The sequence below is a fragment of the Pantherophis guttatus genome, chromosome 6 (genome assembly GCF_059756535.1).
Source record: "Pantherophis guttatus breed Tessera chromosome 6, ASM5975653v1, whole genome shotgun sequence".
Classification (NCBI taxonomy): Eukaryota; Metazoa; Chordata; class Lepidosauria; order Squamata; family Colubridae; genus Pantherophis; species Pantherophis guttatus.
Window position 1 is genome coordinate 30,032,322 of NC_142068.1, and position 72,089 is coordinate 30,104,410.

The 72,089-nt window shown below is 35.9% G+C and overlaps 1 long non-coding RNA gene across 1 annotated transcript; it reads right to left on the minus strand.

Annotated features, from left to right (window-relative positions):
- Positions 1–35,595: 35,595 nt before the first annotated feature.
- Positions 35,596–45,898, minus strand: LOC117678819 (uncharacterized). The gene is made up of 4 exons (XR_004595139.3): positions 45,720–45,898; positions 42,765–42,799; positions 41,525–41,732; positions 35,596–35,662 (listed from the first exon to the last, which is right to left on the minus strand). It is a non-coding gene; the product is annotated as an uncharacterized LOC117678819 (long non-coding RNA).
- Between the last annotated feature and the right edge of the window lie 26,191 nt (positions 45,899–72,089).

Sequence of the window (72,089 nt, forward strand, 5' to 3'; positions counted from 1 at the left end):
TATCATTTTTGTCAATAATCAGTTCTTAAAAATAGAATTGAGTGGTGTTTTTTAAAATTTAATTTAATTTAATTAATTGATATTTTTTTCCTCCCAAAATGCTACTGTAGTCCCAGAAAATTAATGTGGTTTGCATATTTTTTTCCATTGCTTTTCTTTATTGATGTGTGTGTGTGTGTGTGTGTGTGTGCGCATGTCATTTTATTTTGCTTGTTAGATATGGAATTCTGTTGTGCATAAATTATTATTTATTAATATGTGACTATATGTATAATAATGTTCAGTTATTTCACAGAGCATCATTGCGTTTCTTATGTCTTGTCTGCTTCAGAATATAAAATGAAATTCTGCTCACGATGAGGAGTGTTTAGCCAACCAAATAGTTCTATAACAATCTTAGCCCTTTTCTCTTGATGAAACGTTTTTCAGTTGTTATAATCTATGTGACTAGATCAGCCAACCAAGCAGTGTTTCTCTGTCAACTATGTTTTCTGGATGTGGATCATTTCTTTTGGTTGTTTCATGCATACATTTTATGTAGTTGTTCTACCATATTAAGTTTTAAATGTAAACTCCTTAGGGAGTATATCTTTATGGAAAAAGGTTAAGAACTGAATTGAATTTCCAAAAGGTTTTGAGAAAGAACTGATTGAAACCAGAATTCCTATGGGAGACATGAAGCAAGACTGATTATGTGGTCTCATAAACACATCTATAAAAACAAAGGTTTTTTTTAAAAAAGACCCTCCCTTCTGTCGCATTGTTGGAAGAAACATCCTTCTGGGTTCTGCTCCAAGTGGGGAAACAGACACTGGAAACATGGAGACTGCTTGGAAAGATGGTTTAATGGTGGACAGGATCACATGGCTTGAGTTCCTGAACAGAAAAGGGCAGATACAGTAAATCCTCGGGTTTTTATGCTCTCTCTGGCTCTGCATTTCTTGGGGCCCCAAAAGAGTATCCTGATTGGTTGTCAGACTCCCAGGGGGTGGGGGTCTTGCTGGCTGATGCAATCTTCCCAGGTGCCATGTGGTGAGCCTCGTCTAGATGGGTCCCATTGTGTTAGTTTCTGTTGCTATTGTGTTGCAAATGTCCTTTGACAAAGGATTGGGTTTCTGCCTCTGTCCCATTAACAAAGGGTGGGGGGCAGGAAGGTGGGAGCTGCTTCTCCCAGGGAACATGCTTCTCCCAGGGAAATATAATATTCTGCCTTTTTCATATTTCCTAAAATATTTCACTCTTCCAGGAGAGGGGTGGGTGCTAACTTCCTACAATCCCTACTCTTTTTTTTTTCAAAACGTGAGTTTTGAAACAAGTTCTTGGCAAAAGATTAAAATTGATCACATCAGGGAGGCTTAATGGGTGCTTTTAATTTTCTAATGCAAAGGGGAGGCATTGATAGAGGCAACAGAAAAGGATTCCTTCAGTGGCTTCCAAAAGCTTTCAACCATGAAGGTCTAGCAGCCAGGAAAAAATTTCTGGTAAGAATTTTACAGTATCCAATTTTCCATGCCAATTAATTTCAGACTTCAGATATTCTATGCCAATTATTTTCAGATTTCAGATATCACTTTCTGTGAGCTTCCAGTCAGGTTTCAAGCAAGCACATGTCCCAAAATTTTTCACAGCCATCGTTTTCCTTTAAATTACAGGCTGCCCATTTCCAAGGGTTGGTTACTGAACCTGTCCTAGCTCTTAGTTTAGTGCATCCAGGATTTGTGAGTCCAAATTGAGGTTAGCCAGTGTACAATATCCATTCTTTTTTTTCTTTTTTTTTTTTGTTACACATAATGAGCCCTGGGATTTCTACTCATGAGACCACCAGTGCAATATATCTTCCTTTACTGGGCAACTGGGCAGCATCATTTGTAAGTCACAGTCAGGGCTTGGGTTTTGGAGATCACTTTTCTGCTATCTCTTCAAGTGAGGGAATTGCCTGAGGGGGGATTGCCCCCTCCCCCATCGAATTAGCAGGGAGATAAGACTCCTTGGGCTTTTAGTGCCACAGAGCAAAAATCAACCTAGGAGAAGCTTTGTGTGGAGGTAAGGGAAGGGAATAGTTTCAATCTAATTCTGAATAGTGTGTGTCTCTCTGTGTGTGCATGGTATGCAGCTACTTTTACAATACAGGCAATACAAACATTTTGGACATATTTCTCCTCTCCACCAGACAGAAATCTAGAGTGTACATAACTTGCTGTGGCAATCACTCCCAAATACAATTCTTACAATAAACTGATTACAATATAAATGAGACAAGAAAGAAAACCTTACAATGAATTTCCACCCTCCCCCCATAGTCTTTCCAGCTGTCTTCTGGGAATTGAAAAGAGTCTTTTGGTCTTTACTTGTACATCTCAGGGTCTTTTCTTTCATGTCTGCTGGGTAGCATGCTTGGTGGTAAGGCTGGTCAGTCAGGCTTGGAAAGGTCTGCTCCACTCTGGTTGCTGTGCTGACTTTCAGTGGAGGCTGGATTCAAACCCAATTCCTGGTTCAAACAGATGGAGGGTCTCCTTTGGAGGCAGCATCTGGATCCATGTGCTCTGCTTCCACAGGTTGCAGAGTCCTTTGTGCAGGGCTGAAAGACATTAGAACAGGGTCCCCTCCCCCCTTTTGTGGGTAATCTTCCCAGGAAAGGCATTGTAACAGGATTAGAGATGGGGGGGTAGATAGCTTGCAGGCAGAGTTTGAAAAGAAACACCACAACAGTATTGCAGTTACTAAACAGATAATACAGTTCCAACAAAATGGAGACACAACGGATAAGAAAAAAACTGGATTCACATGCTTCAGGAAAGAGATGAACAGGTAAACCTATTTAAACACATACAGTAAATGCAAGACTGATTTTTTTTCTTGTAAACAAACTTAAAACGTTTCCTCATAAACTTGAGTTGTTACTTTAAGATACAGAGAGAGGAGGAGAAAAAAAACAGAAATGAAATGAAATGCTCTCTTTAATCTGTGTTTATTGGCCAGACAAACACAGGGCAAAGGCTCTTTCTTTCTTTTTTCTCTCTCTCCCATTTTTCATTGTTTCAACTTTTTTTTTTCCTAACAATTTAAAATTCTTGTCTCTAGAGATCAGATACATTTTACAGTTACAATTACCTCGAGGGTGCACAAAGACTTAGACACACACACATAAAAAGAAGAAGGACAAAGAGAAGAAAGCAGAACTCTGAGATTTCACACATACTGATCATTCCCACCATAAATCTCAGTTAAATTAGGGAAGGCACAAATCTTAAGAAAGATACCACGTGGTTACATAGAAGACAGAAAAAGAGACAAACAAACAAAACAAACAAACCCCAACATTCCTATTTATATATTTCCCTTTTCTTTTAAGTACCTTTATTTAGCCAAATTTGTCTCCCGGTGTTATCTCTTAGCAAAGCCCATTTTTGACACAATTTTCCTAATTTCCTTTTATCCATGCCCCTCAATACGGGCACCCGCCTGGCGTCCCAGGCCGCGAGCACTTCATCTACTGGGGTCCCCGCCACCCGTGAACTATCGCTACCCATGACCCTTTCCTTTTCTCCGGAAGGATCATTTCGACTTAGCCGGGTGGCACGCTCTCAGTTTTCAGAGGAAAAAGCTCTGGGAAGGACTTCGATTCCCTTGCGAAGTATGGGCCCCTTCCTCTAGGGAATCACCACAACTTTTCGGATCCAAAAAGGGGATCCGCGAGGACCTGCTGACCCCTGCAGCCAGGTGTGGGCACCTCCTCTTACACACACACACGCTCGCCCCGTGTCTGGGCTGGACAGAACCGGGTTTCCCTTTCACAATTTTATTACCCCCCCCCTTTTTCACACGCTTGGCTTTCGCTTGACTTCCATTCCTTTTAAACACAAAGTTCCACGTTTGGTGACCCCCCCTTGCTTTCTCTATCCTACCGGTCATGGCTCGGTGGAGCTAGCAGTAGGCAGAGGTGCGGCTAGAGGTCACGCAAAGAGGTGAAATCAGACTGTTTTCCAGGTGGAATCCCACACACACACTTCCTCCTTCCCTAACAGAAGGTCCTGTGCTCTGGCAAAACCCCCATGCTCTCCAGACTGTTAGTCTTTCTGCGGCTAGGAAATGCACAGAGGAAGCAAGATCCAGCTGTACTTGGGAGAAGGGCCTTCACTCACACACATTCAGGCATACACACATTTCCCATACTTTTTTCCCATGCTTTAAATTAAAATTTAGAGGTACTCACCTTCTTTCCAAGCAGCCTTTGAGCTCAAACTCAAAACCCCTTTAAAACCTAGTTCCAAATGGCCAAGGTCCATGAAAACATGCCCACAGACTCAATGGGTCTGCTGCTAGCAAGGGAGGCTTACCTGGGCCTGGTCCATTGGTTAGGTTAGCTTGGAGTCCCATCTGGGTCGCCAATTGTTGGAAGAAACATCCTTCTGGGTTCTGCTCCAAGTGGGGAAACAGACACTGGAAACATGGAGACTGCTTGGAAAGATGGTTTAATGGTGGACATGATCACATGGCTTGAGTTCCTGAACAGAAAAGGGCAGATACAGTAAATCCTCGGGTTTTTATGCTCTCTCTGGCTCTGCATTTCTTGGGGCCCCAAAAGAGTATCCTGATTGGTTGTCAGACTCCCAGGGGGTGGGGGTCTTGCTGGCTGATGCAATCTTCCCAGGTGCCATGTGGTGAGCCTCGTCTAGATGGGTCCCATTGTGTTAGTTTCTGTTGCTATTGTGTTGCAAATGTCCTTTGACAAAGGATTGGGTTTCTGCCTCTGTCCCATTAACAAAGGGTGGGGGGCAGGAAGGTGGGAGCTGCTTCTCCCAGGGAACATGCTTCTCCCAGGGAAATATAATATTCTGCCTTTTTCATATTTCCTAAAATATTTCACTCTTCCAGGAGAGGGGTGGGTGCTAACTTCCTACAGCATAATGGAAGTTCTTAAATGTACTAAGATAATCTCCAATCTAATTGAATAGATGCAGTCTATTTCTACAACACAGAGTCTTAATTGGTGTTGTGGCCCGCTGGTGGCCAGCGGAGCTGGCAGCAGAGTCGGACATTGAAGAGGTTGAGGAGGAACCTGGGCCAGTCCTGGAGGCTGGGGAAAGCTTGGACGAAGGCTCTGCATCAGAGGCAGAGGAGGGCCAAGGCCATCTGATAGTAAAGTGCAGCCTCTGGAGTCTGACAGCAGTGAGGCAGAAGAACAGCGGAAGCCTGTTCCCAGTGTGCACATGCGCAGAGCTGCCAGACAACAAGAACAATTAAGAAAACAGGGTCAACTTGGGAGTAAGGCTTAGAGATGATTGGCCCCTCCCATAAGACATAAAAGAAGAGCGAACGGGATGTGAGCATTTGCAGAAAGCAATTAGTTCATCTGGCCCATTCAAGATTTGAAAATTCTGTTTGTGACTCTGTGCCAAGTTTGGCCTTGCCCTGCAACTGGAAATTAGCTCTCTGGCAACGTTCAATGTGAGATAGGTGGATGTTGATAACCTTCCTCTGAAAGATTGTTTATCAAGCCTTGCGGACTGTAAATGAAAGTAATTTACAGTTGTATAAATAAAAGAGGTTTTGTGGGACTAAGATTGTGCTTTATACTTTCTAAGGAAGCCTAGGTCAGAACAATTGGTTGAGTTGTCACTGCCATGGAATTTGTGTTCCCCACTGCCGTCTCTTGGGAACCCCTTACTTGCTCCTTCCCCCCCCCCCCCCTTATTCTATGTCAGGAGTGCACCAGGAATTTTCCTGACATAAAACTATATTGTATTTCTGTGCAATGACCTCTTCTCTCGGTAAACCCAGCTATAACTTATAAAGAAGTGGCCTCAAATTTTACTTATTGACTGTCCAGCAAGTTGAATTTCTCTTGAGTCCACACACAGGTTACTCATGTTTTTCTGAGAGGAAAAGACTATGCTGCAAAATTCCTACACATCTCATTTTTAGGATGATTAATTGGATTTGTTGTAGGAATCAATGCCTTTAAGTCAAATCGTCTAAAGTCTTAGTTGATGAACTGCTCATTATTATTTCCCTTAGGCTATATATCTCTTTTCTTATGCTTTTACTTCAGAAAATTGTTGAACCCTCCTTCACTTGATGCAGAGGTATTAAATAATGTCCTTTAACTGTGAATTACAGTGTGGTCTGTCTCCAAGAACTCATAATAAAGCAGTACTATCTGGTGCATCTGTCTCTCTTCCCCTCCCCCCCGCCTCTCTCTGTGTTGTGCAATGAAGTTAAACACAGAGGAAGCTTCTTGGATGGCCAGACAACTTACTATAATTGTTAGTAGTAGAACTTGAACAATCATCAATAATATTATAATTGTTGTCTTTATTGCTTTTTACAATACAAAATGTATTAATTGCTCGAAAACAGCAGCAGCAGCAACAACAACAAAAGAAGTGCAAGTGGAAACTTTTTCAAAGTTTTGACTCTTGTAAAACAGAATATTATATATCTAAGGATCAGAGACATAATGAATAAAAATTTAATCTTGGTTCTACAAGGTTCTTTACAGGTTAAAGAGATGGTTTAAGTAGCTACAGACTTGCTGTGATTTTCCACTAAGTGGAATTACCAGGAATGAGAAGATTGTGGATGCCTTTTGAGACATCATCACATGGTACCCCAGATCCCAAAGTAGAGTGCCAATCAAAGCTAGTACCTTCATTCCAGGGGTGGGTTCTACTTACCTTTACTACCGGTTCACAGTGGGACTGCGTGCACACAAAGCGACACACACGCTCTCTTCTGCGCATGTGCAGAAACATTTTGATGACATTGGAGTTGGTTGGTGGAGCCTCCGCTGGTTTTACTACCACTTCTATAGAACCAGTGCAAACTGGGGGAAACCCACCACTGCTTCGTTCGGTATTAAAATGCTACATATTATATGCTATACACTTGGATTATTTGGCACATTGATACATCTGAGCTGTCTTCTCACTGATTTTGACCCTTTTCAGATGAATGTTAAGGGGTTATCATTAATCATGCAATTACTCTTGTACATTTTAAAGTGAATTGTTTTATTTTAAAAACATTTATAATTCCACCACATTGCTTATACTAAATTCCTTACAGGTAATTCTTGGCTTACAATCATTCATTTAGCAACTGTTCAGCATTACAACACCACTGAAAAAAAGTTACTTACAACCAGTCTTCACACTTAGGACCATCACAGCATCCTCACATCATGGGATCAAAATTCAGACATTTGGCAATTGGCATGTATTTATGATGATTGCAGCATCATGATCACCATTTGCAACCTTCCCAGCCAGCTTCTGACTAGGAAACTCAATGGAGGAAGCCAGATTCATTTAACGACCACATGATTCATTTAACTGTGTGGTTCCCTTAACAATTGTGGCAAAAATGCTCATTAAACCAGTTCAAATCTCACATAATAATTGCCTTGCTGATCAGAGAAAATTCTCCATGGTGGTAAGTTGAGGAATACCTGTATCTTTTTTCCATTCTTTTTTTTTTTTTGCTACTTTTGAAAGGGTAAGGGTTATGATAACTACAAATCTATATTGATTAATTTTATGTTGTCTCCTCTATTGGAAAATTAATTATAAATGAAAATATTGCAAATGTTTTTGAAAATGTATGGAAGCCAGTTTAACGACTCAGTCCAAATAAGCTTTTAAATTGTCACTGTTGAAATATCTTCAGGCTTTTAAAGGTGAAAAGAAAGCCAGACTGAATGCTTACCATTCCCATTTTCCATGCGGCTAAATTACTATTCTGGCTGGTAATAAGTTTTTTAAACCTTACATTCAATACTTGTAGAAATAATGCAACACCTTAAATGATGCCATTCAGGTGTAGCTATATATAATGTCTCACTTATACGGTCAATAGTAATTAGCTGTCACTAACAGCTATAGTCTGTGAGTTTGATGCAGTACTTCAGCATCCTTCACTAATTTCAGTCATTCATTGTGGCATTGTATAAAAAGTATAATCCAGCACTTGGCACTCTGAAATTCGCTATGCTGAGTGCCTACAACTCAAGCACCTTTATTTCCAATAGCTATAATAGCTAGTGATGATAGCCTGAATCTGTTAAGGATAACCCCATTACTAATAACTGTTTTGTCTAGTTGAAGGAAATACATGGAAATGCTGTTGCTCGACTGTGCGATGTCAGCTATTAGGTGGGTAGTAGTTGAATTACTGTGCACTTCTGCACAAATGTATGCCCCTTTCTCTCCCTCCTCCCATTTTTCCTTCTATTTCAATCAATCTACATCAACACTCACATCAACCTTGAGAGCTATTCAGCATCCACAGCATATCCACAATTACAAATATCAATATCTATCTGGTCCAATGTTAGCATCAGCATCTTCATGCAAATTCCACAACCTATGCATGATGATGGGACTTTCTAATTCTGATTCTAGTCTTGTACTGAAAAATCAATTGCTCATAATTCAATGCTTGAATTTCGTAATGAAGGGCAGTTGGAGTACTGCCATTCCCACATTGCTGTGGAGCAATGTTATGTCATGGAATTGGAGGGGGAGGGGAGAGATACAAATAATAGCAGTTCCCATTTTCCTGTCCAAAATCTACCTCCCATGGATAGTTTCAGCAAAACATAAAACTAAAATATATGGAACAAAAGTATAGCTTCACCTTGAATTGCTCTCAGTTGTTAAATATTTGTTTATAGAATATTTATTTAATTATTCATATGTTTTATAGAAGTGCTTCTCTCCCAGTAGTGAATCTGAAATGGGAACATATCTTAAAAACATCATAACTATATAAAACCATTCTATTGATTCTATAAATCAAACAAACCAATAAATAAATAAATAAATAAATAAATAAATAAATAAATAAATAAATAAATAAATAAATAAATATTGTGACACCCATGTTAAACAATAACCTCTCAAACAAAAGACAGATCACCAAACAAGCCAGGTCTTCAAAACCCTATGAAAGGCTATCAGAGTTGGAGCAGTCAGGATTTCTGAAGAGAGAGACTAGTGGGCTTTTGCATAGCTTTGTGCAATTGTGCTTATTCCTAACCTGTTATTCCACAGGGCGGGCAGGGCAAAGGAGACAAAACTCCAAGGGCCAACAAAATGGAATTGCTTCATGGAAGAGACATGGAGCATGGTCTCACTTGTAGACTGGGTGTGGTGGGTATAAACAATGGGGGACAGGCACTCCTAAAAGCAGGCAAGGTCCTAGATCTTTATAGGTACCAACCAACATCTTGAGTCAGATCTGAAAACCTTATGGGAGTTTGTGCAGCTTGCAGAACATAAGTATTATGTGATTGTATCAATAGATGCTTCCTGGATTGTGATATTCTGGATCACTTGCAGCTTTCAAATATTCCTGGAGCCTGTAGAGTGTGTTACAGTAGGAAGTGACAAATAGGAAGTGACTATGACAGGGGTCACCATGAACAAGTCCCTCAGATTAATAATGAGCACAATTGCACAAAGCTGTGCAAATGTCATGGTTGCTACTTGCTCTTTAGCAGGAGCATCGTATCCAAGAGAATCTCCAAATTGTAGACCAGAGGTGAGTGGGATGGTACACGCCAAGCAGAATTAAAAATGGAAAATTGCCAGTATTGGGAGGCCTTTAAACCCATAGCACTTAATCTTGTTTCTTCATATCTATCCTGAAGCATTATCAACCGCAGTCAATGAAGCTTATTGAACAGAAATGTGTCAGAATGGAATATAAAGCACTATTCTTTATTTTTGCCTATAATTATTTTCCACCTAGGGTACAAAACAGCATGAAGCTAAGTTTCAAGTTTGCTGAGAAGAAGACTGTACTCGGAAACTTGTAAAAAAGAGGTTTATTGATTCTATTGGAAAAGCTAAGCATATATTCAGCATCCTTGACACTTCCTATACAAAAATGTTGCTACAGTAATACCTGACTTTGAGAAATGTGAGATCCAGCATGCACCAATTTGTTCTGAAGTTCATTAGTTAATATTCATATTGAAACCCACTAAATTTTGCACATTTCTAAATGTAATGTCAGCACTTATCCAAAGAGGCATAAACATTTTCACCTCAAAAGAAAAAAAAAAGTTCATGCATGTATAGTTTTAATTATATAGAATTGTGTATGTGAAATGGTAGCTAGATAAATTATAAACAAATAAAAATGGTCAAAAGTAAAATAATAGTTAAACGTATAATTTTGTGCAGATATTTTTGCAACTGAAATACACAGGAAAAAGACTTATTTCTTAATCATCAGTTGTGATAAAATATTGATTTAAAAATTATTTGAGAAACTAAAATTTTCATTCCCTGGTTTTATAATGTTCATTATATTTTTTACAGTTAAAAAAGTATTTTCATTTACCTTATAGTTTTAACAAAAAGTGTATAGATTTAGGCATAATGAAAAGATTATAAGAAAACAACAGGCATTTTTATTATTTGGAAATATGGCATAACCATCGGAGGAAAACAGCTGTAATTTTATGATGGTGATTGGTCAAGCTTGTAAGATTTATCTTGTCACTCAATCTCCCATCTGTTCTTTAAATACATACTGTGCAAAGAGCTTAAAAGAGCTTCTTTTCATCTGAACCAGGCTTAAAGATTTCAGTCCTTCTGAATAATTTATCCCTGATTAGGAAATTGTGGGACAATTTAGTGATCCTGCATACAGAGAAATTTAAATTAATGTTCATTAGATAGGAAGTTGAGTGACATAAAATGTAGACTATTGATTTATCTAGCTCATCAGTTCTCATCAATAGCTACGGAGTGTTTCAGTAGACGAAAGTTAACCTATGCTGTCTTTCTATCTTTTTAATGGATATATTTCCTACTCCTATCTAAAGAATACTAGATCAGAGACATGAGATTTTTATCATGCGAATGACATGTTCTTTCATTAACTATAGTACAGTGGCTGAAAGAGATGCTCAGTCTCCCATAGTCCAGTATAAATTATGCAAGTGTATGCAGCACTGCAGGGGTGGGTTCCACTACCTTTTTTTTTTTAAAAAAAAATTGATTTATATGCTGCTCTTCTCCGGAGACTCAGGGCGGCTTACAATGCGTTAAGCAATAGCCTTCATACTTTTGTATATTTTATACAAAGTCAGCTTATTGCCCCCACAATCTGGGTCCTCATTTTACCTACCTTGGAAAGGATGGAAGGCAGAGTCAACCTTGAGCCTGGTGGGATTTGAACTTGCAGTAATTGCAGGCAGCTTGATATTAATAACAGTTAATAACAGTGCTTTAGTCTGCTGCGCCACCAGAGCTCATTAAAAATATGGAACGCTTCACGAATTTGCGTGTCAACCTTTACTACCAGTTCGCAACGGGGCTGCGCAGAAGGGTTTTCATAATGTCAGGGTCAGTGGGTGGGGCCTTCCACCGGTTTTACTACCAGTTCTATAGAACTGGTGCGAACTGAGGACAACCCACCACTGCAGCACTGGTATAATTTCTGCAGTACTCTTAGGAAAGTTCATATATTTTTTTTTAATTTGATTTATATGCCGCCCTTCTCCGGAGACTCAGGGCGGCTTACAATGCGTTAAGCAATAGCCTTCATTCTTTTGTATGTTTTATACAAAGTCAGCTTATTGCCCCCACAAACTGGGGGCAACTATGTTTTGAAATCTAAAATACAGAAATGGAAAAACATTAAAAATTAATTTAATATATTTGGCCTGCTTGTAAAAGTCCACTGAAAGCCTTATTAAATTAAACTGACCAAGCAAACGTTATACCCAGAGGTGGTATCGGACTGGTTTGCCCAAACTGGTAGTGGAAATCATGCGGGGGAGCCATGCACCCACCCCCAGATTTATGCCATCCTATTTTTGAGGCCAGGCGCATGCACAGAAGGCACATGTGCTTCCGCATGTGTGGAAGGCCGGGTGTGCGTGTGGAAGGCACGTACGTGCAAACCAGGTGTGCGCAAATCCAAAGCAAGTGTTTGCGCGCATGGTGAATTCGTAGTAATATAATGTGAAACCCACCGCTAGTTATACTCAATTGTTGAATTGTAATAATTGTACAAGGAAGTATCAGATTTCCTAATCAGGATATGGATTCAGATCCTGACTTGAATAGAGTGACTTTTAAATCAGCCAAAGATTTTTTTTTTTTTAAACCAGCTTTAACCTAGGCATCCACAGCATATGGTAAAAAACATCAAGATATGTTACATGTAACACAACTCGTACAGTAAAAACTATTTGATTGCAGGATTGTAACCTCTCTCTTCAATTTGTACCTTACCTTGTGGACACTCTTGCAAATCAGCAAATAAGTATTCATGTATACCATAGTATAATTCAGTTGTTCCGTTAAGAACTACAAAGACTAGTAACATTAAAATAATAACCATTTAAAAGTGAAGACAGTTAATAAAAAAAAAAAAGGAGTAACATAAGAAAATTATGAAATTTCTTTTTTCTTGCATTTATTCTGAAAGTTGGAGTAAAACATAATTTAATCTCATTTAGGCCTGTAGAGTGATCATTGTCCTGGGATCACGGACTTTATTCAAGGGTTGCACACTGTGATAATTGTGGCAGCCTTGTGCCATGAGCCAATGTATCATCTTCACTAGCTTCTGACAAGGTTTCTAAACAGTCCCTTAGAAAGTGGTGTTTCTGTTTTGAGGAAGTATATTAATTGAAACCGAAGATAAATCTTTTGGATATGTTCTAGCAGAATCATTCAAGGCAGACCATGCACAGTGGAGAACATTGAACTAAATGAACTTCATACTGATTCGATGATTAAACCTGACATTTTGAACTGTTGTTTTAATTTCATGCTACTCCAAAAAAACCACCAGATCTGTCCTGTTTGTGAAGCTAAGGCAGGGAGAAATATATAAAAATAATAATAATCAAGTAATGGAAAGGATTGGATTCAGAGACCTTTTTTTATTCTGTTTGCCTTTTTTTTCTTTCTTTCTTTGAAAGAAAAAAAAAATTATGACCTGTACTCACTGGCAACAAGTGAGAAGTGATCTTCCTAAAAACTCATGCAAAAAATTATTTTCTAAACATATACACCAACAAAACAAGACATAACATTGCATGGTTACAACAGAGACCAAACACTGTGAGAAAGATGCTGGAAGATTTTTAAAATTCTTTCTCTCTCCCACCCTCTTTCTCCCTCTCCCCTCTCTTTCTCGCCCCATGTAGATATTTTTAAAAGCCTCCTAATATGGTCACTGTGGCTTAGTAGGCATCCTTGCTCTTTTATTTATTTATTTAAAAAGTGCAAAATGATTTCCTGAATATAGCATTCTTAGAGTAAAAACAAAAAAAGAACAATACATACAGAAAAGGGGGCAGTTCCTGCAAAAACAGAGAAATGGTAAAAACAACAACAGCAAATAATTTCATTAATTCAGGATTTGGCCACTTTTATTTTAATTAGCTTTGGTGGGATTTATTTTCAAAATTTGTTTAATCGTTGGTTATTGAATTGTAATTCACTATTGTCATAAAATATTTTTATTCATTTACAGAATAGGTCTAGGGAAAAAAAACGGGGGTGGGGGAGACAGTGACTAAAATTCAATGCAATCTAAGATGAGTTCTATTCAGCCTCATCTGACTTCTGAACTATTCTATTCCTTCACATCTTCCTCAAATTACATGTGAATCTTTAAAGTTTGCTCTCAAAAACTGGAATGTGTGAAGAACTCTGGAATAATGTCTTCTTTTTGTTTTACAGACAACAGCTTTTTCGTGCCTCAATTCACCCAATATCATTATGTGTTCTGATAACATACCCTAGAAGTCCCTTCCCTCAACAACTACCCATATATCGCTGTTGTTCTTTCAAAAAAAAAATTTGAACAAGGAACCTTCCTTGTATATTCGGAAACATTTCTTCTAAAAATGACAACTGTCAAAGAGTGATAAAATGTGCATGAGTCTGGCCTTGGGGAATACTAAGCCTGTACTACCCCAGTTAATAGCTTCAAATAAATTGAATTTTATACTATACAAATTTTATTCAAATAATGGAATCCAGGGAACTGGCAAGAAGGTTGAAGTCAATAAGAAGGATGTTCATGGCTGACAGCTCTTTGAAAGTGCAGTTAATGCAGGAAGAAAGATAGGACTCAGCTGTTTTTTTTTTTCCAGGAGGAAAGAAAAATAGCATGCATGGATTTCTTCCCCTTCAGTCGTAATTGATATAGTTAAGAAACTTGCTACTACAAGTACATTTTAAGATTTATTTTTTAAAAAACAAAATGTTTTGGGAGAGTTAGCTTCTCCTCAATTGCACCAGAAGTGTTTGCTTACAAATGGAAATCACAGATTTAGTCTTAGATATTTTTAGAGAAATTTGATTAGACTGCCGCAGAGATTAGAGCAGGCATTCGTAAATGAATGCCCCTCCCTTGGGTTGTTCACAAATGTTGGTAGTTCAGCATGGCCTCATTTTTGCCTCATGATAATCAAGACTGATTTGTGCTTTGCATAATTTCACAAAGTCATTTTGATTTTGAAGGTCCAGTCTTAGAAAGAAAATATATGTTCCTGAAAAACTGCTAGTGCTCTTTCACATTTACTAGGGTAGAAAGAAAACCGTTTATTTGAGTTGAGAGAAGAATCCACCATTTTCCCTACCATTTCTATTTTACTTGGTAATTCACCATCCTTTAAGCCAGTGTTTCTCAACCTTGGCAACATTATTATTATTATTATTATTATTATTATTATTATTATTATTATTATTAATAATAATAATAATAATAATAATAATAATAATAATAATAATAATAATTTAATTTTTATACCGCCCTTCTCCCGAAGGACTCAGGGCAGTGAACAGTCAGAATAACATACATATAATGTGAAATAAAAACAATTTAAAATAATTAAACCAATTTGGCTCATCAGTTAAGATCCTCAGCATAGAATTTAGACAATTTGAAAATTTATGCCAGCCCGGCTTGGTGAAACAGAAAGGTCTTCAGGGCACGACGGAAAGTACAGAGATCTGGGATCATTCGTATCCCTGGGGGTATCCTGTTCCAAAGGGTAGGTGCCCCCACAGAGAAGGCTCTCCCTCTGGGAACCACCAGTCGACATTGCTTTACTGATGGCACCCTGAGGAGGCCCACTCTGTGAAAGCGTACTGGTTGGTGGGAGATTATCGGTTGCAGAAGGTGGTCTCATAGGTACCCAGGTCTTAAGCCATGGAGCACTTTAAAGGTAAGAACCAACACCTTGAAGCGCACTCGGAAGACCACCGGGAGCCAGTGCAGCTCGAGTAGGAGAGGTGTTACATGTGAGCGCCATGTCGCCAACATTAAAATATGTGGACTTCAATTTTCAGAATTCCCCAGCCAACATCCTTTTTATAGTGTATGTGTATCATTATCTGAATAGGCTACTTTATTATGGCAAAACAATGCCTGTTGGAAAATTATAAAATGTCTCTTTCACCAAGATTGGGTAAGGAACTAGAAAAGCATACATCCTTACTTAATAGAGAGATCCATTTTCATTTGAACCATATCCCAAATGTTTGATTGATGTGGGATATTTTGAAAATATTTGTATCCATGGCCAGTAGAAGCTTCTAGAAATACCTCATGACTAGGAATGATTCTAAAATGACCTTTAGTATTTGTCCACCAAATTTGTTTGAAGAGAATTTTGTGGAACGGGGAAAAGCTCTGCCAAAAATCAGAGGCAGAATTCACTTTAATGGTGACAAGTAGCACTGCTACTAGAAAAGACCAATGAATCTCCTAATGATGTCTACTCTTAGGATTTAATTAAAGTGTGGGAAAGAAGAAAAATACAGCTTAACAGCTAATTGAGAATGAAAGATTTAATGTTCACACTATCTTCTTCCAGCCTATAACAAAATTAATGTAGAAATTTCATATTCAACCCATGAACATTTCAACTTTTCAACACCTTTCTAAAACAAATTCTTTTTAATTAAGCTGAATGAAAACTGTTAAAAGAAATGATTAGGGGAATTATTCTGCCTGGCACTAGGTAAGCTTTTGTTTATTCCTTATTATGGTTGTAATAGACATAATAGGTAGCAGATGAAATTAAATCCAAATCTGGTTGATATTGATAAAAATGTTCAATTTAAAGCCAGGAGAAAGGCCTCTTATGTGAACTGAGTAGAATAAAAATCCTTCTGAAATTGTTCAGAAGAGTTAAAAGGACCCAGAGACATACAAAATATGTATATACAAATTACAAATTATATTTGTTTCCATTTTCTCCATGAAAGGAAAACATCATAAAATGCTTTTTAATACCAATTGAGATTTAAAATGAACAAATTTGTAATAAGAGTTTTCTGCTTCTTCTCTCTTTGACCTAAAGATACAGCATTCTCCAGTTTCTTTCTAATGAACCTCATGGCTGAGATTATGCCAATTCCAACTTCAGCTTTCTATATAGTAGCTCTTTTCTCCACACCTTCTGTATATGCTATATTCTGTGTAACTAAGCATTCAAATGCTGTCATATTTTGCATACAATCAGGGAACAAATTCTGAAAAGGTACATCATGATGAATTATGTTACAATGCATGGAAAAGCAAAGAACATTATATTACCCGTGCTGTAATAGGCTGTTGAAAGATACAAATATCCAGGGATAAAATTATGAAAGTAATAACCACACATTAAATTAAGCTAAATAAAATTAAATTAGTATTGAATATTAAAGAGGACCAGTTTATTCTCTTTTTGCTGATGACACCTACATTTTCCTAGAATGAATCTGCTAGAAAAACTAACTGTACTTCTGTTAACATTCATCATCATTTTTCTGCATGGTTGGAATGCAATGAACCTCAACTAAGGGGCACAAATCCTTTTCTCCAGCTAAACAGTTTGACAAATGCTTTTCTTCTGAGAATAAAGAATATTCTCAGAAGAACCTAGCAATGAAATGAAAAGGTTCAAAGTCAGCATGTCATTTTATAAGAATCACATTTTCATGGGCAAAGCGTGTCAATTTCCTGGGGTATGGAAGGTCACATTCAAGTAATGAGTACTCCCAAACCCCTCATATAGGATATGAAAATGCCAAACCACCAAAATGGAGAGTTGGGGAACATAAAACTGGTAAAATGATGTATATAGGATGACACCAGTGATTTTGTAACCTAACCCAGAATGATTAGGCAGAAAGTAGGCCTCAATGAGAAATTCCAGGCAGGATAGCTAGTGTCATTCTGCCTTTACTTCCCCCACATTTACCTGTACAGTATGTCTATGATATTTTTAGAAATAGGATTTCTCCTCAATTTGCAGCATCCGTAGAATTTTGGTTTGCATGGTTTTCTTTGCCTTTATGCATAGATGTTGTTGCAGAATTTATGGTTGCAAAAGAACAAACAGGTGAAATTTGGGCTTACTGGATAATTGCTCAAGTATCAATGCTTCTAATATTGGTTCATTGCTGGCTGGTTTAAAATATATTGTGACTAAAATTTCCATGGTCTCTTTGTTGGACTAGATGAAATTTCTGTGAATTATTATCTAAACATATCAATAGGCCATCAAATTTGGGAAACCGATGTACTCTCTTGCTTATCCATTTCAGCAATTTCTCAAATAATGCTTTTTCATAACCATGTTTCACAATAAACTTCTATTGGGACAATGTTAAAATATTATATTCATCAGATGTCAATATATTTAGATTTTGTGATCAGCAAAAAAGAATACTACAAAGGAAGGAAAATTAAAACAAGTTTGAATTTATATGAGAAAATTTGAATATTATCATTGACAACAAGAACTGTATAATTTTCTGCCTAATCAAAATATTCAAAAATTCATTTGGAATTTGGATTGAATGTTATTTCTGAGAATTGAGTTAAGAATACAGTAAATGCTATCTTTCAAAAATAAAGTGAATTAGCAAACCTATTCTAGCCTTAGATACATTTTATGGACATATCTATAATGTCTTATGGAGTTATGTGATTTACAAATTTTTGTGACAGTCAGGGCTGTACAACTTTTTTCAGTCTGAAATAATCAGAAATTGAACTCAAAACATGGGTAGAAGGAGTTGACTCAGGGATAAAATTAATTTTATTTATTTAAATTTAAAATCAATTTAGATGCTGTTAATATATTTATTTAAATATTTTAAATGCTTACTTCCTTTTGTCATTTTGATTACAAGTTCATTACAGACTTTGAGTTTTTGGAGGAATTTGATGTGTTGTTCCCAAAGCTTTAGAATGGGGCTGGCACAGAATTATTATTTCTGCACTCTGATGATCTGGTTTGGAAATGTAAGGTTCCAAAATACACTTGAGTCACCAGAATGCCAAAGAGAGAGACTCAAGACGAGGCTTGCAAAAAAACAGATTTTATTTATGGCCAAAAACAAAATACTCGGTGGAACTATATCCAGAACATACAGATACAATGCATGCAAGGAAATAGCCACACCTTGGGGAAGGTATGGCGTCCTTTTATACCCTCAGAGACATCAGCTTAGTACCCAATTCTGGCCTCCTAATTTAGGTTTGTATATTCCTTGTTGCCCTGCAAGGGGGAATAGAAACTTCCCAATTAGTCATCTTGAGCATTTCTTTGTTTACTCAATTGGCCACTTAGCCCCCTGGCTCTGGAAGACCCAGGAGTTTATCCAGATCAAACATAAATTAGGGCTGAGGTGTAAATGATCCCTTGGAGATACGTACCATGTTCTTAGATGGCACAAGAAAAAACAGGGAGAAGATTGATATGGGTTCAGGTCAAATGGCCGGGACATATGTTTGACAAATACCAGATACATTACAGAGGCCTAATAACAGAATATGTTTGTTACAGGAGATACAAATATAAAGGCATATATGTATTACAGGAACCTAATGGTTACAGAATCTAGTATACCAGTATATCATATTCTAGTATTATTTATTATATCCTTATTATTGTTTCCCTTCATAACAATAGTTAATATTTATTTCCACTCTTGAATATATTTAAAAACATACAATAGTGAAAAGTACATTATTGCAAAGCATAATGTATAGCATAATTACACCAGGTATTTCAGTTTTATTTTTCCTATTGTACCCTTTTTTTTTTTTTGACATAAAGATAAGGCTTCTCTCACTGACAGGTTATTCAATTAACTTTTTCTAGAAAATCAATGCGTATTTGAGGGATATATTAACTGACTTCTTTGTCTTTCCCTGAGGCAGGGTTTTATGAAAGGCCTCCAGGGAACTGAAAAGACAAGTCATTTTTAGCTATCAAACTGCATGCATGCAAATGTAAAAAACAAAAATGAAGCAGCTTAGATAGAAGATAGACTAACTTCATGTCTTTAACATAAGGTGACCAGATTTTAACATTGGTAAAGAGGGACATTGTGGGCGTGGCTTATTTTGTGGGCGTGGCTAGCTGGTCATGTGACTGGGTGGGCGTGGCTAGCTGGTCATGTGACCGGGTGGCCATGGCAATGTCCATAGGGTAAGGTGAACAGATTTTAACATTGGTAAGAAGGACACCATTGTGGGCGTGGCTTATTGTGTGGGCGTGGCTTGGAGGCCATGTGACTGGGTGGGCGTGGCTACCTGGTCATGTGACCGGGTGGCCATGGCTATGTGTATAGGGACTACTCAGAGGGCTGAAAAGTCATTTCTGACAGGTCCTCACCTTTTGACTGGTCCTCACACTTATGACCATCCTCACATTTATGCCCGTGCAGCATTCTTAACAACCATGTCACTCATTTCACAACTGCTTCTCTTCAACAAGGTGACAAGATAGGGCAAAAATGTAAAATGTGAGGACAGTCGTAAGTTCGAGGACTGGTCAAAAGTGTGAGGACCAGTCAAAAATAACTTTTTCAGCCCTCTGAGTAGTCCATATGCACAAAAGGACTAACCAGAGAGCTGAAAAAAGTCATTTCTGACAGGTCCTCGCACTTTTGACTGGTCCTCACACTTATGACCATCCTCACATTTATGCCCATGCAGCATTCTTAACAACCATGTCACTCATTTCACAACTGCTTCTCTTCACCATGATGACAAGATAGGGCAAAAATGTAAAATGTGAGGACAGTCATAAGTTCGAGGACTGGTCAAAAGTGTGAGGACCAATTAAAAATAACTTTTTCAGCCCTCTGAGTAGTCCATATGCATTAAAGAATTACAGCAATAGAGAGGGATGAAGGAATGGAAATTAGAGTAGGAGTGAGGGTAAGAGAGGGAGAAAGAGAGGAGGAGAAGGAGAAAGAAAGAGGAAGTAGGGAGGAGAAAAAGAGGGTGGGGGGAAGAGAAAGTAAGAAGGAAAGAAAAGAGAGAGGTGGTAGGTTTGAGGAGAAAGATTGCTGTACAATAAAAAAGATGAAAGGGAAGAAAGCCAACCCCAAGCAAATATAAAGATATTAAGATAAAGAATGAATTGTTAAACTTTAAAGAATAAAAGAGAACAAATATGAATAAATAGCAATAATTAGAAACACACATACAAACATACAATGTATTTTCTTTGAACAGAATATTTGGCTGGTTCACAAATTTAAACAGCGTTTAGTCATTTCAATTAAATTTACAATTTCTATATTTCCTTTTTGCCATATTTATTCCTCATCTATTTTTAAAAAAAACCAATATTACCCTTCATCCTCATCTCTAATCTTAATCAAATTCAATTTTTCCCTTCTATTCTATATTATACCCCTTCCCATTGTCATCTATTTTTATATCCATCCTCACATTGTTTAATTATGTAATTATGTAATACAGTTGTTTAATACAAATTCAACATTTTAATATAAATCAATTAGTTATAAAACTATCTTTTTTGTATATTAATCAATTTGAACATGAATATTCCAATTATTTCCATGCAATCCAATTTCTTACAAATCAATTAATTATATTTACCAATAATAATAAACCAAATAATTTCTCCCATATATTCCTCCGAACCACAACTTAACCATTTCTGCTTTCAACACAATATACAATTAATAGTATCTCAATTATTACAATTCCCTAGTTAAATACAGCTTTTTTTCCTTTGTGTTTTAAAATCTTGAACTCTCCTCCTAAATTTCCCATTGTTTGCAGTTTTTCACCTACCTTTTTTGGGGAGGAAAAATAAAAATAAAAATAAATCTCTCTCTGCCTCATTTTGTCACGCTGCACCAAAGATCCTGGTTTCGGTTTCGTTTCTGAAGCTTAGCTAGGGGAAAAAAAAAACTGCTTTACACTGATTGCCTGTAGGGCGGCCCTTTGAAGCCCCGGGAAAGAGTTTAAACAGTTTTTTTTTCTTCTAGCCATCAGCTGGGGCTCAAGAAAAATCGGGACTTTTTTGAAACGCCGCGGGACGCGGGACAAATTGCTCAAAAGCGGGACTGTCCTGCCAAAAGCGGGACGTCTGGTCACCTTACTTTAACATGACATTACTAATTGAAACAAAGGAGATGGAAAGAAGGCACACTCAATTCTTTCATGTGACTTCATCACAGATTTTTCTTCTCACAACCAGGGCCGGATTTTCCTATAGGCTAAGGCCTAGGGCCTCAAGATCAAGAGGGGCCTACATTCAAATTGTTAGCAAAATTAAAATTACACTTTCACTATAGGTGAAAGGGCCTCATAAGTAGAATAGCCTAGGGCCTCTTTTCATCTAAATCCGGCCCTGCTCACAACACACTGAACTTTTAAACTGTTAGTTCTACTTCTTCTAAAATTCACGGTGTTGTGAGAAGAGGAACAATCCTTGATGAAGTCACTTGAAAGAATCTATGGTGGCTTCTTTCCATCTTTTTTGTTTCAATTTGCCCAGTCAGAGTCCCTGGTGAATATCTATGGAGATTCTCAATCATCCAAGTCATGGTTGTCCCAAAGTCCAGTTGCTTTTGAAAAACAATTTTAGAGAGTCCCACATCAGCCGATTTGTGAGAACTGCTTATTGTGGAGTTCACTAATCTTTCCTAGGTTTGATATAAAATCCTGAAGTGGTTCCAGAAATTAAAGTCTTCTTTGATGCTGGTTCTATATTTTTTTTGGTTTTTACTGCCACAGTTATATCAAGATTAAAAATGGATAAACTTTTCCCTCAAGTTTCTATAGATATCAATTCCAATGACACCGCTATATATTTTTCTTAATAATCTTTACTCATACTAAGAAAAGAAAAGAAAAGAAAAGAAGTGATAGTCTCTCATATTTATTTGCAGTGACTAGAGGAATATAAAAGGTTGGTCCAGTTGTCAACTTGTGTGTTTCCTGAAGATGATGTTATGATGGAGACGATTGGTCATTCCTGTCAAGATGTGGCAAAAGAAGAGATTAAGTTCATTTCCATAATAGAGATTTACAGTGTCTTCAGACTATAATCCAACCATTGCTGAAATGATATAAAATCTGTAATCAGTTTACTTGGCATAAAAATGATTGTATGATTGTAGAAGATGGTCTAAATTGGGAAAGGACTTCAAAGATCAGAACTGCTTTCTAAGGAATAGACAGCAGAAGTTAAATTAATTAATTGGATGCAAATTCCAATCTCATTAATAAAAACAATAAGATTAATTATTTAATCATTAAACTGTTATGTCATTTTAAGGTTGGAAATTATATCCTTCTCTTTCAATGTTTTGGTGACAAAATCAATTAGAATTAAAACAAACTGCATGAAAACTTATCTAACAGTGCTGTGCTTCTGTCCCTTTCATAGTTAGCTGTGAATGTAAAGGAGTCAGTTGAATAACTTACAGGCCAAAAAAGTAACTTTCTTCTCTGTTCTTTGTTAATACCAGTGAATCTCTGGGTGGAAAGTTCAAGCCATGTTGGCATTCTCTAGAGCCGTGATGGTGAACCTATGGCACACGTGCCACAGGTGGGACGCAGAGCCATATCTGTGGGCATGTGAGCATTGCCCTAGGTCAGCTCCAGCACGCATGCCAGCTGACTTTTGGGCCTTCTGGGCCCACCGGGAAATTGGCCATTTCCAGCCTCCAGAGGGCCTCCGGGGAGCTGAGGAAGGCCGTTTTCACCCTCCCCAGCCTCCAAGAAAGCCTCGGGAGCCTAGGGAGGGCGAAAAACAGGCCTACCAGGCCCACTGGTAACCTTTTTGCCATCATGTGCCAAAAGCGGGAGAAGCACAAGGGAGGGGTTCACATGAACATGCACAGGGGGCGGGGCGTGGAGGGCATTGAATTATGGGTGTGGGCACACACGTGTGTGACACCCCTCCCGCACTTCCCCCAGTTTTGGCACACAACTGCAAAAAGGTTAACCATCACTGCTCTAGAGATTTAGTCTTGAAATATACCTTTAGAATCTATTGATCTCTAAAAACTGTTATGCAAGTAATTATGCTTCCTGGTTTCTTGAGCTAAATAAATCTGCCCTCTTATCTTAATTTTTTTCAACCATTTCCTTTACTCTAAATTAATTTTCAGGAAGGAAGGAAGCAAGGGAGGGAGGGATGGAGGGAAAGAGGGAGGGAGGAAAGCAGGCAATGATATGATTGAAGTGTGACTTAATCAGTATGGATTCGACCAATAGCATATCTTGAAAAAAGAATTTAAAAATTATATAATAAGACATTGTAAAAGGCTAAATCATTAGGTGAAAAATGAATTGATGAAAAGATGTTATTAAGATGTTACTTTGAACTACCAAGCAACAATTATCTTTGATAGCTTAGAGAAATAGCTTTAGGTTTAGCTTTAAAGTTATGACTGCAGTTACATTTTATATTTTCCCAGTCAAACCCAACTACCTTGGTCTTTATAACATTAATTCTCAGATCTATACTTCTTATTGCAGCATCCAGTTTAACACATTCACTCATGTACAATTATTTGTGTTCTTAGTCAACAACACAGCATTCACTCTCTGCATATAAAAGTATATGTACATTCAAGTTCCCAACCCTAATGCCATTAATGTCTTCTCACTTTCCTGATACATTTATCCATAATAATGTTAAACAATAGTATATCACCTTTCTGTGCTCAGTGCTAAACTATTCACTTACCATTTCGTTTACTTGCATCAATGGCTAACTCATATATTGTTCTTATTCTATCCATTGATCTGTGCCTTTTAATCATTTCTAGTGCACTTCCTTTGCATCTTTTTTCTTCCCTTTATATAATATTCTTTATATATTTCTGTCATATTCATATTTTTCAGCAATCATTCTCTCATATACAGTATATTTTTAAAATCTTTCATTTCCACATTCCATCAATTATGCTTTATTGCATTTCATGGTAGCATACATCTACATACTTTTGGGACAGTCTATAATTCCTTTCATCTGTTCCAAGCAACTTTCCTGTTCCTTTTCCCTATACAGTATTGTTTGCCCATCAGTTCAACTGGGAGTTTAATATAATTACTAATAGTTTTTCATAAAGTAATTTAACTTTCTCTTCTTTCAATCGTTTTATTCTTGTTTATTTCATTTCTTTCATTTTCTCCTATGTCAATCTTTTTTCCCAAGATCTGCTTGAATATGACCAAAAATGGTACATCCCATATTTAGAACCTTTAATCAACTGAATTTCCTTCACTGTTTCTTCCAATCTTTCATCATAAGCAGAGAAATCAATCATGCTTTTAAAATTTATATTCATCCATTTGCCATATGAATACATGAATAGATTATACATGAAACACACTTTTTTTCTAAGCAGATATTCATCTGATCTGCAATTCTCAGTCATTTTTGAGACTGCAAAAGCTCCAGTAATTTTTTTCCTGTATACTGTCACTTTGTTCTCACCTATTTATGCCATTTCATAGATTTTTTTTCTCCTGAATGATACTTATTCAAAATGCTGCATATTTTCCTCCATCCCTGTTTCTTTCATTACCATTCACTGAAACATAACATGCAATTATCTCTAAGCTGTGTATTCCGACTTTCATATGCACACAGCAACTTAGATGACACCAGTTTTTACTTTATGACATTTACACTTCACTTATTTACAAGCCTTTATCAACGCCATAAGATCAGATCATTTTCATTGATCTGATCTGAAATAAATAATATATCCTTTTCCTTTTTTTTCTTTCACAGACACACAACTATTTGAAGTTTTTATTTCTCTGATTTTATGTGTGACTTCTTTACCACTTACTCCTCCTATATTCCAACTTAGAGCGTTCTATACAACAGGTTATTGTCAGACAAGGCTATTCATATTGTTGCCTGCTTTACACTTATATCATTGGCCAACCAGGCTTTTATGTTTTTTATAATGTTTTTAGTGAAATAAATAATATGTAGATTTGTTTAGTGATATTTGTGCCACATGTAGCTTTTTCCACTAATTATAAAGATGGTATTAATTATTCCCATAAATTCCAGGTGTGTCTGTTCCAAATTCAAGCAAAGCCTAATTTTAACCTTTGTTGACTTCAGCTCCTGTTTATTACTGATACATCCATTCAGTTTTATTGTCAACAACATGGATGTGTTACCTATATTGTTTTGAGACTTGTTTCATCTTTCCAGTCTAGTCTATAGTTCTGAAATTTTCTAGTGGAATCCCATCTGAATAGTACTTCTTCTTAGTTTCTTGCTTAGTTTCTGAGCCCACACAAGAGTTAGGACTAAGCTAATTACATTCTGACAAATTTGTAAATGAGGATTATTTTAAGTACATCAAAAATGACATGAATAGATATCTTTAAAGCATTTTCCTCCTCTTGAAACATTTAGGAGGATTCTGTTAAGCATTTTTAGGGGAAAAAATCCACTTAGTTGAACATCTGGGATATTCACAGCAATGGTTTTGTTCCTATTACCAAGCCTTTTTATTATTATTGTTCTTTGCCAAACAATTTTAAAACCATTAAATAATGTAAGCATAAGCAAGGGACAGTACATGTTTAAAACACATTTATCTGAAAGTGTAAGGAAGATTTCCTATAGCATTAGCCAATATTAGTAAATATTATGTAAAACAATAGCAATAACAACAACAATAACAACAACTTGGAACTGAAAATGTGTTCCAAAATCTTATTTTATAATACTGATATTATTCATCATCCACAATCTCAAATACCATATGCCACTGAGGAAACAATTTTGTTTTTCAACAGTCTGTATGAACTGATGAATTTTATTTTGAGATTAAAATCTATTCTATTTGGATAGCCCCAAAATCATAATAGCAAAGAACTGTGTGGGAAATGACCTGAATGATAAACCAGTCAAACCTTCCTCAGCTTCATATTATTCAGTTGAATTAGGCTGCAGGTGCAGAAATTTCTAAGCCATTTAGGATTCTGCCAGTGGTGAAATCTAAAATTTGTTACTACCAGTTCTGTGGGCGTGGCTTGGTGGGGGGAGAGAAAGTAATGTGACTGGGTGGGGGTGGCCAATTTTTTTTTTTTACTTTTAAAATCATTTTTTCTACAACCTCTTCAGTGAAAAAAAATTGTAAAATTGTAAAAATTGTAAAAAAAATGCTTTCAAAAGGCTCTGACGATCCCAGCTGAGTTGCCTGATTGGCAGAGGCTTTTAAAAAGCCTCTGCCAATCTGGCAATTCAGCTGGGATCATCAGAGGCATTTAAAAGAAAAAAAGGCTTTTTTTCTTTTAAAAGCCTTTGACAATCCCAGCTGAGCCACACGATTATCAGAAGCTTTTTTTTTTTTTTTACTTTTAAAAGCATTTTTTGGCCAAAGAGGTTGTAGAAAAATGCTTTAAAAGTAAAAAAAAAAAAAAAAAAGCCTCTGATGATTGTGCAGCTCAGCTGGGGATGGGGGGGGGCAGGAATTTTTGCTACCGGTTCTCTGAACCACCCGCGTCCATCGCTACCGGATCGTGCGATCCGGTCCGAACCGGGAGCATTTCACCCTGGATTCTGCCCATCTTGACCATAAATTACAAGAGTTGTAATCTAACATGTGTAGAAAGTATCTAATTGAAGAATGTGTATCTAATTCAGTCACTTATCATTGGACATTGAACATTGCTACACCATCAATGGTTATCCAGACACTGAATAGTTTGTTAACTTTTGATGATAGAATCATAAAACTAGGGAAATCTTATTATTTAGGTAAAACCTCATTTCCCCAGGTTTTGCCATCCCTGGTAAAACAAAACACATTTGTTTCATCATATCCGGTGTTAAAATATTGAAGATGAGAATAGCATTTATTAGGGACTTGGAGATGTGTGTGTGTTTGTCCTAATGCTTCACAAAATCTCCAATAAATGCTACTCCTATCTTCAACTAGACTAGACTAGACTAGACTAGACTAGACGACTAAACTAGACTAGACTAGACTAGACTAGACTAGACTAGACTAGACTAGACTAGAACAGAACAGAACAGAACAGAACAGAACAGAACAGAACAGAACAGAATTCTTTATTAGCAAAGTGCGATTGGACACACAATTTGTCTTTGGTGCATATGCTTTCAGTGTACATAAAAATAATACATTCATCAAGAATCAGAAGATACAGGATAGGATACTAAATAATCAATAAAACCATATTAGGAAACTAAATAAAACAATATAAATCGTAAAGATACAAGCAACAAGGTTATAGTCATAAGTGGGAGGAGATACTGTAGGTAATAGGAAGGATGAGAAGAATAATAGTAATACAGTTTTAGTTAATAGTTTGACTGTGTTGTGGGAATTAGTGGTTTAGCAGACTGATGGTATTTGGGAAAAAAACTGTCCTTATGTTTAGTTGTTCTGGTGTGCAGTGCCCTATAGCATCATTTTGAGGTAGGATTATTTTAAGATACAATATATATAGTTTCACTTTAACCTACTTTCATTCAAATAAGCTAACAGTCTTGTTTCAAGTAGTAGATTTTTTAATATTCTGATCTATTTACTTATATAATTATATTGTTCTAATGTGCCTGATATTTCTTTCTTACCCCTGTTTCTATTGGCTTTTTTTTTTTTTTTGCTTTTATTACATTCTTTCGTGGGCATGAATCAAGTAGTTGCTGACCCTATAAAAAGTATTATATTTCAGAAATGAAACAGATTTATTTCAAAACATCTATTTTTCTGGAAGTTGCATTAGATGCACAATACCACAGTATAGAGAGTATAAATAAGATAGATTACCAAGACAATAAATAAATAAACATAGCTTAAATCCATATGAAGTCAGTTTATGAAAATATTGCAAAGAGATACTTTCCTAATTCATAAGAAGATAAGAGGGAGAGGGTGAAGTACATTCAGACTTCAAAGAAGTATAGCCATGTTAATAAAAGTAATTTTAGGCCTATGTGGTATCTGTTCCTTGATCTGGTCTACCTTGCAGGTGTCATACAATGTGACACTCTGTAGAGTCACACACAGATCTTAGAGATGGAAATAAGAATAATCACCTCAGTTCTGAGTTTGCTATTTCAAACAGGAAGTACAATATGTTTATTTCACCATATAGGGTTATCCACCTAATTATTCAAGAATTGAAATTTCATGGACTAGATTACATTGGGAAATATTTTTGTAGTTTCTTTGTCTATAACACTTATCTTATTTCCCACTATTCTGATACAGGAAATAAACGCAATAAATGTAGTATAAAGCATAACATAGGCAAAGTATGATTTTATTTCAAACATAACCACAAGAAATATTCTCGAAATGTGCTTCCAAACCAGAGAAAAATAGGAAGACAAGCTACATCCACTTTGTATTCTTACCTTTCCCACTGAGATTCTCCCCAAAATCTTAAATCTCATCCTTGGCTCTGAAAGATTGCCTAGCTGGCCTACATAGAAGTTGTTTGGGTGAGTTGATGGTTCTCGAGTTAATCAATACTCTTCTCCATATCTCTTTGTTATTATTTGAATCACTAAAAGGTGAAGGAGAATTTTACAAGAATCCAAGAGCCTCACAAGGTTTGGTTGTCCTTGATATCAATTTAATCTGAAGTCCACTTTTAACTACTACTACTCATTTTCATACATAAAGAATTTTCATCCTAATTATTGTTTTGTACACTTCCATCTCCATCTGAAGTACAATACATCACAGCAAATCAATTGGTAATTTTTTGGCAGGCACTTTCCCCCCCCCTCAATCTTTCCTTTTTTTCCTCTTTCCTTTTCTTTGAGAAAAAGCCTTGTGACGAAATGGGGTTGAGGGGTACCCCGGACCATGAACCAGCTCATGAGTAAACACACTGAGACTGAAATGATTCTGACAGAGGCGTCTTGTGTAAAAATATAATTTACTTTAAAACATTTAAAAAGCACTATGTCTTTAAGAAAACACATTAAAAACAAAGTCTTATCTGGGTATGTGAAACAAGGCTATCTCCCTAGATCCCTCTCCACAATACCAAAACAGTTCACGAAAGAATAAAGCTAGCATGAAGGTAAGCAGCTTCGGCGTCGATACATCATCAAGGCAATCATAATGGGAGCAGCACGAGCTTCACAGCTGAAAGTCACCTGAAGTAAAAAACAGTTCAAAAAGCAAACATTGCTTGAAGCTTGTGGGAGGAAGAAGGTCCAGCAACAGCAGTCCCGATGATAGCTTGCATGCTACAAAACAGCAAAAGGCAAGCATCCGTGGGAGTCTCTCTGTAGCGGCGTCTGGAATCCTTATCTGCATTCTTCTCCCATCTGCGGCGTTGCAACAAGCTTCCTGCAGGAGCTGTGCATTTAGGCCTAGATCAGACTAGGCCCAAGTAGCAAGCAAAAGGTCCTTGCTTATATAGGGAGTCAACCTGCAATTAACTAGGGTGGGGAAGGCTTGCAGGTAATTGCCAACAGCAGATGGCTTGATTAAAACCATACTGTTTGTGAGTAGGCAGATAGCCACAGCAATCCTGGAAACACTCGTGACAAGCCTCAAGTCAGAAGAAAAGTGAGTTCAACCTATAACTCATTGCACAATACAGTAAATCAATATCCAGTTGTAGCTGTTCTGATTGGTAGTGTTTTTACCTGTTTGCAATATCTGCATTAATAGAGATGCTCAGGGAATGGACGTATCCCATAATCTGGGAACTATTTGATCCTGTTGGACCTGACAAACTGAATGGGTTTTTTTGGACTGCAAATGCCACCAGAGAAGGTGGCAGAAAGTGGCTAGGTGGGCCTTTGCTCAACTTTGTGCCCCTTCCTGGATAAGGAGATCCTTCTCCTGATCATTCATGACCTGTTCATCTCCTGTTGTAACTATTGCATTGCATTCTATATAGGACTAGCCTTGAAGAGAAGCTAGAGGTTTTAGCTGGTATAAAATGCAGCCATGCAAGCAATTTTGTGTACCCCAAAGATAGCACATGTAATACCTCTGCTGCACAACCTGTATTGGGTATTGATTTGCTTCTGAGTCCAGTTCAAATTATGGTTATGACTTTTAAAACCCTGCATGGCATAGGGACAGATTACCTGTGGAACCATATTTGCCATTATATCAATCTGCCCACCTGGTCAGGCAGAGAAGCTATGTTATGACCCCATAAAGGATTTTGACTGGTCAGGTCCAGGAAGAGAGATTTTTCTGGCATCACCTTCACACTTTGGTATATTCTCCTGCCAGAGGTGAGGCAACCTCCACCCCCAATTCCCCTGACCTTTTGGAAGAGTTTGAAGACCTGGCTTTGCCAACTTGTTGGGTCTCACAGAAGAGCCTGCAGCCTTTGAGTTGGTTAATGCTTTTTGTATATATAATTTTATTTATGATTTTTTCTTTAACATCCATAAGTGCTTGATGAACAGTGTATTATCTGAGCCAATATATTTTGCATACAATTCTGATAATAATATTACCATTTAAGTATACATAATCAAAATTTTTCAACTTCTAACATTTGTGTATATATAGTAATTATAATATGTTCTATTGTATTTCAGTATACATAATATTATTTTTCCAATTTCTATTTTCTACTTCTTTTTTCTAACACTCAATAAAATAACCATTAACCAAGGCAGCTGGTTAATGCCTTGAAGGCCCTCCTTTTTAACTTTAATTATTCTATCCTTGTTTTAACTGCCTCCTTTTATTGAAATATAATGTTTTTATATGGTTTTTGTGTTAATTATATACTGCGCACTGCTGCTCTGTGAGTGAGATGGGTGGCAACAAACAAACAAACAAATAAATAACTGACTGATGAATGTAGACTGGGAACCAGTACAGTACCTCATCTTACACTTACCAAAGTTTGTTACTCTTTGCTCAAAGGTTATTTCACTTTAGACTCAGCCTGTGATATTTCTCAGATCATCAAACAAAAAGAACATCTGCTCTTTCAAGTGTAAAGAAGATTGGGAAAATTTAAGAATGTATTACTGACAATTACTTTCTTTAATACATACTTGGATATGATGTTTAAATAACACCGTAAGGTGCTGTACTTCCATTTAGATTGCATTAAGACTATCAGTATACAGCTGTTGTAAAGCATAAATACAGAACTGTTGTTGATTTTAGCAATAAATATGATTTTTATGTTCATAAATATATTTGCATGGGAAATTCAGTGTGGAACTTATCACCCATCTCTGAATTCCATACCTCTGAAAACCTAAGGAACTAGGATGCCATATTACAATATTTGGATCCTGATTTCTGACACTGTCACCATTACCATGCCACCATTGGCCTTGTTTTAGCTTCTGCATTGCAGTAGACCAGAGCCTTTTCAGAGTGAAGGTCTCAAAAAAGCAATATCCTAGACAAATTCATATTCTGGTGTTTGAAGCAATGTACAAGCATGCTAATCTGAGTCTTAACTAGCTCACAGCTACCAATGGTGCTGATGTCTGAGTTCCGTTTCTCTAAATCATTGACTTTTAGCCTACATGTGGCATTGTCCCAACAAACGGGTTATGGAAATTGAAGTCCACACATCTTAAAGCTGCTAAGGGTTGAAACCCTTGTCTTTTTCTGTGAAGGGATCAGTAACCAAAGTGGCACAGAGCATTTAGCCTTGTTTGTAGAGTTTATCTCTTCGTTTTCTTCAGGAACAAAAAGCAATATATACAGCACTGCATACTTTCAATTTTTTCTCATGACAGCAACTTGTATATTGGTTTAAGACAGAGTGACTGACCCAAAGCCACCAGATTCACCAGATCTGTGAAATGCTATTATCTCCTTAATAAGAGAATAGTTTGGGCATAATGAGTGATGGCTAAGAAGACTTACCGTATTTTTTGGAGTATAAGATGTACTGGAGTATAAGACATACCTTAGTTTTTGGGGAGGAAAATAAGAAAAAAGCTGATTGGTGGGTGAATTGGCCTCCCGGAATACCCCCAATCAGCTGTTTCCAGAGGTGAATTTTAGCAACAGGTTCATTGGTTATGAGTTCAGTGTCTTGCTATTTTTTCTGCCTCTGAAACTCCATTTCAGAAAAATCTTTTTTTTCTGCCTCTGAAAGCCTCCGAAACAGAGCTTCAGAAAATAAGGCTTTTTTTCTGAAGCTCTCTTTGGAGATTTTTTTTTTTTTTCTGAAGCTTCTTTCAGAGGTTTTTATTCTGAAGGATTATCTGTACTCTCTTCAATCTCCTTTCTTTGGTATTGATATGTAGATTAACCTCTTCCTGTTGGTTGATCTGTTGGTTATTGTGTCATTCTCCAGATTTGTTAACATAGTTTGGTTAGAACCTTTACTGATTCTTCTTTTGTTGCTTGCCATATTATTTTAGATAAAAGCCTTTCAGAGGCTTTTTTTCTGAAGCTTTGTTTCTCAGGCTTCTTTCAGCCTCTGAAATTTGCGAGGCTGGGCGGGGCTACATTTGGAGTATAAGACACACCCAGATTTTCACCCTCTTTTTTGGTAAAAAAAGGTGTGTCTTATACTCTGAAAAATATGATATATAATGAGGGGGTTTCATGGTATAAAATGGATAGCCTTCATTCCAGTGATTTATCCAAGTCTCTCTTCTCAGATAGGATTGTGTTAATAGTAGTCTAAGGCTATATCTATGAACATACTCAATGAATCAGTATTTCCAAATATTTAGAAATGTACCTATCTAAGATTTACTGGTTGTATTTGTTGAAAATCACTGAATGACAAAGATGAATGAACTAAATTAGACTGATTGAATCAGACTGAATTTTAAGATGATAACCACTAATATCCTTAGCATCTGTCAAAAAAAATATGATTTTTACCTTCATCTTAACCAGTTTTCTTTCCAGATGTTGGTGTTTTATATTACTTGAGATTGGGAATTTTAGGCATTATTGTGCTAGCAAGATCTGATATGCCTTTAGATTAGATTTGCTAAAGATTAGTTTAGATTTACAAAACTAATGGAAGGATTGCTTGTATTTGTTACCAAAGCTGACTTTAGATTTAATAGAATCAGAATATGTATCTGAACTTTTTCTATTAGGTCATGTTAACTGGGTTCTAATGTAATCAACACAGAAATGTATTGATTGAATTAGATTTTGAGGCTGTCTGATTCTCAGTTGATTATGGGCAGTTTACATAATTAAAAAAAATAAAAAGACAATAAAAGCGAAACATTGAAAAGCTAATAAAAATGTAAATGCTAATCAAGGTTAGATTTTAAAGTGGCTAAAGGTTCTTACGGTCATTGTATTTTTTTTATTAATTTATCTTATGAAATATGGATAAACAAATTCAAGGTTAAAAGTTACTTTGTATAATAGAAAAATAAGTCATTTATTTCAAGCTGTTCTCTCATGTTTTTAATTATAGTGTTTATAGCCTAGATTGATCTGTCCTAGTTGGGAATCTAATAACCCTTAAAAGAATGGAGTAACATTATAATGATCTCTGTTCACCCATATGAAAAATTAGAGCCAGGCATTTGGTTATATGCACAAGCTGACTGAAACTGAAGGGGAATTTTTTTTTTTTTTTTTTTTTTGAAATCCTCTCAGTCTAAATACAATACACTGGTCTCAGCAGAACAAACTAAACTCTAAACTTGCTCATCTCTAGAATGTTGTGGCTTGCTTTAGTTTCATTGGGTTTTGTTCTTGTTGATGTTCCAGGCTTTGGTAAAGATGAAAACCTCCAAGGGCAATTAATAGTAATGTTTTTTTTCTTCATTACAGCAGGAGAAATTTCCTCCCATTACTGACACAGGGTCACTTGCAGCTCAGATTAATGACTATTGATTTATAATTATAGTCAAGAACAAGCAAAATGTCAGAGTCAGCAACACAAGGATGTTGCAAAACTGAGGTAGAGCCATTGTGAGATGCATTAGTGGAAGCATTACATCTAAGATGCAGACATGTTTACCATCTCTTAGCACAACTAGTGTAGGCCTCAGCAACTATTTATTGTTGTTGTTCAAAATTTTAATAAGTACATAGATAAATAATATATGCCATTTCAAAGAAAACACATAAAAATAGTTGAACAGAAATAAATTTTATCTGAAGTTCAATCATTTTTTTCCAGTATTGACATTTACAGGAAATAGTGCAAACCATTATGGGCCTGCCTGTTTGCAAGATAAGTCCTATTGACTTCAATGGAGTAAACGCTAGAGGCAGAATGGCAACAAATTGCAGTTTTCTTGTACAGCTTTTCAGATTTGATTCACCTGGTGTTCTCATTTCTCAAGTTCATAAAAATAAAAATAAAGAAAGCCTTAAATAACTCATAATTCCTTTTTGTAATGAAAACTATAGAAAGCCAAGTGTGTGGACAATTAATGTAGGTGCTATGTAGTTGCAGCATAATAATGTGCTGGTTCTGAAAATTCTATTCAAAATTAGAGAAAAAGTCTAACAAAGTACAAAAGGGTAAAATAGTAGTAAATAAATGTATAGATTATTTTTTAGGACTACTTATTATTTGTTTTGCATATAGAAAAATTAAGCGACATAATACTTTGCCATTTTACAAATGCTTTATTGCCCCAAGCATAAAATATTTGGTTGCAAAACATTCCTTGATAGTTCATTCATATCACTGAAATTGTCCATTTATACCAGAACTTTTGTTATGAATTAAAGCTGTCGGATAACAATAGTCACAGCTATTAAGTTAAAGGTAACTCTTTTAAAAGTCAAGAAATGTTTATCCATAATTTTCAGAGACAAATAGCTTCACATATTCATTGCGCTTAGAGCAAACAATTCTACCATAGTTGTGCCACCTTGCTTTTTTTCTTTTCTTTAGAGAAATAAAATATGTGAAGCTGACCTAGAGCAATGTAGCAATCCTTCCAGAGTAAATTGCTCTGTAATTGAGGAGGAATGATTTCCTAGAGAGGAGCTGTCAAACAGCTGTATATAATAGGTTGTGATGATATTGCTGCCTGCCCAGCATAAGGGACACTTGGCCCTGAGGGCAATTTATCACAGAGAAGTTAGGTGAAGCCCAACAAGCCTCACTCATGAATGCATTTTGACAAGTAATGGCATGAGAAAAAAGAGAACAAAAATAAGAAACAGCTAGTACACTCCAGTTGGCTTCAGGGATAGGAGAGCAGGACATTAATTCCGAATGCTAAGATAAAGTTGACACTAAATTGAATTTATTAACTTGATCAATATAATTATCTATCCTTTCCATCTTTCCATCTTTCTTTCTTTCTTTCTTTCTTTCTTTCTTTCTTTCTTTCTTTTCTTTTCTTTTCTTTTCTTTTCTTTCTTTCTTTCTTTGTAGCTCTACTTTGTAGGATTTATTTATTAAGTTTTATTTCGTCTAGATTATTGACCTATAATAAAAGATAATTTAATTTGAGAAAAAAATAAAATGCAATGTAAATCAATGGGACGATCCCCCCTCAAAAAATCATGCATTTTAACACCTAAGTCATGTTGCTCACTCTTATTCCCTCATGTAAAAAAGAAGCACGTAAAAAAAATGCAAGTAGAAAAATAAGGACCACCTTTGGTGGGAAGGTAACAGCATTCCGTGCACCTTTGGCGTTTAGTCATGCTGGCCACATGACCACGGAGATGTCTTTGGACAGCCCTGGCTCTTCGGCTTTGAAACGGAGATAAGCACCACCCCCTAGAGTCGGGAACGACTAGCACATATGTGTGAGGGAACCTTTACCTTTTTAACGGTCACCTAATGGAGAAGAGTTGAGATCTTCAGACCTCATCAGACAAGAAGTTAATTCCTTAATTATGTGCATCCTCTAGTTTTTAGGATGGTGATTCAAATTAATCCTTAGACTGTGCTAATGTTTTCTCCCCCTAAAACCCTTTTTAGCTGTTTTTCCTATAGCATGTAGATATTAAGTTCATAGGCATCCATTCATAACCGTAGTGATGGCAGAATGATGAGACATATTGTGTGCCCTCACAATATAGTTTTTATAAATCCCCCTTAGCTTTCCCCATGAATACCTCTTATTAAGGTAGGAAACATCTGTTTAAAATAATGAGGCAAGTCTGCCTTTTTAGACTTATGAAAACAGCTTCATAATCCTTTGACACTCCAGAGGTTTTGCTAATCCTCAGTGCTGATTGGGAAGGTGCAGAGTAGAAATAGGGATGAAGAAACTATTATTGCTGAAGTGTACTGTTTTATTCACAGAAAGACAGTGATGCACACAGAAACACACATGCTAATTTCCCCCTCCCAAAGACTCTTTCATTGGAACCATTCTCTGTTACTTTTTAAATGTTGCATTCAGATATTTAAATCCCCTCATTTCCATATAGTGTGGTGATATTATTTTTTAATATTTACATATAAATATAAGCATAAATTCATATTACAATTGCATATCAATTGGAAGTATTTAAATTTATTTTTCTAATAAATCTTTGGTAGTAGTAATATTTGTTTTTGTGTAAGTTGTTTTCTTGTATCTATAGCTTTTACTATGTATCTTTTTTAGCATACAGATTGTTGTACACATTCTGTTTATCAAAACATTGTACTATAACCTTTGGAGCAATGCTCAGACTGTATTACCTTTGTGCTCCGTTTTGTATGTTAACTCAGTAAATACAACTCAAATTGATTCTTCCAGAGAAAATGTAAGCCAAATATGCTTCTCTTTAATCGGTATGTTTTGAAAGGCAGAATTGTAGCACATCTAGCTTTATAATATTTTCCAATATTTTGATTTTGAACAAATATTTGTCACATCATCAAGATTAGAGGAGGAAAAAAGCAATTCCACAACATATCTGAAGAATAGAAGTAATGCTTTCAAAACAGCTGATAGAATTCAAAAGTCTGAGTTATGGATTGAAGGAGATATCAGGTATGACAGATCTAAAATTGGTTTTTGAATCATTTTTATTTGGCCATCAATGTATGAGATTCAAGGACAGGTTATTGTCAGCTTTATACATTGAGGTGAGGTCGAAATGATTGAAATAATTTCCTTGAGTTAAGGATGAGATTTGATATTTGATATTGATACGTATAAAAAGTGATACTCTATACCAAGGGTCAGCAACCTGCAGCTCTGGAGCTGCTTGTGGCTCTTTCACTCCTCTGCTGTGGCTCCCTGTCACTCAAAATATGTGTCACAACTGTCAATGTGTGACACCCACCGGCATGCAATTTATTGAGCTTTTCAACCCCAGGTAGGCCAACCATAGATAAATCCAAGAAAAGAAAATTTTCAGAAGAAAACAGAGTGTTTAATTCAACTACATATGCTAGTTTTGTGGCCGCTCAAGAAATAGTCAGGCATGGGAAGGGTTTTGTGGCTCCCGGTGTTTTTTTTTTTTTCTGTGGGAAATGGTTCAGATGGCTCTTTGAGTGTTTAAGGTTGCAGACCCCTGCTCTATACTATACTTGCACATGGGAGAGAAAGCATATATTTATATAAAGATGAATCAAAATATTATAAAGAAATTGTGAGGCTGAAACGGCCACACAAAAAGGAATTATTGCTTGATACATTCAGGTGTTATTTTTCATCAGTAAATTAGTTCCTTTAAGAGGTATATAAAATTGTAGAATCAGTGGATCTTCATAACATCTCCAATTTCAAAAATAGATGCAATAAAAGTTAGACTGTCTTAACGAACAGGGAGTCTCTCTCTCCCCCCACCCCCCTCTCATTTAGAAATTGTCCATCTTTCTCATGGAGATACTCACAAAGGTAGACAAACAGAAACACACACACATGTACATACAAACACACACATATACAATCATATACTCTACGTACATACATACATACATACACTTGCTGCTATTCACTTATGAAATTATTTTAATATCAGGAGAATTAACTTTAACATATATGCTTTGATTTTTCCCTAACCAAAGTTTTGAATGCTGGTGTGTACACAATAAATTGCTATTGTCAGGATAGGTGCTTCAGACAAACTGAATGTTCCATAAAATACAATATTAAAAAAAATATGAAAAGAATATCAGCTAAAGAAAAAGGTCATGCAAGCTTGGATGAACAGTAAGCAATCCAGCAAAATCACAAAATATACCTGGAGAACATTATCATCTCTGTGCAATCCATGACTTATTTTCCTAAAAGAAAGAAATAATTTAAATATGGAAATATTATTCCTGTGGATATTACTGATAAACTGAGTACAGTTGTGGATCTTCTTTTCTGTTAAACATTGTCATGCCTTCTGTTGATGAAATCAATGATCAGATTTAAGGAAATGAATACCACAGTTAATGATACACCAGTGCATATTCACATACTGTTACATGAAAGTTTTATCACTGAACAGGTCTCTTTTTTTTTATGTTACAGCTTTTGGAACTCTCTTAAATTTAATATTTTTGAGGCAAATTGTGTGTGTTTGTGCACATTTGTGTGTCTGTAATTCCTGCTCAAGACATGGAAATACAAAACATCCCTGCACACACTATACAAATTGAACAAACACACAAACAAAAGTCAAACTGAATGATTCTGTAGATACTATTTTGTTTAGAAATTAACTGCAGTGAAGTGATACAGAAGAGATTTCATTTGAATGTATATAGAAAAAATAAATACCCTGTAATAGTTATGTTTCTGAGAAAAGTCTTCTGCATTGATGTTTACTATTCTGATTCTAATCTCATGAAATTTACTAATAGACCTATAACTGTAAGCCTTCTGTTCACATTTTCCTTTTCTTTTTAATTAATAGCAATTGCAATAATATGAGATGGCTTATGAATGCGAGAACTTTCCCCTTAGATTTAATTCTAAATCTTGCTACCACTGCATTAAAGTGTGTGGATTGATAGTGCTGTGTCTTCCTTTTAAAATAACCATCTGCTCAGTTTTATCAGCCTGCCGGGATATTTTTTTTCTTCCAAATTATCTGCCTGCCATGTTTTCTAAAGGCTGAGAAAGAAAATATTGTTATTTTATCAATGCAGGCTGACAAATGTTTACTTTTCTTTTTTATTATAACAACAACCAAACAGCTCTTGTTTTGCTCTCTAGCTCTTATTGAGGTTATATGATTTTAGCAACTACACTAGTAAACTCTAACCCCAGAGAGGTCATTATCTTGGTAATAAAATAGATATACATTTACAACATTTTGCAATATGTATTTTTAAAATGTTTCAAAAATTCCAGATGGTGAGTTGAACGAGATGACGCAAAAGCAATTAAGGTGCTGGTTTGTGTATTACACAAATATAGCTGATAATAACTCATTACTGGGGAAAAAATTCCCCAAAGAGAGTACACTCATGCAGATAACACTTAACCATGGGTTATTGATGCATGCTAAGTAGAAAAAATTGTAAAGCATCATACTTGCACTTTTCCCTTGTTATCCTTTTTTCTGATGCTTGTAACCAGATTTAATATAATAATAACTTTATTGTCATTGTACGTGTATACACAGTATACCCATACAACGAAATTCACTTAACACCCAAAGACAGGTCAAACACACATAACAATCCCCAAACACATTCCCACCCACCACAAATTCCCCACCCCTAAACCACCCAAACATCCACACAACAGACCAAGTAATACTGTCCAACAGCTCACTGATGAGCCCCACCACTGTTGTGTTATCCGCAAATTTAATAATTGCGTTGGGGTTATACAATGGGGTGCAATCATGTGTGTACAAGGAATAAAGGAAAGGGCTTAGCACACAACCCTGAAAGACTCCTGTGCTTAGTATCAGAGTAGAGGAATGGTGAGATCCCATCCTTACTGACTGTGGCCTATCTGTCAGAAAATCCCTTATCTACAAACAAATCCTCTGATTTATACCCAAATTGGACATTTTAAAAAACAACCCTGTTGGGTAAAATGGTGTTAAAGGCAGAGCTATAATCCACAAATAACAGCCTTGCATATGTTCCAAATGATTCAATATAATATGGACAACAAGAGACATAGCATCGTCAGTTGATCTATTACCCCTATATGCAAATTGGTATGGGTCCAAAGTAGATGGAAGACTAGCCTTAATATAGTTCAACACCAGCCTCTCAAAACATTTCATGAGAACAGATGTTAAAGCTACTGGTCTATAATAATTAAGGGATACCACTACTGTCTGCTTAGGGACTGGCACTATAATGGATGTCTTCAGGCAGGTAGGGATAGAGCACTGTGACAGGTATAGATTGAAAATATCTGTGAACACTCCAGCTAGCTCTGCACTGCAGTCCCTGACAACTTGTCCCAGAATTCCATCAGGCCCAGCTGCCTTCTGGATATTAACATTCTGGAAAGCGCATCTCACATCAGAGATCTGCAGTAGAAGTGGTTGTCTATCGATGGTAGACGTTAATGGTGTACTATCAGTGGTAAATGCTGGAAGGATGGTCGTTCCTGTGTCCACCTCAAAATGGCTGAAGAATTGATTTAGCTGCTCAGCCAAAGAATCACTATTCAGCCTTAGTAAATCCTGATTTATCTGGAAAATCCTCCATATCATTAGAATAGTATAGCAAGTACAAGAAAAGGAAGCAGGAAAGAAACAGGATTTGAGAAAGAAGATATTTTTAGATCTTTATAGCTGTATTCCCAGATTTGTAGACCATACCATAGCTCTTCAACTTCTATACAATACTTTGAGGAATGGCCAATCACTGACACAGCATATATTGAAATTGCTGTTGAAATTGCTGATATATTGCCACTTGGAGACCCAACCATGATCAGGACTCCTCATTGTAATTATTATTTATTTTGTTTAGCATATGATGAAAACATGACAAAAGAGAAGTAAACATATACACATAATCAATGTAATTATATACAAAATTACTGTGGGGTATGACAGTGGCCTCATAACTAGATGCCCAATTCAGCTATCCAGGCAATTCATCTCTGGCATTGCTTCAAGATCTTCTAGGGAACCAGAGAACACATGTGGTGCGCAATCTTGCACAATATGCTTAATAGTTTGCATATCACCACCACAATCCCAGTAAGGGGGATCTTTCCATCCCCACTGATATAGGGCAAAGCCATTTCTTCCAATATTGCACCTAAACTCCAAGCATTGTCAGGGTTAAGCTGGGTAGATGTTAACTGAATAGCTGTTTTCAATGCTTGGCTAAAGGATTTCAATACTTTAAAATAATTTCAATTATTTTGTTATAATAAGAATTAAAACAAGAACTGATGCAATCATACAATCATAAACCATCTCACCATTCAGCTTCTTCTGGACATAGGAGTAACATTGTCACAACTAACAAACTCAGACTGATCAATACTGCTGCAGATCCTTAGGCAGCATCTCTTTCACCACGATCACTGCCAACCAGCAGCATACACCTAAAAGCCCCTTCTTTATCCTGTTCGGATGGACGAAAGAGTGATTCAGAATTAATTTTTCTTTGCCAGACTCTCAGTTTGTCTGCAATCAAGTTAGAAATTATATTTGAAATGTAATATAAATTTCAAAACAAGGCAAACTCAGATATAAGAACTCCCTAAGGAGATAATTTCCAATTCCCAATTTTCACATAACCACTTGAAGAATATTTTTCTCATTCTGGAGGATCATTTATCATGTGATGTGGATTCTTGGCTCTAAGTAGCTTCAGATCAATTCAACAACATTTCTAGACCACTTACAGATCTGGGCCAGGGGTTTATCATATTCCACTTATTCAGATAATTCCTACTGGATCATAGTCAAGGTCACTGGCTTTGGTACTCTACCTGAATCTATTCTTTCTCTTGTAATGCTTCACATTTGCATTAAGCTGTTGTGTGAAATATAGCTTTATTGATGCTTGTCACCCAATGACAGAAAAGTGAACTTAATAAAAAGTGTTTGGGTGAAAGCCAAGAAGCTAAAATAAAATCCAAACAAAATAAAACTGAGTATTATATTAGACACAAAATGACCTGGAGAAGAGTCAAAATATGATGAAGATCAGCTCATCTATTTCATAGAAGTTCTCGGCTCCTGCTTTGTGTCTTCCTAGCTTCAGAAAACTGGAAAGCTCAGAGTCAAAGAATTCATTTCAACTAAATAGAAGTCTGACATTTCAGTCATGGGTACTTTGATAGCCAGAAGCAGGGGTGAAGCTACATCACCCATGTCTGCTAACTTATTTAAATATTCAAATGAAAATTGATAAGTAAGTATTGCCTCATTGTTGACATTAATACAGGCTTTAAACTTTTTAAATGAATTTTCTAAGTCTTTGAAACTTCCACATATCAGATCTGTTTGTAGGGCTTTAGATGAGTAACTTAGTTAATTCTTTAGGATCCTTAGCCAAACCAATATATTTAGTGCAAACCAAGTTCAACAAGGAAGATGGAAGTTGCACTTACCATGAAAAGTCAAGTTATTTTACAGTCACTGCACTGCCATGCAATGACAGTGGTTACATGGAATGCAGTTGTATAATTATGTGAACTATGTAACATTTACCTTTTTAAAGAACGGATGTGAATAAGCATGGAGATCTAAAAAAAAATAGAGAGAGAGTTGGTCATCATAATGCAATAGTACCTACTCATATTTTATATGTATTGTCAAAGGTGTCTAGGGAGATTTTCAATCAGCCAGGTCATGGTTGTCCCAAAGGTGCTTTTTTCAAAATGGCTTGAAGACATTTTGCATCTCATCCAAAAAGCTTCAGTTTTGACTGCCAGTTCTGACTGAAGTCAGAACTGAAGAAGCTTCTTGAATAAGAAGTAAAGTGTCTTCAAGGAAAAACAAAGTCCAGTTTCCTTTTGAAAAAAGCACCTTTGGGATTGTCAAAAGTGCAAACACTAAACTGAAACGTGGCAGTTGAAGAGCAAAACTCCAAATAAGACCTAAATAATCCTGAATAATATAATGTTACTTCTTTATTACATTGAGCAATAATTTTATGAACACAAGTAAATATTATTTTCTCAATATCCAGGTAAATCATTCTTGCTTGACAGGATTGATAGCTTCCAATCAAAACTGCTTGAATGCAGTGGCTGAAAAATTATGCAAGAAGCCCTGTTTTGTTTTATTTTTCTACATTTTCTTTTTTTAAAAAAAAATCCTTAATAACATTATACTATTGTTTATATCTGTGATTTACAAACAGGTCTATGGAATCCCAACAACTATTCATTAAAAAAAGTCATTGTGGAGTTTTAATTAATTAGCAGGAGAAAATGGGTACTTATAGTATCTAAGTATAGCAGACACAAATATGAAATAATTCAAATCTCTACCTATACAGAATTCCTTTTGAAAAAAACACATTCATATTTTGATTACAAGAATTTACTGATTCAATATTAAATCATTATATTTTATTATAACATTTACAGGCTCCAATGCAAATTATACATAACATTTGTGTATCCAAAAACTTTAAATGTTGCCTCAAGCATAGCAGGATTAAACTAAATATTGGGGGAAAAAAACATGACATGGTCTAGTGGCCATATATGCAAAATTCAACAGTAAGCTTGAGCTGGTTGGAAAAAAAAAAGGAGCAAACGTTCCCATTTACTTCTCAGTGCTGTATTAAGAAGGAAGAGAATGCTTTATCAAAGTGCTATAGAGGGTTCTTAAGCATATAATGGTGCAAGAAAAAAAAGTTTCTAAAAGAGCAGACTATCAAAGCAGTATGTGATTTGAATAAAAAAGGCCAAGCTTTTTATTTTTCTTTGACCTACCCAGTCTCCAGGTTTAGAAGCTCAATGGGTAACTCTGGCCAGCTACAATCTCTCAGTTTCTTGTGGGATATAAAATAAGTAAGAATGGTGGCGTCCGTGACAAAAAAGGTCATAAAATCAAGCAAGACTCACTTAACATCCACCTTGCTTAGCTACATAAATTCGGATCCCAATTATGGTCATAAGTCAAGAATTACTTGTGCTAATGGCAGCATTCCATTGCCTTAATTTAAAAAGAAAAGAAAAGCTTTTTGTGGCTTTGAACACATACTGTACATATACGTTCTTTTTAAAAATTCATGTTTTCTGGAAATATATGCTCTTTCTCTTGAGCTCCATGTGAACATTCTCTTTACTGAAGTAAGAATGGATTAGTGGCAATGTAAAAACACATAACGATATTAATAAATAATTTCATTGGGGAATATCCATTTTGGCACTTCTAGCGGCTTTTGTGCCTAAAACCATGAGGCAAACGAAATGAAAATGAAAGCTGCTCACTTTCTGTAATTGCTTAAGATTCTAGTTTGTGCATTAATATGTACAACTACAATTGCACATACTTACATACATATATACTGTACATACACACATGTAGCTTCATAAAAATATGGGCCAATTTTTATATTTTCATTCTTTTGTATTTCAGTTTCACTGGAAAGTTAGTACCGATTGCAAACAACATTCTATAAGCAAGATAATCACATGAAATATCAAGAATATATAATCTACATTGTTTCCTTGCTTTTTATAATGTTAGTTTTACATGAACCAATTAAACCTCAAGGGTATATTGCCTTTCAGACTTTTATCAGCAGATATCTAATTAAAAAACTATGCTGCCATTGGCTTCCACTAATCAATAAAAAAGTAAATGTTATTTAAAATATGTTCTACCTCTCAATAATGTTCTTTATGTCTTTGGACCATACAGTACTTTATAATTTCATTTTTAAAAGCTAATTATCAGCATTCATCTATTTTCCCTTTTCTTCTGCAACTATAGTTAAATGTGTTCAAAATATTTTAAATTTGTTTCTTATGACTACCTGCCAAATCTACATTGGCAATACTTCAGGGAATGAATTTGAAAATCATGAGTGGATGACATTGCCATAGTGGAATCAAATTTGGATTTGCAGCAGAGGAGGAGACCAATACTGAGCAGCCAACTCCAGTGCCTGCTTCAGAAGTACTGACAGATGTCAAGCATCCAGCTCCAGCACCACCAGACGGATTGTTGCCCAAGCAGAAAAAGAAGGTAGAGCAAAATAGCAAACAACAGAGACAGCTGCTCTCACTTTTTTAAAACAAAGGCATGAAATTACCATCCCTCTCAATGCAAGAGTTTGAAAGGCTGTAAAGAGAATAAAGCAAGGTACTTTGGGAGAGTGTTCTGTTTCTATTGACTCCCTGAAACCATTAAGATACTCCACCTCTGGTCCCTGGCCACTGAGTTTCATGACCATTTCTAAGAAAGTAAACTCTCCCACTGTTTCAAAAGGACATCTGCTTCAATTCTCTTGTCAAGCTGTAGTGACAGAAGAAGCAGAAAGAGAAAAGTGGAAGGAGGAGGAGGAGGAGGAGGAGGAGGAGGAGGAGGAGGAGGAGGAGAGGAAGAAGAAGAAGAAGAAGAAGAAGAAGAAGAAGAAGAAGAAGAAGAAGAAGAAGAAGAAGAAGAAGAAGAAGAAGAAGAAGAAGAAGAAACAACCTTAAATACCATTGCCATTCCGGTGGGCACGGAGATTCTGGCGACACTGCAGCTCCCATGGCACCCTGGCTCCTCAACTTATCTCCTGGCCACCAAGCAATGTGAAGATCCCCCTCCCGACTTGCGCCCTTGCCGCTCATCAGCTGCAGGCACCCCTTGGTGACATGTTCGTCACCATGGCAGCCTCCTCCAGACATTTAAGGCACTCAGACTGGCAGCAAACATTTCTGAATGGACTGGGCAGCGAGTGCAGCTGGGAGCTGCTGACTGAGCAGCTGTTGAGGGCGGCTGAGAGGCTGAGACACTGACAGTCACAGAGAAGTTTGAAATGGCTGTAATGATGACTAATCTGGAGAGGCTTGGAAATGGCTGGAATGCTGGCCAATCTGGACGAGTGGGAGTGTGCGGGGGTAATGCTTAATTGCAGTATCTAATGGAACAATGATTAAAGAGTGGGGAGGAGCTGGGTTAAGGGTCACCTGGGTAATAAAGCCTTATAAGGTGGTGGGGAGCACAAAGTATTAGCTCCAACAAAATCTTCTTGTATTGCTTTATGGATGTTAGTTCATGCCAGTAAAGAATTCAAACCATCATTTGTATGTGTGGCGTTTTCTTTATACACTGGAACCTGACAACCATAAGGTCACTCTGTAGGATGAAAGAATTATTTCCTCTCCTCATGGGAGAAGAAGTATGAGAGAGAAAGGGAAGAAACATGACTCCTTCAGTCTAGTAGTCTGATACCACAGATTGCTCACCTTGTAGGATCAGAGAACTGACACCAAAAAGACCTACTTCCCTGTCAGCACAATAGAAGGATAATAGGAATTCAACAAGCAGGAACTTTAAACAGGTTTTCCAGAAATGAGGCTAAGCCTGAAGCATAAACCAAGATCCAGATGGATTTTCCAACTGTAAATAGAAGAAAAGTCACTTCAGGCTACAAAATCAAAATGCCCTCTGTCAGTATGGATGCTGATTCTAGAAGCTAGGAGAAGAATGAAGAGGACATAGGTAAAAGATTGGAAAAAGTGAACACAATATTCTACATCAAAAGTATTTCTTGCAGTTCCCACTTGTTTTTCTTTGGCATCACTGATGCTTTTCTTCTTGTTTAATCTAATTCCATTGACAATGCTATGGTTTCTTTTATGATTCCTATAATAGTTATGCCTCCACTCTTTTTTAAAAAAATGCCATGATATTTAATGTCTCCTATAACTTAACATTTTTTTTTCAAATTTGGAATAATATATATTCTTCAACTAAAAATCACATGGATAAAAGCCTTAGTTCAGACATTATTTTGTTTTGCTTGACGGTAAATGTTTTTATTCTTAACTCTCTCTTTTTTTTTTTTGCTTTATGTATTTCATGAGAAATACATTTTTCCTATTATTAAATAATAAAATAAACTAATATAATAATAAATAATATATATATATATATATATATATATATATATATATATATATATATATATATATGATATAATATATTATATTATATATAATATAATAATAAACTAATATAGAAATATTAGTGATATTTCATGAGAAGAATCCTCTACTCCTCTGCTCGCAATAGCCACCAGACTTGAAAATTTGCCACCAGACTTGAAATTTGGGTTTAGACAATTTAGAACTACGCCGCATAATACATAAAATTATCTGCTACAATGTCCTATCTGTCAATGACTACTTCCGCTTCAACCACAAGATACACAAGCACACAATAGACACAGTCTTAAGGTAAACCGCTCCAAACTCGATTGCAGAAAATATGACTTCAGCGACAGAGTGGTCAATGCCTCGAATGCACTACCTGACTCTGTGGTTTCTTCCCCAAACCCCCAAAACTTTAACCTTTAATCTAATGTTGACCTCACCCCATTCCTAAGAGGTCTATAAGGGGCATGCATAAGCGCATCAAGTGCCTACCGTCCCTGTCCTACTGTCTCCCATTTATTCGTATCCATTTCATGTATTCATAATCATGTTTATACTTTTATCTGTTATCTTATATATGCTTGACAAATAAAATAAAATAAATAAATAAATGTATGTATGTATGTCAATCTACAGTGTGAAAAGCATGTGCTTAGGGCCATTCTCAAGTGTCAGTGTTCTGCAGGAAATACAATTCAAAAAACAAAAGCAAAAAAAAACAACAACTTTTCATTAGCTTTTTTCTCCTCTTTCTCCTTCTTTCCAAGAAGTGTTGTTTGTATGAGATTCGGTATGTCAGATGAAATATGCTTTATCCTTCTTCCGAGATATCAGTTGATAATATTGTGATTCAGCAATGGAAATTAGAAGAAAGTATTGCTTGGGTAAAAAAAGGAAGTGAGACTATTTCATAGCTCAGCAGCAACCCTTTATTTGATTATCCTCAGAAGGTAGACAAATACAAAATGCATTAATATTTCAATTGCTTCATTGCTGCTGAGAGATAGCAACTTTCTGCAAAGTCAAGTAAAGACTTTTCTGCAAGATCGAAGAACAAATGTTTTGACTGCTTTTCTCTAGGAAGTAAAATCTTAATTTTTTAAAAAGCAATCTGAGAATGGGAATCTGGGAGTTTTAAAATACTGTAGTGGATTATAAATTACTGGTATAGAAACAGTGATGTGTCAAACTCACCCACGTCTTCCTTCCCTCCCTCCTTCATTTTTACACTGATTAACATTGGGATGCACAAGAAGTGACAAGATCTGGCCTCTCAGACATCCTTTTCAGTTACATACTCTAATCATTCACTGACTGCTGATGTGCTCTATTCACTTACATATATAGGCTATTCATTAACATACAGAAAGGCAGTCATCTACTTTGTTCCCATTCAGCACATCAAGTGCATCATTGACTCTATTGACCCCTATGGAATGAAAGAGCAGTGTGCGATCAGATCATTAAACAGAATAATGCTAACTTACTCCTACCATGGAACTCTTCCTATTCAGTCAGTAAATCTAGCACAAATGATTTGCCATCTTTCCTTACATAAATCTTTGGAAAACAATGTAAACATTCACTAAGTTTCACTGGTAGATATAGCTAGGACAGGGGTGTCAAAATCGATTTTATTAAGGTCACATCAGGGTTGTGTTTGCGTCCTCAGTTTCATGTGATGCCCCCCCCCCCGGCGTGGCCCATTTGCAGCCTCCACAGCTCCTGCAGCATTCTGCCGGTCAAAAATGGGCCACAGAGGGACTGCATGAGCCCCCCATGGCCCGTTTTCAGCTGACAGAGGCACCGTGGGCCGGTCCTTTGGTATTTCCACACTGGCTCCACAGGCCAGATCAAAACACCCCGTGGGCCAAATTCGGCCCATGGGCCTTGAGAGTGACACCCCTGATTAGGACTTTGAGACACTTGCTTCCATTTCTCACAATGCAGATCTTATTTTCTGCCTTTCTTATACTGGAAACATTTTTATAGCCTTACTGTCTACTATAGGTCATAAAGCTACATCATGTCTAGTGAGCCAGTTTAGTCTAATGGTTAAGGCACCAGGCTAGAAGGACAGAGATTATGAATTCAAGTCCCGCCTTATCTATGAAAGCCAGATGGGTGACTTTGGGATAGTCCAGTCACATTCTCACAGCCCAATCTACCTTACAGGTTGTTGTTGTGGGGAAAATAGGAGGAGGAATGTTTGTTGAATGTGTTTGCTGCCTTGAATTATTTCTAAAAATAATAATGGTGGGTTACAAATAAATAAGTACATGAATGTCTTGATACTACATAATGCAGATCAACTTTCTATCTCTCTCCAACTTGCTCAGAAATGTTGGCTTAATTACAACAAACTGACCTCACTTTTTTTCTTTTCTTTTTTTCCATTTTTTTTTAGCATAAAACATAAAATACATCTTTTTAGAGGAGGGGTTTGGTCTAGCTTAAAATAAGTACAATTATTCACATTCCCACAATCAATTTTGTTCCAAATTTTAAAATCTTTAAGAAGAAAAAAATAATAATAAAAAAACCAAAAACCAGAATTCTTATTCTAAACATTTATCATTCTACTATAACACCCAAAATTCTAAACAATAAACACCATTCTAAATCCTTATCATTTTAACAATTAATATTTCATATATATTCCTCAATTCTAAAACCCATTGCCTCAAAACTATATTTTATCTCTCTTAAATGACAACAGATAGCCAATTCTTGACAAAAAATATTTTCCTCCTCTCTTAAAATCATTTTGAAATAAATCAACATTTCTTCCTATATTTTATTACTTCCAAAATATTTTACCTTAATACTTGAAATTTATTCTCAAATTCTATTAGACCGGCTGTTTAACCGATTCATGGTTTAAATATCTATTTCCCAGTATTATAATTCCCAGTATTCCTTTCTCCATTTGTTTAACTGGTTCACAGTTCAATTACTATTCTCCAATAATATCTCTTCCACTTCCTCCTAGGTTTATTTTTGAGCTGGTTCGCATCTTAATCAGCTGCTTTCCAGCAATACTTCCTCCACTCCTTACCTTAATTATTTTGGCTGGTTCACAGTATAATTTTAACTGCAAACAACCTTCTCCTTTACTCCTCCTAAATCTAATGTAAAACTGGTTCACCACTCAGATGGTTGCCTTCCAGCAATGCTTTCCTCTGACCTCACTTTTTTTCTCATTGTGTGAAAGAATATGCTCATGATAATGTATGTAATTTTAGGAATTTTCAGGGCCTGGATACAACGGCAGTGCACCATATGATGTCAGCAGCAAAGCAGGGTTTTTTTTTTTTTTTAAAGTGTTTGGGAAATAGATGTTTAATAAAAACAATCTAATTGGCAAACTAATGATCCATGCAGCCTCCCAGAGCTTTTGCATCAAGAGCAGGAGCATCTGTGTACTAATGGATAACATTAAGATTTTGAAAAGCATGTAGACAGCCAATGAGTTTCTTTGTTTAAAAATAAATTGACCAACAGTAGTTGGGGTTTTCTTTATCCCAAATTCATGCCAGCAACTTACACTTTTTAGTAATTTCTCTTAAATCTTTCACAAATATTTGAATTTAACATGATATTAAATATTTTCAAGTTTTCTATACCCAAAAATCAAAGGCCCTGAAGTTTAGCATGCTTTCTATAGCACAATCATATTTCCTTTTATTGATATATTAATGTTTTAAAAGTGTCCTCCAATAAAACAAAAAAGCACTTATTATCAATACTGTACCAATTGTAATTTAATAATTCACTAAAATGTGATGAGATACAAGAACAAATTAAAATACCATGATATTCATGCCTTTCACATTTTAAATGCAGATAGAGATAAATAATTAATAAATTTAACCCAAGAATGTGTTAAATAAGTATTTTATTTCTTTATTTATTATTTATCCCCCAAATTAGTATACCACTGTAACTCTTAAGGAATTAGACTCCCAGCATTTTTCAAGAATATACAGCAATAGCAATGAATAATTCCCAAAATCAGCAAGGCAATAGTACTACTAAATAAGACATAGTTAAGCAATTCAACTCAATTCAAAATGAAGCAATGGAAGATAATAACTATAGATCCATCATCCCAAATTACTTACCAAATGCCTTCTGGAAAACATCTTTGAGGTGTGAGGTTGTTCAACAGGATCTGTGCCATTACAGTAAAAATCCACCTCTTGGCCTTAGTTTCCCTCACCACATCAAAGTAGGAATGATGAGCAGTTTTTCCTGGAATGAAGATACTGGATGAGTTGATTCTAGTTGGAGAAGGCAGGGCTTCTGAGTGACACAGGACCAAGGGTGAAATCCAGCAGGTTCTGACAGGTTCTGCAGAACCGGTAGCAGAAATTTTGAGTAGTTTGGAGAACCGGCAAATACCACCTCTGACTGCAGTGGGAATGGAGATTTTGCAATATCCTTCCCCCAGGAGAGGGGAGGGAACGGGGATTTGGCAGTATCCTTCCTCTGGAGTGGGATGGGAATGGAGATTTTGCAGTATCCTTCCCCTGCCATGCCCACCAAGCCACACCATGCCCACCAAGCCACGCCCAAAGAACCGGTAGTAAAAAAAAATGAATTTCACCACTGCACAGGACCCATTATTAGATTAAAACCAGAACTTTGAATTGCATCTGGAAATGTACTGGAAGCCATGAAACACCTTCAGCACTGCTATATTACATTTATTATTACGAGCACCAGACATGGGCAGACTATAAACCAGATGTATGCTGCACTAATCTGATAAAGAGTGATGATGTCATGACTTACTCTTGGGATTCACTTATCCAGGCAGAACTTCAACTGAGCACCTAATGTAATGGCATCTGGGAATGGCTTTAGAATATAAAGCAAAGAGAACAGTCAAGAGAATGGCAGAAAAATGTCAACTGAACCACAGCAAGAATGTTGACAGCTGCCTTTTATCTCACTGTTCCCTGGGCTGTGTCTTTTTGTCCTATATTCCCACATAACATTACAGCTGACCATTCCCTTCATTTACCCATCCTTTATCCACTATGAATCGAGGAAGATCTACAAATTGGAGACTTGTTTTCTCAGGGACAGCATTTTACCCCTAAGAGACAACACTGAAGAACCACAATAAACAAACAGCAACTAATCTTGTTTGTATTCTACTTTGTCCTTTTTATCATACCTAGACCGAACTTTCTAAATATATCAAGCTAAGGCTTTGATAGCAACTCTAGCCCAGCCCAAGGTGGCATAAATAATTGAGTATCATCTGGATAATGATAACACAACACTCTGAACCAACAAATGACCTCCTGAATGGTTTCATATAATTATTAAAGAGAAGGGAAGAAAGAAGTGAGTTTTGGGCATCCTACACTGCTGTGATCATAAAGCTGTCTTTTATTCTTTTACAAACACTGACTAATGACAGCTAAAGAAGGCATGGACCCATTTTAATTGAGTAGCTCCAATCCTCAAGCCTCACAGGCAGATCTGAAGCCTACTAAAATTAATGGTATAAAATTAATTTTACAGACACATCTAATAGGATCAGGAAAGACATGTACGCCCATCTAGAACCTGTCAATTTTGTTATCTGCAAAATTGATTGTTCTCCTTTGATATCCATATAATCTACTTCTAGGTTACTCCTCAGATAACTTCTTATCATTTCCTCAATAAACCTTCCCAAAAAGGGAGACTGGAAATATAACAATTATAGTTGTTAAATATAGAAAGACCCAAGAAAGACCTCTTAAATAATGATAATGGGTCCAGGTCACAGGTGTGTCTGGCAAGAGATTATATAATACCTATATTGAATGATAAGCACAGGTTAAAAGAGCTTGCCACAGTTCAAGGTATTTCAATTGACTTTTAAAACCTTTGACATCTTGTTGTCTAACTACCTGTGAAACTGCCTTTTTAGCTCTAAACTTACCCAGCTACCTAGATCAGAATTAATGGCCCTTTGCAGAAAGAAAAAGATAACAAAAAATGGATATAAGTAAAACTAAATTTATAAAGTTTATCATTTTTATAGTTTTATGCTGTAAAACTAATGATATCTATATAAATAATACTACAATTTCAATTTTGAAACAAATTGAACTCTGACTAAAAGGAATCATACCTTTACATAACTGAAGGTTGATTCAATTTATCAATCTGAAATATATTTGACATATGATACATAATCATCTTTGAAGGTTGATGTCTTTAGCAACAGTCCAAGCTATCTGGAGTGAGTTTCGGCAGCATATTAAGATGTACATGTTAAGTTCCTGTCATCATCATCCACCTAATAAGAAACTACCAAGGGGAATAACCTGCAGTGTAAAACTTCAGCAGCCTAATCAGTTTTTGCAAATACAGGGTACCATTAGAGAAGGATTCTGGGCCAATTGAAAAGCTGTGATCTATGATCCTGCAATGTTAACAAGGTTTATTTCTGGCCTACCTGCAGTGAATTTAAACTCTGTCAAAAGTAATATTTCTTTTAGCAATATTTTGAAATGCAAAGCTTGTAGGGATTCAGGCAACTATTATTTTCTCTGGGCACACAGACTTCTCACGAAAGTTCAGTTCCAGTATCTCAAGGGATTTTCTGTCTGAACGCCAGATGCTTTGATTCTGCAGAGAGAAGAGGAATACAAAATTCTCATCGGTTTCCTGATGCCTGCTTTGTTTGCTCTACTATGTCCCTGGGAAAAGGAGTCAAAAATGCTCAGATCAAACCTGATTGCTTCTTCAGTCCAACTCAGCATCAAGCAGCCATGGTCAGATTTACTGTAGAGAACACCTGGCTGACAATCTGCTGACATATTGCATTCTAGGTCTAAAACTCAGTAGTTTTTTAAAAATAGAAACCAAAATAATGATGTCTTTGTAGTCAAGTCAATTCCTTATAGCAACTACTCAGATTTTTTTTTTAAATTTTTATTTTTTGCAAATCACCAAACACCGTGGACACATAATATGTAACAGAAAAACAGAGTTGGATAGGTCCTTGGAGGTCTTCTAATTGAACCCCCTGCTCAAACAGGAAACCTTTTACTATTTCAGACAAATGGTTGTCCAATCTCTTTTTAAAAACCACCAGTATTGGAGCATCCATAACTTTTGGACACAAGTCAATCCAATAATTAATTTTTCTAACTGTCAGGAAATTTCTCCTTAGCTCTAGGTCGGTTCTTTGACTAGTTTTCATCCATTGCTTCTTGTCTTGCCTTCTGCTGCTTTATAGGTTGATCCTTTCTTCTTTGTGGCAGCCCTTTAGATATTGGAACACTACGATCATATCATATGTAGTCCTTCTTTTCAATTAACTAGACATATTCCATTCCTGCAAACGTTCTTCATATGTTTTAGTCTCCAGTCCCCTAATCATTTTTGTTGCTGCTCTCTGCACTTTTTCTAAAGTCTCAACATCTTCTTTATACAGTGGCAATCAAAATGGGATGCAGTATTGTAAGTATTGTCTTACAAAGGCATTATAAAGTGGTATTAACACTTCACCTGATTTTTATTCTTTTTTTTTTTTTTTAATTTTTATTAATTTAAGAAACCACATAATACATTTATAAATGCAAGTAAAACAATTTACAACAAACATCATCTTTATAACATCTACCTATAATATCTGAATTGTTACAATATCAATATCCTATATTCTTCAATATACAATATTTCTCTCACCTTATATAATGATATTATTTTATTGATATCTCGTGTCTCTTTCTTAAATTTCATTTGATTTAAAACTTTATTTTACTCTATTGATATCTTTTCTTTTATTCAATTTTTCTTTCTTTCTTCTTCTCTTCTTTTTCCACTTCCCTCTAACCATTTATACCATTTTTGCCAGACTAGATAATATTCAGATTCTTCTTTTCCTTGGATCTCCTTGGTAAGTTTATCCATCTCAGCGCATTCCATAATTTTGGATATTAATTTCTCTTGAGTCGGGACCTCTTCTTGTTTCCAATTTTGTGCGTATATAATTCTTGCTGCAGTCAAAATGTGTGTTATTAAATATATTATTTCTTTTTCATATTTGCTTGTAGGTATTCCTAATAAATAAGTTTCTGGCTTTAATGGCACCTTTTGAGTTATTATTTGTTCTAGTTGCATTTTTATATTGTTCCAGAATTTTTTAGCTTTGGAACATGACCACCATATATGATAATATGTCCCTTTATGCGCTTTACATTTCCAACAGAGTGGAGATGTGCCAGGAAACATTTTAGAAATTCGCGCCGGTGGTAGATGCCATCTATAGAACAATTTATAAGCATTTTCTTTGTATGGTACAGATAATGTTAATTTATTAATATTTTTCCACAAATTTTCCCACTTATTTAATTCTATTGCATACCCAAAATTCGTCGCCCATGTGATCATATTCTCTTTAACTACTTCCTCTGCTAGTTTATATTCCAATAGAAAATTATAAATTTTGGTTATTAATTTCTCATTGGGGCCTAATAAAATTTTATCCAACTGATTTGGTTCCATTTGAATTCCAGTTTTTTCCATATCAGACTTATATCTGGATTTTAATTGCAAATATGACCACCACTCTATTTCCACATTTTGCATTCTCAATTCTTCTCTTGTTTTTAGTTTTCCTTCTTCATTTAAGATGTCCTTATATGTTTTTAATTTATTTGTATCTATTGTATTTGGATAAATATGTGCTTCCATTATGGAAGTCCACCTAGGAATCCTATCATAGTGATATTTTCTGATTTCATTCCATATTTTAAGCAAATTATCTCTTACAATATGTTTGCGAAATTGTTCTTGTTTTGTAATTTTCTCTCCCCAAAGATATGCATGCCAACCTCTTGTTAAGTCAAAACCTTCCAATATTAATGTTCTTATGTTTTTGAGTTCGATCCAATCTTTTATCCATATTAACGCTGAGGCTTTGTAATAACTCTGCCAATCAGGGAGTCCCATTCCCCCTCTCTCTCTTTTGTCTTGTAGATGTTTTAATTTGATTCTTGCTTTTTTCCCCTGCCAAATAAATTTTAATATCATTCTGTCTAAATCTTTAAAATATGTTCTTCCTGGGTTTACTGGTATTACCCTAAATAAGTATAACACTCTTGGCAGAATATTCATTTTAATGGTAGCAATTTTGCCTAAAAGAGACAATTGGAGTTTTGCCCATTTTTCCAAATCCTTTTCTATTTGTTTAGCTAATTTAATATAATTGTCTTCCTTCAAAGTTGATATTTTGTTTGTAATCCATATTCCTAAGTATTTAACTTTCTTTGCTATTTGTATCCCTAATATATTTTCCAATTCTTCTTTTTGATACTTGTTAAGATTCTTTGTTATAATTTTAGTTTTTTGTTTATTAATTTTCAATCCCGCTACTTCTCCATATTGTTGTACTTTTATCATTAATTTTGGTCCAGATTGTATGGGTTTATCTAAAATGAATACTATATCATCTGCAAAGGCTTGCAGTTTATATTCTTGATTTTTTATTTTTAGTCCAGTTATTTCTGTATCTTTCCTGATTTCTTCTAGTAATATTTCCAATGTTAATATAAACAATATAGGAGATAATGGGCATCCTTGTCTCACTCCTTTCTTTATATCAAATTGTTCAGTTGTATCGCCATTAATTTGTATTTTTGCTGTTTGGGTGTTGTATATCTTTTTAATCATTTTTATAAATCTTTCTCCAAATTTCATTTTTTCTAATTGTGCTAATAGAAATGTCCAGTTGAGATTATCAAATGCTTTTTGCGCATCTAGGAAAATTAAAGCTAACTGGTTTTCCGATCTTTGCTCATAGAATTCCAGAGTGTCAATAATTGTTCTTGTATTGTTATGAATTTGTCTTCCCGGAATAAAACCATTTTGATCAGGATGTATATAGTATTTGACTAGGTTTTTCAATCTCTGTGTTATAATTGATGTGAATAGTTTATAATCTACATTGAGAAGAGAAATTGGTCTATAATTTTTAATTTCCGTGGGATCCGAATCTTGTTTTGGTATTAATGTGATTATTGTTTCATTCCATGACTTCGGAATTTCAGCTTCCATTAATGCATCATTGAAAACTTGTATTAATATATCATCTAATGGTTGTTGGAATGTCTTATAAAACTCTGCCGGTATACCGTCTGTTCCCGGTGTCTTGTTATTTTTTTGTTTCTTTCTCGCTTCTATTAATTCTAACATTGAGATTGGTCTGTTCAATAATTCTATATGTTCTTCTTCTAATTCTTGAATCTTTATTTTATTTAAATATTCTATGATATTTTCTTCTCTAATCTCTTCCTTTGCGTATAAGTTTTTGAAAAATTCCTTTGCAATTCGTTTTTTGTCTTCAATATTCTGGTATAAACAACCATCTACATCTTTTAACTGTATTATAATATTCCTCTGTTTTTCTATTTTCAATTTATATGCTAACCACCGTCCAGTTTTGTTTGCATGTTCAAATTGGTTTTGTTTAGCGATTTTTATTTTTCTTGCTATTTCTGTTGTTGTGATCAAATTTAATTTATGCCTTGTTAAATTTATTTTCTCCTTAATTTCTTGATTATATGGCTGTTTCTGTAGATCTAATTCATATTGATGTAATATTGTCTGTAAATTTTGTTTTATTTGTTGTTTGTTTTTATTTTTTTGTGCAGTATAGGCAATTGTTAAGCCTCTGATATATGCCTTGGTTGTGTCCCATAGATTTTGTAGACTGGTTCACCTGATTTTTATTCTATATCTCCGTTAATGCAGCCTAGGATTGTGTTGGTTTTTTTGCCAGCTTCAGCACACTGCTGGTTTATGTTTAAGTGATTGTCCACTAGGACTCCAAAATCCCTATTGCAGTTACAACTATATAAGCGTGCAGAGATCAAGTAGATGATGCATTCGTATAAGAATACTTTAAACTCTGTTCCTTTGTAAAGTAATTTTTTTAGGCACTCTGGACTTTGAGATAATTGCCTCTCGTGTTTGGTAATCCCTTTTTCACCTATTACCTAGAAATATTCAGATTTCCTTTTTGGTAATAAATGTGAGTTATACTAAAAGGATATTATTTTCCCCTTTTCCGTCAAGTGTGGAAAATGATGTTTTCGGGGTGTGGTATCAGGAGAAACAGTTGCTTACAAGGCAGCGAAATAGTTGAATGCCATTTTTTGGCATTTCCTTATTGATCAGATAAAAGGAGCACTGATTACCTTATGATATTGTCTCCTCTTCCCAGAACAGAAAAAAATGTAATCAGTTTCAAACTGCTTTTCAGAGATAAGGGATAAAAAAAAAAGTGGTTGTTTAGAAATATCCACATGGTTTTCTGCCAACTGTTCAAATCATTGAAAACAAATTTTAAATCCTGTTTATTTGTGAGGAGCTGGACATTTTCTGTATCTATCTAAATCAACACAGTTGTGTTTAAAATTCACTGAATATGGTAACACTCCTAGTTTTAATTTTACAAACCTCTGGCAGAGCTTGAAAAGATGCAAACATGTAGTAGAAATTCTAGACAGAGCATGAGACATTGATAGGATACATTATATTACAAAATGCAACAATACTTAGGTGGCAGGTTTCATTTAGTTCATTAACTATTAATTGGACTTTTACTTTAATTTATAATTTCAGCTATTTCAATAATGCTTGGGCAAGACATTTTTCTAGTAAATTACATTTTAGTAACACTTGGTTCTTCCCAACAATTTCCCCTGAGTAAGTCTTATTAGATTTCTTCTGATTAGGAAGACATGCATCTTTTCCTGCATTCAGTGTCTCCTAATATCAATTTCTTCACATTTATAATGCTATAATAAGGGTGATTTCTCACTCTCCTGCACCAGAAAAATCCATTAGGGACAGATATTCCTAATGCGGACCATGTTTTACCTGCCTCCTGTGTAGCCACTAATGATGAGGTGATTGTCAGGGCAAAAGAAAAAGCAATAAATTTTGTTCAGTACTATGTTCATGATAAGTGCAGGTTCAGATCCTGACTTCTACAGAATTAAGTATCAAATGGACAATCTTTCCTTTATTTTCATATTCAATCATCACGATAATCTTTATATCATGTGTTTAAAGAAATATGCATTTTCTGCTAAAACAAATCCGTTGTGAGATTCAGAATAACATGCATACATTTGCACTGTACTTGTTTGATATAAATCACTCAGGACAGAATCCAATACATCTTATAGCCTATCAATTTCAACAGGAAGTTTGAGCAGGTACTTAATTGTCCACCAATAAAATCAATGCAGTTGAAAACTACTTGTCTTTGACTGGATTATGACAATAGTTAATTTTTTTCTCATTATTATTCTTTTCACTGAATTTTACTGAAAAGAAATGCTCCTACTTTGGCCAAACTATTAATTTTTTATGAGATTTGGACAGCTACTTATCATCTCACTTACTTATAGGGCACAAAGAAAACCTACTATTTGTTCATAGAAAGTACAGTTCAATTGAAGCATTACATCTTGAGCAACAGGTTTTCCTTTGGACCTTGTCAACTATATTTTACCCATTAAGGTCACAAACTATATTATAAATACCTGTGTTTCTCCAAAAAATAAGACCCAGTCTTATTTTCTTTTGGGCCCCAAAATAAGCCCTAGTGCTTATTTTGGGGAAATATGTTATTTTTTCCCCATATATGGGAGGCCCACTTCTTCTGCTTGTTCATGGCAGGCAGAAGGCCTCACGACACACCAGTGCTTCCACTACAAGGCAGGGGGGTATAGACGTGCCCCATGCGCCACGCACTAGCTTACTGCAGGACTCCCTCAGCCAGGCTACTCATGCTCCAACACCTGCTTTGTCACATGGCCACAGCATCATCAGCCCTGTCCAGCAGGACTCCATGTGGCTGCCAGCCCACTTGCTCACAGCCGCAACAAAGCAGGAGGCTGAACGACATGCTAGTGCTGTGGCCACGAAATTATTTGGGCATGGATGGCTTGGCTGCAGGGGCCCTGAAGTAAGCCGGTGCAGGGCATGTGGGGCAGTTCCAACCCCCCTTCACCTCGTGTCAGTGGCTCCACGAGCAATCAGATGGAATGGGCAGGCAACCGGCTGCGCAGACACTTAAGTCGGGCTCATTTTGGGGGTAGGGTCTATATTAGGTGCATGTGTAAAAACATGCTAGGGCTTATTTTCCGGATAGGTCTTATTTTGGGAAAAACAGGATATCTTTTCATGTTTGATTTTCATGTTGTTAAAATGTATAGTCATATATATTTGCTGCCAATCTGAAACAACATATTTTGCTACAAGATCTTTTTGCTAAAAAAGATAAATCTTTTTTATTTACTGACTAAATTTGCTTTCTGTGCCAACTTCTGTGTTTGTGCTAATTTTTGCTCACCTACGTTGTCAAAGAAATAATAAAATTAATGTGAACATCAACTTTCTTTTTCTTAATAAACTAACCACTTTTATGTTATGAGCTCCTCTATAGTTGCAATGCATTTAAGTAATCATCCCAAAAGTATATTTTTTCCCAAATTTTTCTATGTAGGTTTGAGGCCCTGATGTAAGAGATGTAAGCCTGAGGAAAGGGTCAAGTGCACCATCAGTTTGGAGTCTCTTCATGCCCACAAAAGATCTAATCCAGGAGTGGGTTCTACTTATTTTTACTACCGGTTTGCATCATGGTCACGCATGTGTGGCCGCTTTGCTCATGTGCACGCATGCTTTTCTGTGCATGCGCAGAAGCATTTTGATGACATTGGGGTCGGTGGGCAGAGCCTCCCACCGGTTTTACTACTGGTTCTATAAAACTGGTGCGAATCGGGGGCAACCCACCACTGATCTAATCCCATCCCATCTTGAATTCTGTTGATTCTTATCTACTGGCAATTTTCCTTCACTGTTAGTAATTCAGATTCTTGTATAGGGCTAGAATGGAATAAACTTGTATTCATTTGAACAGCCTTGATTCTTGGTTTCTTGCATCTGACACAGAGGTGGGTTTCAGCAGGTTCTGATCAGTTCTGGAGAACTGGTAGCAGAAATTTTGAGTAGTTCGGAGAACCGGTAGTAAAAATTCCGACTGGCCTCACCCCCATCTATTCTCTGCCTCCAAAGTCACAGCTGATCAGGAAGAAATGGGTATTTTGCAGTATCCTTCCCCTGGAGTGGAGTGGGAATGGAGATTTTACAGTATCCTTCCCCTGCCATGCCCACCAAGCCACACCCACAAAGCTATGACATGCCCATCAAGCCACACTCACAGAATCAGTAGTAAAAAATTTTGAAACCCACCACTGACTTGACACTTATACATAACTGGAGAACACTATCCCTAAGGCCAACGTTACCATGAAACATGGTAATAAAGTTGCTTCAAGAGACAAGTTTGTGGTACTTTGCACTAGCTTCTTCCTCCAGTTTTCTGTATTATGGTATACACTTGTGTTCTTCATTCTAACTACCTATATCTCTAGCTTGTACTTGATGCCTCAGGTAAAGAAATATTACTTCATCATAAATTTCATCTCCAGGCTAGTACACATCTCTATGTGGAATGAATTATGTCTTTTATGTCAGAAGGCAAAATATTTTTCTCATGATTTCTACCAACAGTGTTTGCCAAAAGCAGACAACTTTATATTTCATGTGACACACAAATGCTCCAGGAATGCTAGTCATGCACACAGAAATATCTGTTGGGAATGATGACTAAACTTTCAGTATCAACACTGGTGATCAGTGCTACAATAGCTGAGAGTTTTAATATATAATCTTACAGATGTTATTGGATGCCCCACTTTTTATTTTTATTTTTCTTTCTTTTAAGCTTCAGATTTATGTGGTCAGATTATCTCTGCAGCCTTGATTGCTAGTTAATATATACAAGTGTTTTATTGACATTTTCACAAACCCTGTCCAGAATGTTTAACTTTCATATGATAAACTTCTTTCCTTCTTTTCTTTTCTTTTCTTTTCTTTCTTTCTTTCTTTCTCTCTCTCTCTCTTTCTTTCTCTTCCTTCCTTCCATCCTTCCTTCCTCCCTTCCTACCATATAATTAGATTTCTATACAGAGATTTGTTAGAGTTGCATAATCTCTCCTGTTAAGTGTGAATATCAGCCTTCCTAACTGCAGCTAAAAGAAATGCAAAAGAAATGGCATGTTCGGATAATTAGGTCAGGAAAAAAAGCTGATGTATATGAATGTTTAATGGTGAATAAATTGTTACAGAAATGGTTTCCTTCTAAAATAATATTTGAATACCTCCTTTGAATTTGAAGCATAAACCTATAAATAAAAACAAGCTGGCATCTGTGACTGCAAGAAATGAAAGATGTACAAAATATAGTCCATATCAAATAGTATGCATTCAATTCAAATTATCTACATTGTACAAATGAAACTTGCACCAAACCTTGAAATTGCCATGATATATCATTTTTCCTCACAGCAACACATTTAGCATGCATCTTTCCTTAATACAGACATCTTTATACAGTTTTTGAACTAGCTCTCTGAAATACAAGCCCATTTCATCTTAAGAAAATTTATGATATGGATATCATCAGCCACTGCCATTCTGTACGTGTGTGTGTGTGTGTGTGTGTGTGTGTGTGTGTGTGTATACACACACACAAACACACATATTGCTTCCTTATTAAGCAAATAGCTTTCTCTAGCTGTCTTCTATTTGATGTCCCTACTTCCTGGGCTTAAACATTCTGCTTATATCAGCCACTTCCACTAAGCAGTGTATATATTGTGGAAACTAGAGAGATGTAGATGAGCTGCTGTTTTCCAAGGTTCCTCTTGATTCAACAGGATACTCTGAATGGCTCCTTCTTCTTCAGTTTTCTGGCAACACATCAAAGCACAACAGAAGAGGAACACTGGTGTCAGAATTTCCAGGGCTCTCCAAGGAAGGCTCGAACATAGCTTCACAGTTCTGCAGATAGTTACTTATTGTTAGTATGGCCAGAGTGACAGCTCTGAAGCCTCTGATATTTCTCTCTTGCCTAGAGCAAATCCTGCTTTGCGAACTGCAGATAACAAAGGACAAGACAAACCAAGCTGCAGTAGAGTTCCACATGAAAAGAAATCTTTACATTTTCACAAAGCTATAGTGGCAGTGGGGGGGGGGAAGTGATGATACATTATTTCATTATTTACTCATCCACTGAAATATGAACTAAAAAATTCCTTGGTCCACACAGCAAGCAGTTAGTAGATGATAAATCAGATGAATAAAACATATGGAAGGAAGGCATGGGCAATGAAATTACAAAATTGTGGTATATCATAAACAGATGAGACTTGTTTTGTAATGGGGCAGCTGGCTATTTAAGATACATTAAGAGTATTCTCTCTCTCTCTGTCTGTGTGTGTGTGTGTTTGAGTGTGTGTGCATGCATACGTGCATGCATGCTTCTTCCCCATGTTTGTCTATTTGTGGGGTGAATTTGATGATGCAACGTGGGAAGAGATGGTTGAAGTTTGCATGGAAACATCTCACTGGGTTTTGAGATGGAAATCTATATAAAATTTATGGAATGGTGCAGTGGCCCACTGGTGGAGTTCTCGCCTCACAATCAGAAGGCTGTGAGTTCAATCCTAGGTAGTGGCAGATATTTCTCTGTCTGAGCACAATGAGTAAACATCAGCTGCGAACTCTGAATTAGTGACAGGAAGGGCAACCAGCTAGTAAACACTCAGCTCCATTCAGTTGCCCCAACTCTACCCCAATGCAAGGGATTACGGGGTCATTAAAAGACATATATGTGTGTGTGTGTCTCTCTCTCTCTCTCTCTCTGTGTGTGTGTATACAAAGCTTATCAATAAATAATATATAATAGACTCTGGCTAGATAGTAAGCATTTCTGAACCATGTATCTGGAGATCCCTTTCATGTATCTGGACATCCCTCATGGGAATCTGTGAAGTTAAATTTCATAATGTCTTAATCTCTTCTCAGTTAAAAACAAAAATGATTACCTGCATAGCAGTACTGTCTAATGTCGCAACAATATATTTGATATGAGGACTGATGGATGAGCAAAATGATTTCCAGAAAATGTTGCATGAGACAATGAAAATGTACTGGTGTCTCATGACTTACGCATCGATCTTCAGAAGAGATATATAGCTACATCCCTGTTCTGCAAGATCAGATTATTTGTGGGACAGCCATTCTACAGTGGTTGCTGCCTATTCCTTATGAGTCAACAGAGTATTATCAGATCCCTTCCTTGAAATATGATGGTGTCTGCTGTTAAAATGATCTTTCTTCCTGATTTTGAATAGCTCCAACACTGTGAACCTTCAGAAACTTTTGGAAAGGTGGTTGTTTGCTCTGGCATGGTAGCCAAGATGCTAAGATAAGCTTGTCCTGTGAGGTGTAGTTTATGTCAATGTGCCCCAACTGTATGTCATGATTCTAACATATTCATATTCTCATACATTACTTTTCACCAGGAACTAGCAACTGTGAAAATCTAGCCTGAAGATCTATGGGAAGAATGCTGTTTGCCTTTCTTTCTTTCTTTCTTTCTTTCTTTCTTTCTTTCTTTCTTTCTTTCTTTCTTTCTTTCTTTCTTTCTTTCTTTCTTTCTCCCCCCCTCTCTCTTTCTTTCTTTCTCCTTAGAATGTCCTGAAATATTATGCAGAAGAGCAATTCTTTTCCCTTAACAGCATTTTTCCAATTTTTGTGATATAGTAATTAGTTTAAAAGCTGTGGACAAAGATGAATATTTTACTTATATTGGAAAAATTGCATATAAAATAAATTCACAGTTTTTAAAAATAGAAGACTTGTGAAAATAAGCATATTCTAGCAAATACACACACACACAAAATTAAAGTAATAGGGTGATGGATTTAGAATGCGTTACATTTTTTTAAATAAATATGCATCTTAAATAAAGTTGTTCTTTAGAAAAAGTATATTTTACATAAACTAAGAAATGAGAATGGAGACAATTCTCCTGTTCGGAAAATATAATATTAAAATCAGTGGTGGAATTCAAATTTTTTTAACTACCGGTTCTGTTGGCGTGGCTTGGTAGGCATGGTGTGGCTTGGTGGGTGTGGCCTGGTGGGCGTGGCAGGGGAAGGATACTGCAAAATCTCCATTCCCACCCCAGTCTGGGGCCAGCCAGAGGTGGTATTTGCCGGTTTTCCGAAGTACTCAAAATTTCCGCTATTGGTCCTCCAGAACCTGTCAGAACTTGCTGAATAGCACCCCTGTTTAAAATACTATAAAAATAACACAAAATTCCATTTGAGAGAAAAACACACAGAGAAACACAAAGAGATAAATACACATATACAATGTATATTTAGAAATAACAGCTGAAAAGTACCAACCAATGCTGGCTTTATTATCTTTGATTCTTTTTGTTCCATTAAAATAGTCAGGATTTTTTAAAATCTCTTTTGTTTGTTTTGATGATCAGTATGGGATATTGCTTAGCAAATAATAAAAATAATTACTAATTATTTTTTAGATGTACTTTAAATAAAGTTTATTTATTTAAAGTTTATTTATTTACTTGTGTTCTGGTAGAATTCATTAGGAAAAATATAAGTACAAAATTGTATGAGAAGAATGTAAATATTTGCAAAAAAAAAACAAAAAAAAAACAACCCCACCAAAAACAAACAAACCTCGAAGTAAAGAATTGCACATATTAGGTTCACATACATCCTAAACTTGATTAGTAAGCTTTTGGGGGAAATTCTGGATTTTATACGGACTTAAATAATGGATGACTTCATTATGAAATGGCTGTAACCATGACAGTCATGTCATAAAGCACCCATTTAACAATAATACTTTGTAGCCAGGAACTGATCCCCTTTCTTATTTGTGACTATTTTTTAAAAATGTAGTCATCTCAAACATTTTAGCAAGAATAAATTGACTAAATTAAAAAAGCAAGGACAATCAGTATCTACTCTCACTGTATGGAATCTCCAGCTAGAGTAAAGTGAGAGGTCAAGAGGGTGCTGACTTTAGAGTAAACATCACAGGCTGGAGCTCCCCCAGAATTCTTCAAGCCTTATCTTGCTGTTGAGAGTTGTTATGAGTGGCTCTGGCTGCTTTTTCCTGACATCCACTAATGTTGTCTCCTTCTCCTTCTCCTTCTCCTTCTCCTTCTCCTTCTCCTTCTCCTTCTCCTTCTCCTTCTCCTTCTCCTTCTCCTTCTCCTTCTCCTTCTCCTTTTCCTTCTCTAAGAAAAATGAATATTGATTTTATTCCTACTGATACCTTACTTTGCACCTGCTTCCAGCACATTCAAATTAATAGGCATCACGAGAGGTGCCCGCCAGAAACTTGTGGTCTGTACCTGTTCTGGAATATGAAAGGACTTCTGTGAAATGTAAACACACTTTGAATTAGCATTGCTTTGATAATTCCTTATTTGTGTGTGTATGTGTATGTGTGTGTGTGTGTGTGTGTGTGTGTGTGTGTGTGTTATGTGTTGTTGTTTTTTTTGTCTAGCTAGAACAGGGTGTCAGTGTGCCTTTCATAAGAAAATAGTCCCTACCTTTAAATTTACAATTCCAAAAAGATGAATAAAGGGTATTTAAAAATATTTGAGAAAGACAGTGAAAATGTGCATTACATAGGACCAGATAGCTTTAATTTCTCCTTAAATCAGTAGAAAGTAAAGGGAATTTGATCAGTGGTGGGTTGCCCCCGGTTCGCACCAGTTCTATAGAACCAGTAGTAAAACCGGCGGGAGGCTCCACCCACCGAGCTCCACATCATCAAAATACTTCTGTGAATGCACGCACAAGCAAAGCAAGCACACATGCACGGCCCGCTGCAAACCGGTAGTACAGGTAAGTAGAACCCACCCCTGAATTTGATATGTTGTAGTCCAAATTTATTATTCCATCCCCTTCATACACATATACATCTACTTTAATGACATCGGCTTAATTTGAGTTTATTTCCATAAAAATTACATGAATTGACAAGCAATGCAAAACTGATTTTTCTATCCTCCACAATATGATACAAATCAAGATTAGGTACCTCATATATAGTTTTAAGAGAAAAGAAAACAAATTTCCTCTTGTTGAACAGGAAAATTTATGTGCTGCAGATAGAGAATTATATTCTTCCCATGAGTTCAGTCTATGCCATTTAAAAGAGAGAAACTGTATACATTATTATATTTAATAAATATTTATTACATTTAAAAGTCATAATGAAAACAAAGGAAAAGAGATGATGCCAGTTTTTCAGCCTAAAAATGGGTCGTTTGCTAGACGATATCTAAGGAGCTTAAAAGAGCTACTGTCTCAGAAAAACTGATTAAATATGTTATTATAATGTCTTCTTCTAGAATAGTGTTTTCCAGTCTCAGCATCTTTAAGGGATGTGGACTTCAAATCCCAGAATTCCATAGCCAGTGTGCTAAGAGTGTGTGTGTGTCAAAGGTTCTGGTTCCCATTTCTTTGACTGTAATGAAAACCTGTTTGATGCTAACCATTAGTTGTATATATGGCAATCGTGTGTCAAAAGGGTGCTTCTGATAAGGCTAATTTTTAATCAAGGCTTGTACCCTTTACCAAATCTAAATACTTATTATTAACTATGATAATATGGTGGGTTAATTTTACTGAAGCCATTTTCTGTTATTTAAATTAGAGTTCAATAAATAATTGTAAGTCTCCATAGTTTGAATTTGATGTTTTCTGGGTCCTTATTAGAAGTTTTCTTCTAGGAGCAATGTATCCTCAGTAAAGGCTAACCTTTAAGTATAATTTTGTGTGATAATTTATTTTAATCATTATTGGCAGATACATCTTTATTGTGCTAGTTCCTAAAATCTCTTCCAGCAATCGTATTCCTAATCACTAATATTTATTAATTCCATTTCTTTGTAAAATTACATTAACAGGATCAGGCCACTCTGATATTTTTTTTTCCTTTCACGCTCTGGAAAACTAGAGAAAGTTTGAAATGTTTCCTACATCCCTTCTGCTTTGGGAGATTAAAAAATATCATATATAATGGTTGTCTAGTCTACAGTTCTACCTCCTATCTTCCAAGGTCATTGCCACATGCCATTACAGTTAGATATCAATGTACCAAAAGAGATAAGCAACTCAATTATAATAGGTTACATTTCTTTCTTATTAATTTTTGGTTCTATCCATGGAATGTAAACTTCAGTATTTGTTTTACAATTTTTAATCCCAAAACCCAGCATTTTTATGGCAACTTCTATATTTCTCTGGGAATAGAAGTGTAGTTGGCAGTGTGATGACTACAGAGACCAATGCTTCTGAGTACTAACTTTGGTGCTTCCTAGAGTCATTTCAATAACTAATAACGATAATAATCAAAATAACTAGTAAAGCACTAGATTAAAACAACATTTTTATTTCATGCTTTGTTTTGGGATACTACCTAGACTGCAAGTATGAAAATAAAATAGTAGATAACTGTAGCCCAGTGCTATTTATTTATTTATTTTTACTTATTCAATTTCTATAGCTCCCTGACAGTGACTTTGGACAGCTTACAATTCTAAAATTAAAAAACAGATTAAAAACATCCTCAAAATAAATGATTAATAAACTAATAGTAATGTTATGTTTGGAGTGCATCCATATGCCTAGGAAAAGATAAAAGTAAGCCAGATAATGAGAGCCAGTTTGGTCTGATGATTAAGGCAACAGGTTACGAACAGGGAAATTTAATCATGCCTCCCAAAGTTATTATCTTGGAATCCAGGTTGATGCCCAAGGTCATTAACCAAAGGTTAATGACCTTGGGCAAGTCACTCTCAGCCCTAGGAATGGCAAACCTTTAGGGATTTGTCCAAGTAGTTGATATGAGTCAATACTCGAGGAGGAGAGAGAAGGAGGAGGAGGAGGAGGAGAGCAGGTATGTCCTGAGTTATACTAATTAATTAGGATCTTTGCTTTATAGAATTTCAATTTCTTCCTTAAATGAATAAGCAATTTTACGTTCCTAACTAATTATTCATAAATTGACAAGAATGACAACTACTATGTTATGTTTAGGACATTCCACACATTTCACCTGTTGCCATGTTTACAACACTGTAATATAGGTAAAGCAATTGTAATCCCCATATTGCTGCAAGGAGAGATTCTAAAAGAGCTACTCTCTAGTGAGTTAATGCCAGAAGCAAGATTTTAAATAGAGATTGCTTGATTTGTATGTTATTTATAAATTACTAAACTATTCCAGTTCATTAGTTGCAGGATTAATCACAACATTCAACCATTTTTCAGCTTAAATTATATGTTAAAAATTTACCATTTCTCTTAGCTCTGAAGTTGGAGTTCTTATGTGAACATTTATTCAGCTCATATATCATCATCTAAGTTTTTAAAATCAATCCCCATTTGTTCTGTAAAATTTTTCTTCCCATTCTGCCATTTTATTCTGATTGCCTTTCATTATCTAAATGGCTAGTCTTTTACTCCCCCATTTATTTTATGAACTAGTGTTGATTGTCATTTATCTATTTATTGCATTTGTCCATATTTCGAAATGAATCATTATCTGCGGCCCACTATCACCCACACATTACACTTTATTCTGTTTTATTGCTCCTTCCTTTCTGAAAGTCCTATTTTGTATTATTTTTATGTTCTGAACACAGCACAGCCTAGGAACAGCTACAGCTTGCTGAGACTCTGAGATCAAAACTGGTTTGGCATTAACATTTAAGAATAATAAACTCTGTACTTCACTGTTATTGAGTTGCTTTAGCATTAACTTGTTCTTTTCCTACAGGGATCAGGGACTATTGATTTTATTTCAAATATATCATCATTTAAGCATTAAAGGTAAAAGATCTTATTTTACAGAGATGTCAAGGAAGAGCCAGCATAGAATAGATGGTAATATTAAACTTGAGTCAGTTCCCATACTAAGCAGTTAGCATCTTTTTTCCCCTAACTGGTCTCACAACTTACCCCAAATAATTTCAGAGAAAGTTTAGCTTCAAATATGTATAGCTTCAATGAAGATTTAGTTTTAAAGAGAAAATTTTCATCAGGGTTAACCCTTTCTGCTCATGTCTTTGCAATTGTTACCAACGTCCCAGCTCTTGAGCAAGGTACACATAGAAAGTGACATATTGACTTTGTCAAGGCTAAGCAAAGTTGAGCCTATTCAATACTGGTCACTGACAGGCCACCAAGAAATACTAAGGCAATAAGGTAAATTGGCAGTTCAAAAACATTCCAAAAGGAAAAGGTAGCAAACTTCTTCCAGGAAGAACGATTGAAAAGTTTCCTTGGTCTTGATTTAGGACTATTCATCCTTCATTCTGAAAATAAACAGTAAGCCAATTTCCACCCTATTTTTTATTATCCTGAGGAAACCGGATGGGCTATCTGTGACTAAGATACATAAGATATATGCAGCTACTTTCTGCCAACCCATCTTTCAAATGATAAATAAGGTAGTTTTATACAAACTAATTGTATGCCTTATACTTAAGTCAAAGTAGATGCCTTAAAATACAGCTTTTTCTCTTCCGATAGGAAATAATGGATGACTGACAAGTTATTTCCCCTTAATTTCCTATCTTTTTTTTCCCTCTGACAAAAGTGAACTAGGCAGGGCAATTAGACTGATCGCTTTTACTTAGCTCAAACAATATGTGAAAGTTACATGACAGAAGCCTTAAAAATGAGTCATTTTAAATGCTTCTTTTCCCCATTGTTTATTATGAATTTTTATGCATAATACATTGAAGTCTGCATCCAGAGGTTGAAAACACATTAGAATAATGTATAAGTCAGTGCAGAGAACTTCTGTGACCTTTAAGTAATAATTGCATAGCTTTTTACTTTAATAGAGTTTGGAATTATTATAATTCCACTCCAGTTAGTCACAAAATGTGACTTATTAAAGTTACATATTATAACCCAGTCAGCTGTGGTAGGAAAAGAGATTTAAAACCAGAAAGACTGCTATTAGATTAAGCAAATCACATTGTGCAATAAGGATTGTCTGAGGGTGGGAATTTTGCTGTTGTTTTTTTTTTAAATGGCTTGAAATGGCAAAGAATAAATGCAATAATATTAGATAATAAAAAAGACTCGAGTTCTTAATACACAAAGCTTTCTGAACAAATTTTTGCTAACGTTGGATAGTAAATCTGAGGACTAAGGTACTGCAACCAAGATTAACTATCCTCTTGGAAGCCCTGTCCAGTTTTCCTTGCAATAAACTTAAAAGTTATCTGCAAATTCATATACAAGAGAAACTCAGCTGTCATCTTTTGCATATGAATATGTCTCGCGCATTGCCCACAGATGGCATAAAGTTCAATGCTCAGTCAGCCCAATCTCATTTATATTACTTATAATTACCGGGGTTTTTTATATAATACTGTATATTTTCAAGCAGTCCCAACAATTGTTTCCAAGACAGAAAGTAATTGGGGGAAAAAAATCTAGCCTTGTATGTGACTTTTTTTTAAAAAAAATATAGAAAATAGCTGCTCACACTCACAAGCCACTTAGGCAAGATCTCACACTTAGGAGCCTTGGTGGCATAGTGGACTAAAGTGCTGTTAAAGTAGCACTTAGCTGCCAGCTGCCTGCAATTACTGCAAGTTCAAATCTCACCAGGCTCAAGGTTGATTCAGCCTTCCATCCTTCCGAAGTAGGTAAAATGAGGACCCGGATTGTGGGGGCAATAAACTGACTTTGTATAAAAAGAACACTGCTTGGAGGGGCTGAAAGCCCTACAGGTATAAGCCTGATCCTAAGCTTAGGTATATACAAAAGTATGAAGGCTATTGCTTAACGCATTGTAAACTGCCCTGAGTCTCTGGAGAAGGGCGGCATATAAATCGAACCAATAAATAAATACATAAATAAATAAGGATATAAGCTGCATCCTGTAGATTAATCCATATAATTAACTTTATTAAAAT